A 72,089-nucleotide genomic window follows, 5' to 3' on the forward strand; every position below is an offset into this window, starting at 1 on the left:
TGGTGTAGAGATAGGAAACTGCAGCACATATCAGAGCCCATGTGCTGTGCTGTCCGAGAAAAGAAAGCTGATACCTTCTTTCTTTTCATGAGCCTGGCTTAGGGAGCATAGAAGGATAGAGCCTGATGTGTGTGATCCCTGACTGATGTTTTGACACTATCTGATGTTGCATATGTAGCTGATCATACTGGCACTAAATACTGTCTCCTTTATTCATATCTCTTGTTTATGTGGGTATTTTAACTGCTCTTGTTATGTAGTCCATCCAGTGTTTTGGTCACAAGGTCCTCTGTTTTATCACTTGAGCTGTGCTTTGGGGTAGTAGACATAAGTGAATTAACTGACTTGTGGTCAGCTGGAAAGAGTGCTCTCCCGGAAGCTCTGGACTAATGCAGTCTAGGGGTTCCAGTCCCAGTGTTGTCACTTATTCGCTGTGTATGAGTCTCAGGTTCCGCATTTGTCATGTTTTTTTTTTAAGCCCTCTCTGGTAGGGTTCATGGATTGTGTTCAGTGTGTGTGAAAATGTGCACAGTGCCTGGAATTCATTGAGATTTTGCACAATATTTGTTATGTCTGTGATTATGATTATTTCCACCCCAGAAAATACCACTCACCTTAAAGGAATAACAAGTATGCAGTAGATATCAGCAAATATGTGGCACTCTAGTACAACACACTGAAAAAGGTGCCAACCTGATGGCTCCTGAGTTTCCATCACACGCCATCTCCCTTACTTCACAGATCCTCTGTGGTGTTGAAGTGCATACTTGTCTGTGCACTGTGGTCATGTGCAGAGGGAATAGGAGCACAGGATGCATCCTTTCCCTGTCCCATGTGCAGATTCTCTCTGGTCTACTCATGATTCCAAAACAAATGAGCAAGCAAAATAGAACCAGGGGCGTGGGCATAAGGAACAATCTGTCAGTGAGCAGAGGGGAGGGATGGAGGGAGACCAGGCGAGAGAAAGGGAAGCCTCTAGCCAAGGTACATGTAGAAAGGATCCACGGTAATGGACAACAGGCTGGGGACTGGCTGAGGGGGTAGGGGAGTGGGCGGGACAGAGGAGAGCAACAGTAGGGATATTGGGACAACTGTAATTCTACAACAATAAGAAAAAGTTCTAAAAATTAAAAAAAGAAAATAAAAGATATTGGCTAGTAAGGAAATTCCAAAAGAACTGGTAAGGGTAGCTTGTCATTCCAGGTGTAAGCCTTTCAATTCGGAGACCCTTTATCTGAGGGCCTGGCCCCTTCCCACCATGATCACAGCCTCATCTAGCCCACCCTGCTTTGATCTTCACATTACCACCCACTGCATGAATTTCCGTTTCTTAATGTTTAACTATGGTCCTGAATGGCTTCTCTACTAGACTGGAAATCAGGAACCTCAGGCCCCATTTCTGACCCCCTTAATTTTACTGGTCTTCTAGACGTCATGGAGAATTTGAGCACCTACTTCACATGAAAACTGTTCTTAGACTTTAAAATCCTATGGGCAGCGAAGGCAGGGTCCATTTCTCACAGTATCCCCAATAGTATGGTGCCTTCCAAAGAGCAGATGCGGAATTAATGTTTAGGTTTGTAAAGAGCAAGTGTACAAGAAGTCAATTGTACTATGGTTTAATTTCTCCATCATCTTTCAGTTAGCTGAGCTAATGCACGTGCATATACCTCAAAGTTACAAAGAACCTAAAAGGAAGAAAACAAAGGAAGAATTGAAAACGTTTTACAATTTTTTTCCCATTCTCCTTGTAATGCAGGCTTACAGTGTGGTAACAACCCCTCATCCTCTTTTTTTTTTTATTCCTTTTTCCAATATTGTAGTATCTTGGTTTAAATCACAGAAAATGATCCAATGACTTTCAATTTTTACACAATACCACAGCTCCTATTTTTTTCATCTGGCCTGTCTCCAATAAGTGTGTGAGCAGGTTACTCATAATCTTTGGTACTGGAGCTAAATAACCACTAATTGATAGGGACAACATTCACTATAGAAAAAACAAAGGATCAATCTCCAATGTCCCCATACTGTAGAAGGACAGAGTATGCCCTGTGTTTGCAGGAGCCCAATGTTGGCTCCTCAGTAGTTAGAAGATTGTCTGCTTTCTTCAACCACAAAGTGAAGACTCTGTCTCAGACCTCACCAGGGATGGGAGGAGTTGCGGGACATGACCTGGACAGCAAACTGGCCATAGCTGCAGTAGGGGAACTCGGGCTGAAGCTCTGACTCAGTGTGGATATACCACATCTTTTTCAATCAATCCATACATGAGCATGTATATGTTTTTATCTGCTTGAGTGTAAGCCTTAAGGGTAAGTTTTCGAAAGTGGAGTAGTGTGTCACCGGCAAATCAATGTTTACTTCTGTTGCATATTTTCAAGTATAAGTTAACATTTTGAGAATATTTGCAACAATGATCTTAAGTAATGTGGGAAATAAGTAATATTCTTACATAGTATAATAATAAATTAAGTAATTCTGAGCTACTTTCAATTAGTCTATATTACGATGTTATACTTGTTTTATTAGAAATTTTGGACGTTTTGGCTCTGGTTGGTGTGGCTTCATGGATTGAGTGCTGGCCTGTGAACCAAAGGGTCCCAGGTTTGATTCCCAATCAGGGCACATGCCTGGGTTGCAGACCAGTCCCCAGTGAGGTGCGCATGAGAGCCAACCACACATAGATGTCTCCCTATTCTCTCCCTCCCGTCCATTCTCTCAAAAAATAAATAAATAAAATCCTTAAAAAAATGTTTTGTAGCTTTGATTGACTTCACATGCTCTGGATAATTTTTTATGAAGAAATGAGGGCATTTCCAGTAGTAGTAAGAGTATAATGTAACCAGTGCTCTAGGTACTCATTTTCCAGCCTCAGCAATATCAACACACGGCCAGTCTGGTCTTATCCATGTCACCCTCAGCCCTCAAACTATTGTGAGGCAAACAAAATAACAATATTTATCCTTTTCTGTACCTTTAAAGGTTGAAGCTCTTACTTACAAACATAACCAAAATACCTCAAGGACACAGGCAGTCTGAATTCCAAGATGACCTCCTGGATTCCTGATTCCTGGTGTACAAACATCTTCTTCCAGTTAATTCATCCAACAGTTATCTAGGTGCTGCTATGAGGGATTTGGCTGGTGTAATGGAGGTCTGAAATCTGATATTCTTAAAATAGGGAGATTATCCTCTGGGAGCCAGACCTAGTGAGGTGAATCCTTAAATTGGATGGGGCTTTTTTGGGGGAGAGACATCCAAAGGATGAGAGGGAGGTTCTCCTGGCCAGCTTTGAAGATGGAAGGAGCTGCACAGCATAGCAAAGACCTAAGACAGACCTGAGAATGATCTCTAGCCCATAGAATGCTCCAAATGGGAACCTTAGTGCTTGAATTCCTGGTAACTGGATTCTGTTCCCACCAAAATGTGTGGCATTGGAAGGAGCTCCTGAGCTCCACACGAGAACAAAGCCACCAGGAACAATGATTGCAGAGTTCTAAGACTTCTGAAGTAGGGATCCCAGTGACTCCACACCCAGCCTCTGTCCTATGGAACTGTGAGGTACTAAATGTCTGTAGGGAGAATGTGTTAAATACTGGCAATTTGTCAAAAGTTAAAGCATTGCAATAGGTACACTGAAAAAAAGTTATGTATAGATTCTTTGTTATTCTTTTTTTAAAAAATATTTTATATATTTATACAAACAGAAAGGGACGGAGAAAGAGAGGGAGAGAAACATCCATGTGTGGTTGCCTCTTCAGCACCCCCCCAACCGGGGTCTTGGCCTGTGACCCAGGCATGTGCCCTGACTGGGAATAAAACCTACGGCCCTTTGTTTCATGGTGTGAAGCTCATTCCCTGAGCCACACCAGCCACAGCTTCTTATTTCTTTTCACATAATTAGATCATTTAGATATACTCTCTTGTCTATGTTCTCACATCTAATACAGTATTGTTAACTGTTAGTTTTCGTCCTGCACATTGCATACCCAGGGGCTATTTATTGTATAACAGAAAGTTTGTATCTTTGGCCACCTTCACCAATTTCACCCACCACCCACCCCCCTGGGAAAACATCAATCTCTTCAATCTGGGAGTTAACTTATCAGTGTGTGTTTTCAAGATTCTACCTGTAAGTGATACTACACAGTATTTGTATGTCTTTCAAAAGTTTTAATGGAAGAGCACCATTTGAAAAGCTCACCTTCTTTCACGTAGCACGTGCAGTCACCAATACCAGGAATTCATCCTCTTTTATGACTGATTGACATAACTTTTTCCCTGAGTGGGTGAGTGTGTGTATCACACTGCCTTTACACATTCATTCATTAATGGTTACTGAGGTTGTTTTCAAGTTGTGGCAACTGTGAGTACTGTTTCAATGAACATGAAGAATCCTTCACATTAATGATTCCATTTACCTAAGTACCCAATAGTCGAATGGCTACACAAAATGGAAGTTCAGTTTTTAACTTTTGGAGGCATCTCTATACTGTCTTCCATAGTGGCTGAATCAGTTTACTTTCTCCTAAACTCATTCATTTTGAATAATCTGAGGATATCCAGGTATGTAACTTCTCAAGTTAAAAGAAATGCTGAATGGAGTGAGGTAAACCGATAACTGACCAACTTTTACATTTTCTACCACTCTATGTTCTCATCAGATCTACTTTTTAGTTTTTCCCACATTACCAAATATAGCCCAAATGGAATTCCACGCTGTCATCTTCAGGATCACAAAAGTGATTTAAGGACTCTCAAGGTGAATTTGAAAAACCAAAACTCTCACTCTGACACACAACAGGTCTGCGATCCCTGTCACTCATAGGCTTCCATTCTGACCCTAAATAGACTTTCTGTTGCTAGAACAACACTTGAAAATTACCTCAAAATAGGAGTCAGGGAGGTGTCTGTGCACACCAGGGATACTGGGCAACAGGCATTTCTGACCACAATGTGAAGACTCCACCTCAGACCTCACTCAGGGTGACAGAAGTGACTGGGTATGGCCCTGGGTCACCCCTTCTCCTCCCAATGGCACTAAACTCTGCTTAGCGACGAAGGCTAGGTAGTAAGTACACTACCTCGAGCCACACTTTACTTCTCACTTGTTCCTTAGGAAGTAGAGAGAATCTCACCCTCTTCGGTAATGACAGCTTCTGCAATCAAACCGCATGGGCAGAGGCAGGGTCTCCTTTGCCTAAACACTCCCAGTGCTGGCATGAAGACTTCCAAAGAGCTGATGCTCCATTAATGCGTGTGTCAAATAAAAGCCATGAACCAAGAGGTCTGATTCACTGTCATTTATATTATCAAACATGTTTGAAAACAGAAGCAAATCCAGGTACACAGCTTTACACTTACACAACAAAAGACTAAATATAGTAAGGAAAATGAGAAGTGACCAGTTTTATATATGTACCACATCTTCTTTACCCATTCATGTACAGATGGGACATGCAGTTTATGTCCCTGCCTTGGCTGTAACAGACCAGCTGGGTACAGCACAGCTAATACAGTAAATAATATTGTAACAAGTACATATGGTTCAGATGGGCTGTAGACTCATAGGTGTGAACGCCTTGTAAGTTATATAAATGTGTAATCACTATGTTGTACATTTGAATCTAAAAGAATATTCTGTATCTACTGTAATCAAATACAAGGTTATAGCAAGCAGCCAACTTTTAGTTAATCTACCCTTCTATATATCCATCTACTGTTGCCTCTTATGTTAGTGTAAACTCTCTTCACATTGCTAAAGATATCCCTACCCTGAAGCCATGTTACCTTCTTCTGGATCACAAAAACCATTAAAGGATTCACAATTTGTATTTGAAAAACAAAACGCGTACTGCTAACCTGGTACATGACAATAAATGAGTGATCCCTGTCATTCTTAAACTTACATTCTGAATCTAAAGAAACGTTCTGCTTAAAAACACACCATTTGAATACGTGCAATACCCCCCACCCCCAGAGGTTGCTAACAAGATATTCTGCACATTAGGAAGCTGCTTAACAGGCCTTTCCAACCAAAGAGGGAACACCGCATCTCCACGTCACTCAGGCTGAGGGTAGTGGCTGGATGTGGGTCTGAGGTCACTGCTGGCCTTGGAAGGACCACTAGCCTTGAGTGCAGCTCGGGCTCTCTCTTCCTCATCTTTCAAAGCCTCTGCATAATAGGCTGGGAAAGAAGTGGGGACTCTATCATTCATCTTGGCCACGAACTCCAGGATTTTCATCTTGCTGGTCTCAGCGTGGGCTCTCGGACCCCACAGGAACTCATAGCATGGAGGATCGCTGTTGGGCACCTGCTGGTACACCAGGTATTCTTCCTGCACCAAATCTTGGGTGATAAGCTTCCTGGTGTCTCCAAAAATGAAGTGAGACTTTCCATCATAGATGCCCATCATATTCAGGAATTCCCAGATCTCCTTCTCAGAGGTGCGGTTGCCATTCAAGAAGATCACACTCAGGACAGGCATCAGAATCCCTTTGATAGGAAAAGTCCAGGCTCTGCTCAGACTCTCATCACCGGTGGCATCTTCATTTTTGCACGAGGGTGTACAAGTTACCATTGGGCTTGACTTCTTTCAATTCTAGACCATACACCAGATCCATGTGGTCTGAGGCCATCTTCAGAATCTCAGAAAAATCCTTCCTGTACCATTTGTGGACTATCTTCAGCATGTCTGTCTTTCTAATGGGCTCCTTCATTTGATACTGACTCAGAAGATAGTCTACCAAGTGACTGGCCTTCCGGGTCAGGATATCTAGGGCAAAGCTTTCAGGGGAAGGTGAGGCCTGGGAGGAACTTTTACTCTTCCAAACACGGCCTTTGGCTTTTCCAGCAGATCTTTTGCATGAAACACCTGCAGTGGCACTGGTGGTGGCTGGGGCACTCGAAGGTGTCTGGAGAGGACCAGCACCAGTGGCACTTGAGGGACCACCTGCCAGAACTGAAGAGGAGGAGCAAGCGGCCTCTGCATCTTCTCCTGTAGCGGCCTCAGCACTCTGAAGACTTTGTGCCTCAGCTCTGTTTTGGCGACGTTTCTCTCGAGCGCGGAGCTTACTCTTGTGACCACGAGGCATGATGGGTGATTTTCAGGAAAGCCAACAAGAGTGTGGGCCAACAGAAAGGTGATCTGGGCACCTGGTGGTTGGAGAAAGAGAGGATGTGAGCACCTTCGGCAGGCACATTCTCCTCTGCTACCCTGACATTGACACCTCAACACTCCCTGAGACCCACAAACGGAGGCTCAGTCTACCTGCCTGTCAGAGGACACCCAGTGCCCAGAGTTTGGTTGGCTCCTTTGTTTCCTGAGTTCGTGAGTATCATCAGTTGTCAGTCAAGCTGCTCAGTTTGCCTCCTTGTGAGGACTGGCACCTCTGCCTTCTCTTTCAATGGTGGCTAGACTTACAGACTAAGGATCTTAGCTCCCTTAGACCTGATATGAAGAAATGCAGGGAAGCTCAACCTGACTGCCCATCTCTGAGCTATCCAGGGCTGATAGCTAAAGACAGGGATGGAGGCTTTGATGTCCTCTGTTTGGGGGGTTGGTTGCTTGGTTGCTTGAGCCCTCTGCATATTTCTCAAGTGGACTCCCGGAGGAGAACTGCTCATAGATAGTTGCAACCTCCCTGAGAAGCAACAAGTGGATATGAAGTGGACCTTATGTAACCAAAGCACATCGCCCAGGAGTGGGTGGGGGCTGTTGCGTGCAGGTGAATTTCCCATGGTAGTTGTTCCAAACAGAATCGAAATTCAAATTCTAAATTTTTGTCCTCCTTAGGTTGCAATTTCTCTTTGATAGTATGGGACCACCCCTCTCACTATCCCTTTTCCCTTCAGTGAAGACAGATGGGCACTCCAGACTGAAACTTATCTTAGAGAGCCGCCAGCACGGAAAATACAAAGGACACTGTGTGGCCCCACTGATATGGTGCAGCACTTCGCCAAAGTCCACAATGGTCTTTCTGAGATACCCGGCATAATGTGAAGTCCTGCCACTCATGCCGGGAGATCGCCATTTTGACCTAAGCTGTCTCCTCCCAGCGATGCTCCGGGAAGAAGGGAAGAAGGGAGTGCAACTCAACATGGCGATATGCTCAAACTTCCCGGTCTGAGAATAACCCCGGAGACTTCAGGTGGACCCCTACTTTCTGGGCGGGCTCCCCCATCCTCATCAGTTTCACAACCCTAAATCCCACCTGGGACTCGCTCCCCTTTTCTCATTTGGACTTCGTCCATTAAACCAAGGCCCTCACCTCCCTGAGACTACCGCCAGAGGAAATGAGGGTCCAGCTCAGCCTGCGAGCTCTCCCCGGGCTTCCTTTGTTGAGTTTGGTTGCTGGTGGGTGCAGCCCTGGTCTCCCTTAGCTACCCTAGAGAGAAAGTTACTTTGCTTATTATCTGTTTCCTATGTCTGGAGCCTGCTAGAGGTGAGGGCCGGGTTGCGGCTCTGTGTGGCCCACTTTTCTGGGCAGAGGTGGACTCTTAAGCACTCAGGCCCTCATCTTGAAAGCAGTTCACAGCTGCATGTCGCCCTTCTGCGGAATCAGACTATACCCACAGAGCAGGGGACGGCCTTCTCACTAACACACTCCAGGCAGAATTCAACCCCACGGCTGTCCTCGGGCCTCTCGGAGCTTGACCACAGGGAAGGGATGGGGGGGTGGGCTCACCTTCGCTCTGGGAGAGCTGTGATTTCTTTCCCTGTAGGTCGTCACCTGGACTCGAGGCGAGGCCTGAGAATCCGGCCTGAGCCGGAAAGGCGCCAGCAGGGAGCACCAGGAAAGGCCCTCGCCCCAGGCGGAAGTGGGTGGGTCCTAACTGGTGGGGGCTGTCCCGGGTGCCTGATAACTGAGAGTCCCGGGAACATATGCGGGACCGCACTGCTTAGGAGTGGGTGGGCCCTAAGTCCTCACTCAGTGTCCGTGTTTTTTGTGTGGTCAGAGTCTTGGCTTGTCCCTCCAGTGACATGGGTGGTTCCGGCTGCACACCAAGTGCTCACTTTCCTGAGTTCCATGTGGCAGTTCTGTGGACAGCTTCTGATGTGGGCCCTGGGCCTTACCGGCCAGACCAAGGTTGGGCACTCGGCCAGGCTGTGGGGTTGCCAGGGTGATCCTCCCTTTTAGCACGAAGTGTACTTGCGTCGCCTCTGTGCAAGATTCTTGTCTCTGGAACACTGGGCTTGGATCCTATTAAGCAAGGCTCTTCCCTCCCTGAGACCACCTCCGTGGAAAGTGTGGACACTCAGTGGCAGCACTTCTGGGTTCCCCAAGGCCATGGAATGTCCTTGTTTTTATGTGACCCCCCCTGTGTTTTGTTTTTTTTTTTTTGGTGCAGCCCCTCATAATACTCAGGATACTCATATAGACGGATTCCTGTTAGAGACCCAGTCATTCCTTCTTCCAGATGAAAATTGTCTGCATTACACCATGGTGCAGACCTCTTTGAGACTGTCCAGCCTGATATCTCTGCCAGGGGCTTCCCAGGAATGATAGCACAGGAGACTTTGTGAGACCTCCTTTTCATGCTCTGGGTTCTATCCTTAGTTCACTTTGGGGTCCTTACTTTGACACATGCACAGTCCTGTAACTTTGGCCTTTGCTTTCCTGACTCTGCTCATGTTACATTAATATCCCACATTTCTGGGAATTCCATGTTGGAAATCAAGGTCATCCTCATAGGATCATGGTCCCTCAAGGCCTCTAAGGAGAGACAAATGAAGGTGAAACTCTAGGACTTAGTGTTCTGGCTGATTCCCTCTACTCTTCCCAGGCAGGATCCTCAGCATATCTGTCAGAGCCTTGGACTCCGACGAAACTAAGGTACCCTCCTTACGATTTTCTTTTGATCCACTTAATTTGGCATGGTTGTTTCCTCACCCCTCGGTCATGGGAGTCCTCAACTTGGCACCTGTCTCTTGACTAATGGCTTCCTGGGTGGTGACACCTCCCTCCCAGTACTTGTATATTCTACTTCCTGCAAAGGTGCAGAAAATGGGTTCCCTCCATGAGTGATGTAACATTAGGAAACTGCAGCACATATCAGAGCCCATGTGCTGTGCTGTCTGAGAAAAGAAACCTGATACCTTCTTTCTTTTCATGAGCCTGGCTTAGGGAGCATAGAAAGGGTAGAGCCTGATGTGTGTGATCCCTGACTGATGTTTTGACACTATCTGATGTTGCATATGTAGCTGATCATACTGGCACTAAGTACTGCGTCTCCTTTATTCATATCTCTTGTTTATGTGGGTTTTTTAACTGCTCTTGTTATGTAGTCCATCCAGTGTTTTGGTCACAAGGTCCTCTGTTTTATCACTTGAGCTGTGCTTTGGGGTAGTAGACATAAGTGAATTAACTGACTTGTGGTCAGCTGGAAAGAGTGTTCTCCCGGAAGCTCTGGACTAATGTAATCTAGGGGTTCTAGTCCCAGTGCTGTCACTTAGTCGCTAGTGTACGGGCCTCAGGTTCTGCATTTGTCATGGTATTTTTTTAAAAGATTTTATTTATTTATTTTTAGAGAGGTAAGGGAGGGAGATAGAGAGAGAAAGAGAAACATCACTGTGCGGTTGGTGGGGGGTCATGGCCTGCAACCCAGGCATGTACCCTGACTGGGATTCGAACCTGCGACACTTTAGTTCGCAGCCGGTGCTCAATCCACTGAGCTACACTAGCCAGGGAGTCATGGTATTTTTTTAAAGCCCTCTCTGGTAGGGTTCATGGATTGTGTTCAATGTGTGTGAAAATGTGCACAGTGCCTGGAATTCATTGAGATTTTGCACAATATTTGTTATGTCTATGATTATGATTATTTCCACCCCAGATAATACCACTCACCTTAAAGGAATAACAAGTATGCAGTAGATATCAGCAAATATGTGGCACTCTAGTACAACACACTGAAAAAGGTGCCATCCTGATAGATCCTGAGTTTCCATTACACACCATCTCCCTTACTTCACAGATCCTCTCTGGTGTTGAAGTACATACTTGTCTGTGCACTGTGGTCATGTGCAGAGGAATAGGAGCACAGGATGCATCCTGTCCCTGTCCCATGTGGAGATTCTCTCTGGTCTACTCATGATTCCAAAACAAAGGAGCAAGCAAAATAGAACCAGGGACGTGGGCATAAGGAACAATCTGTCAGTGAGCAGAGGGGAGGGATGGAGGGAGACCAGGCGAGAGAAAGGGAAGCTTCTAGCCAAGGTACATGTCGAAAAGATCCACGGTAATGGACAACAGGCTGGGGACTGACTGAGGGGTAGGAGTGTGGGTGGGACAGAGGAAAGTAACAGGGGGAATATTAGGACAACTGTAATTCTACAAGAAAAAAGCTTTAAAAAATAAAAAAGAAAAAATATTGCCCAGTAAGGAAATTCCAAAAGAACTGGTAAGGGTAGCTTGTCATTCCAGGTGTAAGTCTTTCAACTCTGAGACCCTTTATCTGATGGCCTGGCCCCTTCCCACCATGATCTCAGCCTCATGTAGCCCACCCTGCTGTGTCCTTCACATCACTTCCCGTCTCACAACTTCACTATTTTAGTATTTAACTATGGTGCTGAACAGCATGTGTCCTAGACCAGAAATGAGGAACCTCAGGCCCCGTTTCTGACCCCTTAATTTTACTGGTCTTCAGACATCATGGAGAAGTTGACCACCTACTTCACATGAAAACTGTTCTTAGACTTTAAAATCCTATGGGCAGCGAAGGCAGGGTCCATTTCTCATAGTATCCCCAGTAGTATGGTGCTGTCCAAAGAGCAGATGCAGAATTAATGTTTGGATTTGTAAAGAGCAAGTGTACAAGAATTCAATTGTATTATGATGTAATTTCTCCAATATCTTTCAGTTAGCTGAGCTAATCCACATCCATACTCTTCAATTTTACAAAGAACCTAAAAGGAAGAAAACAAAGGGATAATTGAATATGTTTTACATTTTTTTCCATTCTCTTGATAACACAGACTTACAGTATGGTAACAACCCCTCCGCATTTTAAAAAAACCATTATTCCAATGTTATGGTATCTTGTTCTAAATCACAGGAAATTATCGTATAATTTTCCACCTTTACTGAATACCAGAATTCCTATTTTCAAATCTACAAAAAATATGTGATCCACATCACTCATTTCTGGAGTTAAATAGGTCCTGGGGTTAGATAACCACCAATTGAAAGGGACAACACATACAATAGAAAAAACAAAAGATCAATCTCCAATTTCCCTCTACTGTAGGACAGAGTATGCCCTGTATTTGCAGGAGCCCAATGTTGGGTCTTCACTAGTTAGAAGACTGGCTGCTTTCTTCAACCACAGTGAAGACTCTGTCTCAGGCCTCACTAGGGATGGGAGGAGTTGCAGGACATGCCCTGGACAGCAAACTGGCCATAGCTGCAGTAGGGGAACTCGGGTTGAAGCTCTGACTCAGTGTGGATATACCACATCTTTTTCAATCAATCCATACATGAACATGTATATGTTTTTATCTGCTTGAGTGTAAGCCTTAAGGGTAAGTTTTCGAAAGTGGAGTAGTGTGTCACTGGCAAATCAATGTTTAATTTTGTTGCATACTTTCAAGTATAAGTTAACATTTTGAGAATATTTGCTACAATGATCTTAAGTAATGTGAGAAGTAAGTAATAGTCTTAAATAATACAATAATAAACTAAGTGATTTTGAGCTTTTAACATTTCTATATTATAATGTTATACTTGTTTTATTAAAAATTTTGAAAGTTTTTATTTAATTTACTTGCTCTGTGATACTTGAGTGATGAACTTTATACATTTGCAGTAGTAAGAGAATAATGTAACCAATGCTCTAGGTACTCATTTCCCAGCTGCAGCAATATCAACATATGGCAAATCTTTTCTCATCTATATACACTTTCAGCCCCCAAGTTATTTTGAGGCATACATCAGTAACAATATTTATCTTATTATGTACATTTAAAGGTTAAAGCTCTTAATTACAAACATAACCAAAATACCTCAAGGACACAGGCAGTCCGAATTCCAAGGTGACCTCTTGGATTCCTGACTCCTGACGTACAAACAGGTTTTCCAGTTAATTTGTCAATTACTAATCTAGTTGCTGCTGTGAGGGAGTTAGCAGATGTAATGGAGGTCCCAAGTCTGATATTCTTAAAGTAGGGAGACTATCCATGAGCCACACACACCTAATGAGGTAAGTCCTTAAATCGGATGAGGCTTTTCCTGGTGAGAGAATTCTAAAGGGTGAGAGGGAGGTTCTCCTCATTGGCTTTGAAGATGGAAGGAGCTGCATAGCATAACAAAGGCCTAAGAGAGACCTGAGAATGTTCCCTAGCCAATGGCCTGCAAGCAAATGGGAACCTTAGTCCTTTAATGTCTAGTAACTGAATTCTGCCCCCTAAAATGCATGGTATTGGAAGGAGCTCCTGAGTACCACATGAGAACAAATCTACCCGTTGCACTGATGGCGGAGTTTTGACATTTTCAAACCAAAGAACCCAGCTACTCCATGCCCAACTTCTGACCTACACAACTGTGAGATACTAAATGTGTGTAGGTTGAAGCTATTAAATTTGTAATAATTTTTCATTAAGTATTGTAACATATACACTGGAAAAAAATGATCAACAGGTTTTTTTCTTTCTTATATCATGAAAGATAGAGTCTGTTCCCTATGTTTACACATCTAATATGGTATTGTTAACTATTACTGTTCCTCTACATTATATCCCCAGGGGCTATTTTATAACTGAGTCTGTACCTTTTGACCACCTTCAACCCCCCTCAACTCCGCAAACACCAATCTCTTCGATCCGTGATTTATCATTGTGTGTGTTTTAAAATTTCAAAATATAAGTGATACTACACAGTATTTGTCTATGCCTTTTGAAGTTTTAATGAAAGAGTGCCATTTGAAAATTACACCTTTCACCTAGCATGTGCTGTCACCAATGCCAGGAATTCATTCTCTTTTATGGCTGATTGATATATCTTTTTCCCCTGAGTGGGTGAGTGTGTGTGTATATCACCTTGCCTTTCCATTAATGAACATTCATTCATTAACGGTTACTGAGGTCATTTCCATGTTGCGACTACTGTGAATACTGTGTCAATGATTATGGGGGTACATACATCCCTTCATGTTAGTGATTTCATTTACCTAAGTACCCAACAGTTGAATGGATGCAGAATACAGTAGTTTTACTTTTAACTTTTTGAGGCATCTCTATAATGTCTTACATAGTGGTTACATCAATTTACATTCCCCTAAACTCATTCATTTTTCAATAATCTAAGGATATCTAGGTATGTAACTTTTAAAATTAAGAAAAGAAAGACTGAATGGAATAAGGCAAACCTGTAATTCACCAACTTTACATTCTTCTACCACTCTATGTTCTCATCAGATGTTTTTGTTTGAGTTTTTTTTCACATTACCAAATATAGGCTGAATGGAATGCCATGCTGTCTTTTTCAGGATCACAAAAGTGATTTAAGGATTTTCAATGTGTATTTCAGAACACAAAATGATCACTCCTAAACTTGATATAGACAATAAGTGTGTGATCCCTGTCATTCGTATGCTTACATTCTGAACTTAAATAGACTCTGTTGATAGAACACCACTTGAAAATTATCTCAAAATAGGAGATAGCGAGATGTCTGTGCACATCAGGAATACTGGTCAACAGGCATTTCCAACCACAATGTGAAGACTCCACCTCAGACTTCACTCAGAGTGAGACCACTGACTGGGTGTGGCCTTAGATTACACATTGTCCTGCCAATGAGACTAAATTCTACTTAGCAATGGAAGCTAGGTGACATGCTATCTCCACACCCTTTAGTTTCTTTACTTGTTCTGTATGAAGAAGAGTTTATCTTGCTCTCTTCTGTAATAACATCTACATTTTATATTTGCATGGGCAAGGACAGGGTCTTCTTTGCCTAAACATCCCCAATGCAAATGTGAAGAATTTCAAAGAGCTGATGCTCCATTAATGACTCTGTGAAATAAAAACCATGAACCAAGAGGCCTGATTCACTGATTTATATTTTCAAACAGTCTTGAAAAACAAAAGCAAATCCAGGTACATAGCTTCACAATTTATACAATGAAAGAACACATGTAGTGAAGCAAAAAAGTAGTGGCCAATATTATATATGTAAATCTTCTTCATCCACTTGTCGACAGGTGGACACATAGCATCCATGTCTTGGCTGTTATAGATTATGCTTGGTAAAACATAAGTAATACAGTAAATAACATTGTAATAAGTACATATGATTCATATGGGTACTAAACTTATGACGGTGAACACTTTGTAAGTTATATAAATGTCTAATCAATGTGTTCCCCACGTGAAACTAGTATAATATATGTCAATTGTAATCACAATTTTAAGTGGCCAATTTTATTTATCCACCTATTCATCTATATATTTATCTATTTACTGTTCCCAACAATTTTAGTGTAAACTTATTTCACATCTCAAAAAACATTCCTATCCTAAAGCCATGTTAACTTGTTCTGGATCACAAAAGTAATTAAGGATTGCTAATTTTTATTTCAAAAACAAAGCACTTATACCCAATTCATAAATGCCTCTAAAGTGCGATCCCTGTCTTCATAAACTTATATTCTGAATTAAAGTAAATAGTCTACCTAAAAGAACACCATTTAAAAATGCAAAAACACCCCTGAAAGATAAGCCAACAAAATATTTTACATACTAAGAAACTGCTTAACAGGGCTTTCCAACCAAAAATTGAACACTCCACCTTGGAGTCACTCAGGGGGAGAGTAGAGGCTGGATGTGACTGTGGGGTTCCCACTGGTCTTGGAAGGACTGCTAGCCCTGGGTGCAGCTTGGCTTTTCTCCTCCTCATCTCTCAAAGCCTCTTCATAAAAATCTGGGAAAGCTGTGGGTTCACTATCATTGAGCTTGGCCAAAAACTGTAAAACTTTCATCTTGCTGGTCTCAGCGTGGGCTCTTGGACCCCAAAGGAACTCATAGCATGGAGGATCACTATTGAACACCTGCTGGTACACAAGATATTTTTCCTGCACCAAATCTTGGGTGATAAGCTTCCTAGGCTCTCCAAAAATGAAGTGACTCTTTCCATCATAGATGCCCAAATTATTTAGGAATTCCCAGATCTCCTTCTCAGAGGCACGGTTGCCATTGAGGAATATCATACTCAGGAGAGGCATCAGAATCCCTTTAATAGGAAATCTCCAGCCTCTGCTCAGACTCCCATAGCTGGTGTCACCTTGACTGTCTACAAGTATGTAATAGTTACCATTGGGCTTGACTTCTTTCAATTCTAGGCCAAAGAACAGATTTATGCGATCAGAGGCCTTCCTGAGAATCTCAGGGAAGTCCTTTCTGCACCATTTGTGGACTATCTTCAGCATGTCTACCTTTCTAATGGGCTCCTTTATTTTATACTGATACATCAGGTACTCTACTAACTGCGTAGCCTTCTTACTTAGAAGATCTTTGCCAGGGGTCCCAGTGGGAGCTGAAGCCCCAGACAAATTTTTACTTTTGCTACCATGGCCCTTGGCTTTTCCAGGAGATCTTTCACATGAAACACCTGCAGCAGTACTGCTGATGGCTGAAGCACTCAGAAATGCCTGGAGAGGACCAGCACCAGTGGAGCTCGAGGGAGCATCCCCCAGAACAGAAGAGGAGGAGCAAGCAGCCTCTCCTTCCTCTCCTGCAGTGGCCTGAGCACTCTTAAGACTTTGGGCCTCAGCTTTGTTTTGGTGACGTCTCTCACGAGCACGGAGCTTACTCTTGTGACCACGAGGCATGATGACTGTGGGTCAGGACAGCAGACAGGAGTGTGGGCCAAGAAAGGTGATTTGGGCACCTGGTGGATGGAGAAAGAGAGGATGTGACCACCTTCAATGGGTAGATTCAACCTTGGCTTTATTACAGGCTGCTGCACAGGCTTTTTATGGAGCACTACTCTAGAAACCCATGAAGCTTCTGTTCTCCAGGTCAGCCTGTCCCCTAAAAATCCCATAGAGAAACCACAGAATTTTTAGAGCGAGTCTCAGGCTGCATCCTATCAGCCTTGCCCTGACTTTGTTCAGGTGACAGCAGGTGATGTCAGTATAGCCCCCTTTGTTGAGGCATGTGGGGTCCTCTCAGTTCATCTTCCATATTATCACATCAACCATGGCCAGAGCCTGGGCACATTCCCCTCTGCTACTCTGATGCTGACACTGTAATGCTCTCAGGGTGCCAGGACAAATAACTGAACAGGAGCCTCAGTCCATCTACGTATCAGGGAATGCCCAGTGCTGAGAAATCAGAGGGACCCTCTGTTTCCTGGTTTTATTTGGATCCTCAGTTGTCAGTCAAGGTCCTCACCTTGCCTTCTTGTAAGGCCTGGGACGACTCCTTTTGGGATGACTGGTAGTTGGATCTTCCAACTACAGATCTGACCTCTCTTAGACCTTATATAAGGAAGTAGGGGTGTTGTTCCACTTGACAGACCATCCCTGAGATTTCTGGGGATGATAGTAAAGAGTTGAGATGGACACTTTCATGTCCTGGTAGAGTGCTTCTTACAGTTAAGAGCCAATCTCCCTGAAACTCAATAGAAGGAAATGAAGTTGACCTTTTCTGACCAAATGTGTTCTTCCAAGGGTGGGCGCTATTGCAAGCAAGTTGAGGTCCTATGGCAGGGGGTTCCACACAGGATCCCAATTCAAGGTCTAAATTTGACTCCTGCTGGGGTCATGAGTTTTCATTCTGTTAACCTGGGACCACCCTCCTCAATTTCCTGTTTCTCTTGAGTGACTATGGAAGTGCCCTCCTGCATGACATCTATCCTTGAGATGTGCTAGCATGGAAAATAGGGAGGATTCTTTGTGTCCCCACTGGTATGGTGTGGCACATTCCCATAATACCCAATCGTCTCTTGGAGAAACTTGGCATAACATGAAACCCTGCCACCCATGACAAGAGGTTGCCCCCTTTGACCTAATCTATTCCCTCCATAAGATGGCCTGGGAAGAAGTGAGTCCAATTCATCATGCTGACATGCCCAATCTCCCAGGGCTGAAAAGAGGGCTGAAATTTTAGTTGGCCTCCTACTCTCTGAGCTGGTCCCCCATTCACCTCAGTGTCACAATCCTGAATCCCCTTAGGCACTGACTCCCCTTCTTTGAATTGGGCTTCCACACTTAAACCAAGGCCTTCATCAACCTGAGACTACCACCAGAGGAAATGAGGGCCCAGCTCAGCCTGCCAGCTCTGCTCAGGCCACCTTTGTTGAGATTGGGAGTTGGTGGTTGCAGCCCTCATCTCCCTTACTTACCTCTAGAGGGGATATTACTTCGCTTTTTACCTGTTTCCTCTGCCTGGTGCCTCCTAGGGCTGAGGGCAGGATTGTTGCTCTTTGCGGCCTGCTTTTCAGGATAGATGTTGACTCTTAAGCACTCAGGCCCTCGTTTTGAAAGAAGTTCTGATCTTTAACCAGACACATCAAGAAAAAAAAGAAAGAGGACCAAAAAAATTTAAATCAGAAATGAAAGAGGAGAAATTACAACTGATACCACAGAAATGCAAAGGATCATAAGAAAGTGCTATGAACAACTATATGCCAAGAAATTTGAAACCTGGGTGAAATGAACAAATTTCTAGAAGCATATAATCTTCCAAAACTGAATCAAGCATCAGGAAGCATAAACAGACTGTTAATAGCTAGTGAAATTGAATCAGTAATCAAAAAACTCCCAGCACACAAAAGCTCTGGACCAGACAGTTTCACAGGAGAACTTTACAAAACATTTAAGGAAGAGCGTATCCCCATCCTTCTCAAACTATTCCAAAAAATCCAAGAAGAGGGAAGACCCCAAATTCTTTTTATGAGTCCAGCATCATCCTAATCCCAAAACCAGACAAAGACACAAAAAAGAAAGAAAACTACAGGCCAATATTTGTGATGAACATAGATGCTAAAATCCTCAACAAAATATTGGCACACCACATCCACCAACACATGAAAAAGATCATACACCATGATCAAGTATGACTCATCCCAGGGATGCATGGATAGTCCAATATTTGCAAATCAATAAACATAATACATCACATAAACAAAAGGAAAGATAAAAATCACATGATCATATCAATAGATAGGGAAAAAGCATTTGATAAGGTGCAGCACCCATTTCTGATAAAAACACTCAGCAAAGTGGGAGTAGAGGGAGCATTCCTCAACATAATAAAGGCCATATATGAAAGACTTACAGCCAACATTTTACTCAACAGGCAAAACCCAAAAGCTTTGCCATTAAGATTAGGAACAAGACAAGGGTGTCCACTTTCACCTCTTCTATTCAACATAGTATTGGCAGTTCGAGCCACAAAAAACAAACAAGAAAAAGAAATAAAAGGCATCCAAATTGGAATGGCAGAAGTAAAACTCTCATTGTTTGCAGATGACATGATAGTGAACATAGAAAACCTTATAGACTCCACAAAAAAAGCTACTTGACCTATTAAGTGAATTTGGCAAAACAGTGGGATACAAACTCAATATTCAGAAATTGAAGGCACTTTTGTACCCCAATAATGAAATATCAGAAACAAAAATCAGAAAAAAAATCCTATTTGCTATACCAAGAAGAAAAATAAAGTATCTAGGAATAAACTTAACCAAGGAGGTAAAAGACCAAAGAGGTAAAAGGCCTTTACTCATAAAACTACACAACACTGAAGAAAGAAATTAAGGAAGACACATACAAATGGAAACATATACCATGTTCATGGATTGGAAGAATTAACACCATCAAAATGTCCATACTACCCAAAACAATTTATGGACTCAACACAATCCTTATAAAAATACTGATGACATATTTCACAGACATAGAACAAACATTTAAAAATTTTATATGGAACCATAAATGACCCTGAATAGCCTCAGCAATTTTAAGAAAGAAGAACAAAGTAGGAGGAATCACAATACCTGATATCAAACTATATTACAAGTCCACGGTAATCAAAACTGACTGGTACTGGCATAAGAACAGACACATAGATCAATGGAACAGATTAGAGAGCCCAGAAATAAATATTATTTGTTTGTATGGTCAATTAATATTCAATAAATGGGGCACAAGCATAAAATGGAGTAAAAATAGCCTCCTCAACAAATGGTGTTGGGAGACCTGGACAGCTACATGAAAAAAATGAATCTCGACCACTAATTTATACCATATACAAAAACAAACTCAAGATGGATAAAAGACTTAAATGTAAGTCATGACACCTAAAAGTCCTAGAGGAGAAAATAAGCAGGAAAATTTCATATATTCTATGCAGTAATATTTTCACCAATATGTCCCCTAGAGCAAGGAACATAAAGTAAAGAATAAACAAATGCAGCCCTAGCTGGCGTAGCTCAGTGGATTGAGCGGGTTGGGAACCAAAGTGTCGCAGGTTCGATTCCCAGCTAGGGTACATTCCTGGGTTGCAGGCCATAACCCCCAGCAACCACACATTGATGTTTCTCTCCCTCTCTCTCTCCCTCTCCCTCTCCCTCTCTCTCTCTCTCTCTCCCCCTCTCTTCCTTCCCTCCCTAAAAATAAATAAAATCTTAAAAAAAGAATAAACAAATGGAACTTCATCAAAATGAAAAGTTTCTGCAAATCTAAAGAAAACATCAGCAAAACAAAAGGAGAACCAACTGTATGGGAAAATATATTTGCAAATGATACCTCAGACAAGGGTTTGATCTCCAAAATATATAAAGAACTCACATGACTCCACTCTAAGAAGACAAGCAATCCAATTAAAAAATGGGCAAAGGACTTGAACAGACACTTCTCCAAGGAGGGCATACAGAGGATCCAGAGACACATGAAAAGATGTTCAGCATCACTAGCCATCAGAGAGATGGAAATTAAAACCACAATTCAGATGAACATCTCACATCTGTCAGAATGGCCATCATACACAAAACAACAAAAAGTGTTGATGAGGTTGTGGAGAAAAGGGAACCCTAGTGCACTGTTGGTGGGAATGTAGACTGGTGCAGCCACTGTGAACACAGTATGGAGTTTCCTCAGAAAACTAAAAATGCAACTGCCTTTTGGCCTGGCAATTCCACTGCTGGGATTATATCCTAAGAATCCTGAAACACAAGAGCCTATGCACCCCAATGTTCATAGCAGCACAACTTACAATAGCCAAGAGATGGAAGCAACCTAAGTGCCCATCAGTAAATGAGTGGATCAAAAAACTATGGTACAGTTAAACAATGGAATACTACATAGCAGAGAAAAAGAAGATGGTCCTACCCTTCCAGGCAGCATGGATGATGGAGGTGGAGAGCATTATGCTAAGTGAAATAAGCCAGGTGGTGAAAGACAAATACCATATGATCTCACCTATAAGTGGAACCTAATCAATAAAACAAACAAGTGAGCAAAATAGAGATGTTGAAATAAAGAACAAACTGACAGTGACCAGAGAGGAGGGGGGAGGGGCATAATGGGGAAAGTAGGGGAAGGGTCATCAAGGAACATGGATGAAGTACCCATGGACAAAGACAACGGGGTGTGCGGGTAGAATTGAATGTGGGAGGTGGGGGTGGGTAGGGTGGGGGAGAGTAATGGGAGAAAATGGGGACAACTGCAGGTGAATAACAATAAACATAAATAAATACTAATAAAACTAAGAAGAAAAAGAAAGCAGTTCAGACCTACATGCTGTCTGCCTGCCGAATCGTACTCCCGTAAAGCAAGGATGGCCTTCTTACTAACACATTCGAAGCCAAATTCAGCCGCAGGCTCTGCTGGGACCTCTCAGAGCCCGAAGGAAGGACAGGGATTGGGGAGGCTTACCTTCGCTCTGGGAGAGCTGTGGTTTGGGCAGCTACCACTCTAAGTCCTCACCTTGACTGGAAGTCCGTCCAGGGAATCCACCCTCCACCGGAAAGCCTTCGTCTACGTGCGCCAAGAAAGGCCCTCTCCCCCAGGCGGAAGTGGGTGGGTCCTAACTTGCAGGGCTGTCCAGGGTGCCTGAGAACTGAGAGCTGTGTGGAGCTCTGGGGGACCGGGTTGCTTAGGAGTGGGTGGGCTCTAGGTCCTCACTCAGAGTCCACACTTTTGTGTCTTCAGATCCTCGGTTCATCCCTCTAGTGAGCCGGGTGGCCTCAGTAGCAAAGCAAATGCTCATTTTCCTGAGTTCCAGTGTGGCATTTGGGGCAGACAGCTTCTGATGTGTGCCCTGGGCCTTACAGGCGTTACAGGAGGGGCAATACTCTTTTGGACCACTTGGTTAGGTGTTCGTGGACCCTAAGTCCTCGCTTAGTGTCTTCATTTTGTTTCTCTTGCAAACTGGGTGTTCTCCATTTAAGTACCTGAGTCCGCCATCCTCTGAACAAACCCCTCATGTTTCTTAGTTTCTGGAGGGGGTGTTTGGTTAAGTGACACACCTCTCATCCTTCCTCTGCTTCATAAGCCCGACAGCAGGGCAAGTTCCCTGTGAGATCCTCTATTTAGGAAGTAGTTTTATCTTCAGCACTCAGGTGCCTCTTCATAACTTCAGTTAACATCAAAACAACTCCTTCCGCAGAAGTGGGGCTGCCTCCTTCAAAGTGAGGGCCTTCCTTCCTGAGGGTCCACAGTTGTAATTAGTTACAGCTCTTCTAGTTTCCCAGGGCTAAGAATCAAATTGAGCTCTGTTTCACTCCCTCCGTTAGTGGGGATCCCTTCACAACACTTAGGGTCTTTGCCATGACTCTTCTTAAGGCCTGGGTTTTCTCCCTCTGCACATCTGAGACTATCTTCATTAGTTCAAGGTCACTCCAGAGAGATTAAAGGGGTTCTGCCACATCACAACTCTGTGCTGAGCCTCCCAGGACCAACAACATTGGGGGAATTTATACGGTTACTCTTTTTTTGGCACAGGGGCTCTCTAATTCTTATTCGGAGCCCATGTGACCATTCCTGGAACTCGACCCTCTGCTAACCTGAGGTTGCTGTCATCAAATTAAGGTACTCCCCTTTTGGCGACCTCCAAATTGGAAGTCAGGATAAGTCACATCAAGCCATGACTGTTTGAGACCTCCAAGTGTTTATAGTCTGAGCCAGACTTTATGGAACCCTACTGTTTTGTCTGGGTCCCTCCATCGTTCCTCATTCAGGTTTATCACCTTTATATCTATCCATCTGCTGACCTGAGGTTTCCTTTTTTAGGCCAAGGCTCTTAAGTACCCGGAAGTCCTGACAAATAATTGTGGACATGCTCAGCCTGACTTCTCTGTCTGGGATCCTTTAATTTTGAGGGATCCACCTGCCCTCAAAATTGTTTGTGTGTGACCCCTAATAATCTGAGGTGTTTGATTACCCAGTCCCCTAATCTTGGCTCCTGCCTTTTGAGTTAAAAGGCTTCCTGGGAAATGCTGCATATCTGCAAACCTTGAATAATTTCCCATCTGCAAACCTTGGTCCCTGTTCTAGGAGTGATGTGATATGGGGTAGCTGAAGCACAAGTCAGGAGTCCCAGGACAAATAAAGGACTGTCAAACAACATATGCTGATATTTTCCTTCTCTTCATCAGTCAGACTTAGATTCTCATGTAAAGTCTGCACTGATAGATTTATATTCTACAGGAAAGGGGATGTCTGGGATAATTTTATAAGACTCTGATCTTTTGAGATTATCTGACATTACATATGTAGATGATCATACTGCCACCAAGTATTAGCTTTCTTTTCAGACCTCTCATTTGTTTGGTATTCGTATTGCACTGGGAATGTAGTCCAACCCTGTAGTATGACCATAGGTTTTTTTTTATTTTTATTACCTGAGATACATTTTTAAGAAGGAAAAGGAAAATTGAATTAAGAGGCACAAGGTGGACCTCAAGCTGGGAGAATTGGAGCTCTCTATGCATATCTGGGATGATTTTCATTAGTCCAAGGGCACTCCAGAAAGATTAAAGGGGTTTGGTGTGAGCTCTAAACTTACCCAGATTGGGAGTTCTACTTTCAGCCTTGTTCCTTAACAGCTGTGTGAATTTGGACACATTTCTAAACTTCATGAGCATTAGGCTCTGTATCAGTAAAGTGGGTTTGATAAGCTCTATCTTATTGGACTGGTGGAATGTAGTTACTATGTATTAAGTTCTTGAATAGCACCTGGCCTCTACTGAAACTTCAACATGGCATTTATTACTATTATTAACTTGAACTCTAATAATGCCACCCACCCTGCTGAGATTCATTGTTTAATCCAGAATAAATCAGCAAGTATGTAGCATTCTAGAAAAAAGAAATTTAGTCAGCTAAAATCATGATTAGCCAGGAAAAATCAGTAGTATTTCCCTATTACATGTAAGTCATTCAGTATGGATATGAGGTATATTTCCCCAGGTAGATACAACACAAAACTAGTAGAATTTGTGTCAAGGATTGACAACTTTCCTCCCTCCTAGAAGCCCTTTCATATAAACCACTCTTGTTTTCATTAATTTAACTGACACAAAACCTTAGGACTTATTCATGTACATGATAACTTAATTTGAATGTCATTTTGATGGAGCAGGATGGGACACTCCATGATCAGTGCAAAGAGTGCCCAGTGGCTTCTTACCTTCTCACCTCAGAGGAAACTCACCCTTACTTCTGAGAAACTCCCTGAGATAATGTGACTAAAACATCTAATTTTCACATTGTATTCATTTGCACTGGGACAAAAGCATAGGACCCATTCTATCCCTGACCTAGGTGGAATTCTCTCTGGCTTACCCAGAAACCGAAAGTAACTGTTAAGGGCAGTTTTGCATTTCAGGATTAATTCTCAATCATGGGTTTCTCCATCTGAGAGTCTGGCCCCTGCTCACCAGTATCACAAATTCATCTCGCCCATCATGCAGCTAACTTAGAACTCCCTGTCACTGAGGGACTTGCAGTTTTGCAAGGCTCAATGCTGCCTTGCTTTAGGGCATTTGCACTTGAAGCTGTAATTGGGAACCTCTCTTTTTCCTCATCTTCCTTTTTTGCCTAGCTTTTATGTCAGAAAGAGAACCTTACCTTCTTTTTACATGATAGCTGCCCCTAACCACTAAAATTCTATGGGCAGTGGCTCAGTCTTTTTTTAAAAACTTCCATCCCCAATATTATCATGGGAGCAGATGTTTCATCAATATTTGAGAGATTTAAAGAACCATGAATAAGTAGTCTAAATTATTACAATTAATTTATTCTATATTTTACTTTTATATTATTCTATTTTTTACTATTTATTTATTTATTTAAAGATTTTATTTATTTATTTTTAGAGAGGGAAGGGAGGGAGAAAGAGAGAGAGAGAGAAACATCAATGTGCGGTTGCTGGGGGCCGTGGCCTGCAACCCAGGAATGTGCCCTGACTGGGAATCGAACCTGCGATACTTTGGTTCACAGCCCGCGCTCAATCCACTGAGCTACGCAAGCCAGGTATTTATTTTTTTATTTTTAAAATATATTTTATTGATTATGCTATTATAGTTGTCCCATTCCCCCCTTCACTCCCTTCCACCCTGCACACCCCCTCCCACCCACATTCCCCCACTTTAGTTCATGTCCATGAGTCATACTTATAAGTTCTTGGCTTCTACATTTCCCATACTATTCTTACTCTCCTCTTGTCTATTTTCTACCTACCATTTATGCTACTTATTCTCTGTACCTTTTTCCCCTTTCTCCCCCTCCCACTCCCCTGTTGTTAACCCTCTATGTGATCTCCATTTCTGTGGTTCTGTTTCTGTTCTAATTGTTTGCTTAGTTGGTTTTTATTTTTGTTTTTGTTTTAGGTGTGGTTGTTAGTAATTGTGAGTTTGCTGTCATTTTACTCTACATGTTTTTTTTAGCTCCTTTTTCTTAGATAAGTCCCTTTAACATTTCAAATAATAAGGGCTTCTTGATGATGAACTTCTTGAACTTGACCTTATCTGAGAAGCACTTGATCTGCCCTTCCATTCTAAATGAAAGCTTTGCTGGATAGAGTAATCTTGGATGTAGGTCCTTGCCTTTCATGACTTGGAATACTTCTTTCTAGCCCCTTCTTGCCTGCAAGGTTTCTTTTGAGAAATCAGCTGACAGTCTGATGGGAACTCCCTTGTAGGTAACTGCCTCCTTGTCTCTTGCTGCTTCTAGGATTCTCTCCTTCATTTTAATCTTTGGTAATGTAATTATGGTGTGCCTTGATGTGTTCCTCCTTGGATCCAACTTGTTTGGGACTCTCTGAGCTTCGTGTACTTCCTGGAAGTCTATTTCCTTCGCCAGATTGGAGAAGTTCTCCTTCATTATTTGTTCAAATAAGTTTTTAATTTGTTGCTTTTCCTCTTCTCCTTCTGGTACCCCTATAATTCAGATGTTGGAACGTTTCAAGATGTCCTGGAGGTTCCTAAGCCTCTCCTCATTTTTTTTTTTGAATTCTTGTTTCGTCATTCTTTTCTGGTTAAATGTTTCTTCCTTCTGGCCCACACCATTGATTGGAGCCCCAGTTTCCTTCCCATTGCCATTGGTTCCCTATACATTTTCCTGTATTTCACTTAGCATAGCCTTCATTTTTTTGGTGACCATATTCAACCAATTCTGTAAGCAAACTGATTACCAGTGTTTTGAACTGTGCATCTGATAGGTTGGCTATCTCTTCATCACCTAGTTGTATTTTTTCTGGAGCTTTGATCTGTTCTCTGGTTTGGGCCATTTTTTTTTTGTCTTGTCTCACCTGTTATGTAGTGAGGGGCAGAGCCTTAGGTATTCATCAAGGGCGGGACAACCCAGTCACTGGGTTGTGATGCTGTATACGGGGCAGGGGTCCAAGAGGAAACAATAGTGCTTGCTCCACTCTCTGCCAGATTTCAGTCACTACCCCCACTTCCCACAAGCAAATTGGGCCCTTCTGGTGCTGATTCCTGGGTGGGTGGGTGGGTTTGTGTATGTTCTGGGACCCTGTGGGTCTCTCCAACAAACTCTCCTGTGGGGCTGGGAGTCTCTCCCAGCACCTCAACCCCCACAGGTGTTTTCAATCGGTGTTTTGAGGCTTTATTTCCCTGCACTGGGACCCTGGGTTGCATGGTCTTTCTCTCCCCAGTTTCCCCTGGTTTATATGCACATGAATGTGGGACCAGACACACTGCGCCACTCTAAAATCTGCCGCCTTGCTGGGTCCACCAGCTGCTGCTTTGTGTGCCCGGGGTCCACCAGCCACCTTGCTGCGAGCCCTCTCTGTCGTGGCTCCCTGACTCTGCCCCTCCTACCGGTCTGGATGAATGTGTCTACTTTAGCTCCTTGGTTGTTGGACTTCCATACAGTTCAATTTTCTGTTAGTTCTGGTTGTTTTTTTGTTTGTTTGTTTTTAAATTGTTGTCCTTATTTTGGTTGTGGGAGGAGGCACAGTGTGTCCACCTATGCCTCCATCCTGCTGGAAGTCCTATTTTATAGTCTTGAATAAGCCAAGCAAATCCAGGTATATATCTTTTAATTTTACAAAAATAAAGACTAAAAAAAGATATAAAGTAAACCAAGAACTGACCACCTCTTATCCTTTTCTTTTTTGTATGATCCTGTTTTAATGCAGACTTCTTTCACATTTCCAAGAAAATGCATATTCCAATGCTGTGTTGTTTTATGTGGATCATTGAAAAAATAATTCAATGATTTTCTATTTGTTTTACTATATACCAAAACTCATATTCTTAAACCTGACAAACAAATAAAAGACCCATGTCATTCAAAACTTAGTCTTAAAATAAAGAAATCTTCCATTAAAATGAAGAACATTTGATAAATACCAATAAATAAGTAAATAAATCGACATTTTACCCATATAGATTCAGAAGACAAAAGAGACATACTCTCTCTGCCCTTTATTCCTGTCCTGACCCTCTACTACTTGGAACACTGATTACCCACTTCGAACACAAAAGGAAAAAGTTGCCTCAGGCCTCACTAGGGGTGGTTGGAACTACTGGACATAAACTTGGCTGCACAATGGCCTTGGAAGTAGTGGTAGCCCTGGCTGCATCTCTGGCTCGGCCTCTGTTTCATCTCTCAAAGCCTCTTTGTAATGGCATAGGAAGACATTGGTGATGTACCATTGACCTTGTGCAAAAACTCCAAGGATTTAATCTTGATGGTTTCAATGTTGGCTCTGGGAACCTAGAGGAACTTGTAGCATGGAAGATCACTGTTAGTACTTCTGGTATTTTAGCTGCACCAAATTGCTGACAATGAGCTCCATTGGATCCACAAGGATGAAGTACTTCTTCCCAGAATTGATACCCATTATATTCAGCTCTTCCCAGACTATTTCCTCAGTGATACAGTTGCCCTTGGTGAATATCAGGTCCAGGACTTCCATCAAGAGAGCAGTCTTTTGCATGCCTTTTTCATAACTCAGTCTCTTAAGTGAGGTCCAATTTTCTGACAAGGGCATAGAAATGGTCCACTTCCTTCATGTCAACTCAAAGACCAGCTCCATGTCTCCAGAGGCTCTCCTGAGCATCTCAGGAAGTGTTTCTTATCCTCTTTTATGAAATTCTCCATCAGGTATGACTTTGTGATGTACTCATTTGATAACTGAGCACAAGAGAATTCACCTACACAGCTACTTTCTAGTCCAGAGGGTGTTTCTTCCATTCTTGACCAGTGGAGTCATCATTTGATATGTTTGATGAGGTGTCTGTGGACATTCCAGGCTTTGGGCCTCCCTGTGGGCCTGAAAGTGTTTCTTATGTGTGCAGCACTGATGCTTCTGACACTGATGCATGATGACTCTTGTTGATATCAATAGGCAGGATTGTGGATAGGAGGCATGGTTATAGGGCACCACAGGCTAAAGAACAAGAGAACCTGAGTTGCCTCATCTGTTAAGCTCTACTTTTTGTCTCTGACAAAGGCCAACTCCAAGAGACTTTTCCTAAAACCAGTGGTCCCGGTCCTCACAGATCTCTTGTCTTGCTGGTCCCATAAATACTTGAAGGAGTAACTGAGGAGACATTTCACAGTAAAGCCAGCCAACCTAGTTGGAAACTTTCCAGGTCTCACGGTAGGGCAGACAGAATTGGGCTTTGTAGGGTCCCCTGTGTACTAAGGTGGGTGGTCCCCTCGGTTCTCACTCAAAGTCTTCACCTTGACTCCTGGCAACTACTAAGGCACTCACTTTGCTGATCTGAGGCTATATCCTTTTAGACCAAGGCCTTCACCTCTCTGTGACTGCTATGAGCAAGTAAAGGGGCATCTCATATGGTCACCTCTGTGTGACAGAAGGAGCTCAGGTCTTGGGGGCACTGTCTTTTCTGGGGTGGGGGGTCTCCTCACCCCTCATTATGATTCCCTACATTGACTCCAGCAGAGTATGAAGTTCATTTCTCTGCTGAAATGGGGTTACCATCTTCAGACCAAGGACCTCACTTCTTTGAGTCCTATGAATAGAAAATTGCACAGGACAAAGAAATACAGGATATACTGTTATATATGCAGGAGGCCTGGAAAACCTGCCTGAGGAGGAAGTGAGAGATATCAGCTTGAAATTTTGCCTGGGCATCCTAGGTCCCACCACAGGGTGGAACAGGGCTCTGAGGCTGTGTCTTCTGGATTTATATTATTCTTAGTTCATACAGGAGGTATGAAACATGGTGCTCAGAGAAAAGGAAGTTTGAGCATCTGTAAGAGTTGGGGAGGGAGTTACAGTAAAGAATGGTGAAATAGCAAACTATGCTTGTATATCTTGCTGAGACATTTTATTACAGGGAATTGGAAGTACCTCCCAATCAGTACTGTAATGGTGTTTACATCAGCATTTCCAAAAATAGGGCCTGTGAGATAATACTAGGTGATACTAAAAATTTTCATTATTTTAGAATAAATTGGCTTAAAGTTAAATGTATTTTAGTTTCTGGTTTTGTTTTCTCTGCAAGATTCACAGAGCCACTATGCCAGAAACTCCAAGAGGGATGATATAGTATGCTGAGTTTTCTTAACATATTTGACCATGGAAAGTATGCCCTCGTGTCATTTTTTTTTTCACTTTGAATCTCAAAACTTCATCACAGAACATTTTGCACTTTGGGGGTGGTGTTTATGAGGTTCCTGGAAGATGCTCAACTTATGTTTTTTGGAATGTTTTTGGTGAAAATGCAGTGGTACTGTTACAGAACAATAAGCGGGGGCAGGGCTGGAACAATATACTATTACTAAAGGAACCCCCCAGGTTCGTTATGTCTGCCACCAGAGGAAAGACGTCTCTCAATGCCAGAGATTCATGAAAAGGAAAGGAAACATTTATTTAATGCTATACAGACTTAAAGGAGTGACCTAATGTCTTCATCAAAATCCCAAAGTCCCTTAAAACACCCACAAATACACACAGTCCATCTTTCCCCCCTTTGCCCAGTCTAGGGTACCGTATCTCAGGGAAAGAAATAGAAGTCCACGGCTCAGGCAGCCCCTGGTTCTTCCCAGTACTCCATCTTGGCTGGTAGGCCTCCCTCGGTTCCCGGCACCCTCAGCTGAGTCGCCCGGATCTCTGCTAAAGCCGGGTGGTGGTTCCCCCTTCTAAAGCTGTGGGGGTCCCCACTCTGCTAAAGCTGAGTGGTTTTCTCTCCACTACCCCAGCTGCGTGGTCCTCCCTGCACAATGGCCATGGGAGTCTCCACTCTGCCAAAGCCACATCGTTCTCCCTCCACCAGAAGCTGCATGGCTCTCTTCTCAATGGCTGCCATGTCTGGGTTTAAATCCCTGCACCATTCTTCCTTAACAGCCCCATTTCCGACTCCTCCTACAATCAGTTACACCTGCCAGTACTCTCAAAGCCTTCCAGCTTTACTGGGCTGCCATCATGAGCCTGGGCAGGTGTGGCCCCATGTCATGGAGCCAATCCTCTCCAAGCTCCCACAGAGGTGCTATAACTCAGGGGACCTGTCTCCCAGTTCCGTCTTGGTGGGGAAGTTACTTCCATCCCCATGGCTCAGAGCATGGCCACAGCTATTTAACATATCTATGCAACCAGATAAAGGTTATAGATATGTTAAATGACCACACCAGAAGTTAGCTGCAAAGCTGTTGCTGTACAAAACAGCTCTCTATAGCCCTGCTCCATTTGTCCCTTCCCCCAACCTACATCTGTGTGTGGGGGGGGGGTGAGGACATCCTAATATTTCCTGGACACCCTGAGTTCTGGGCCCCATTCCAAATCCCTATTTGGGGCCCGCCTCTTCACTGCACCCTGTTACAGTCCTTGCACAGGATAAGAATACAAACTATGGACATTTTCAAAACAAAATGTCTGCATTAGTGCCTATACAGTGCAAGGACATCTGTTTAAGGAGTGACATGAAATATCAGCTCTTCAGGTTCTTTTACAAAATTTCAGTTTAGAGTGAAAAGGTGTTGGAAACTGCTCTGTCTGGTTTCAGGAGGTGTAACCCCCCATGGCTAAAGCTGAGTGAGTGACCTTTGGACCATAAGCCACTAAGGAGACAAAGCTTATCTCCCTGGCAGGACCGCCGCTTCTGCTCCTTTTTCCATAACTGGCCCCCAATGCTTGATCAGTTAGCCAATGATGGGTAAGATTCCCCAAGGGGGGAACGACCCAAGACAGGCATGATCACGTGGGAGGGCCCCAAGAAAGGACTTGGGGGGCTACAGCAAAAAGGGGTGATGGAACCTCGCCCCTCAGCTTTGACATAGCCTGAGTCCTCATTCTGTCTGCAAGAAGTCTCCTAACCTTTTGGCTGCCTTACTTTCCATGCCTGACTTAAGCCTGAAACAATGACAAAGGGCAGTGCAGCCCTGAGCTAGAAATGGTGGGCTACCCTGGGTGATCAGGCCTGAGAAAGGATATGTAAAATCCTGTGAAACCTGCTTTGCTGAGAATGCTCTTAAAAGGCCCGGGCAGGAAATGAGTTTAGTCTCTTAAGTTTTGTAGCCTTTTAAGTGATAGACCCTGACTCATAATGAGCTCTAATAGTTCTTTGTATGCTATCTATCATTTGATCCTTACTGCCTGACAATGGTTAATGAGCTTTACCTGTATTCCTGTGCAAATTGATCCCAATAAAACCCTGTGAAGGGAAGGATCGGGGTGCTCTCCTCTTGAGAGAGTGGCCAGGCCACTCCAAGGTACCCTCCCCTTGAGAGGGTAGCTGTGCTGTCCCTTTTCCTCCACAGGACTCAGTAGTCCATGTGAATTTCTCTCATGTCTCCTCCATCCACAGAGCCACGGATACAGCTGGCCAGTATCTGCATCAAACAGGACTCAGCCACATCTAAAACTTGCTTGAGATGCATGATCATTGAGAGACACAGTATAAGGTTCATGTTAAATGTAGGTCACCCAAAATTTCCCCCCAAAACGATATTTTACTAGGGCTGCTGAAAGGAAAGTAGATGCATAATTTCTCAGCCTCCCAACCCCCAAGGGGAAGAATAGGCTAGAGCCACTCAGCTAATCAAAAAAGTGTGAGTACAGGGCAGGTATTCTTTCTCAGTGGAGAATGAGAATGTTTGGAAATCACAGGAGAGAAATTCTGTCTTACTAACTGACTTTACATAGTGAGAGTGGAGAGGGAATGTGGTAATATGGAAGCTACACAAGTGACTGCAATTCCTCCAACTAGTACAGGATACCACAGTTTTTAAAGGACTTAATTCTGGGCTCCTTTGGATATTGGGACTGAGGATGATATTCTTTCTGCTATTCTTAATAATGATTCATTCAGGAACGGGAGCAAGCCACGTTCCTGCAGAGGACATATATACAAAGTAGATCTACCTGGGGAAAATGAAGGAAGGGAATGGAGATAGGGGCTCAGAAAAAAAAATGACCCTCAGATGCCTCTAGAAGTCCAGAGGGGTACAGCTGAAAACACATCCATTTTCCTCTTTATAATTCAAATGAATTTTAAAACTAAAACGAATTGCTAGGCAAAGCTGTAATATAAACCCAGCATATCTATATCTTGTGATTTGGACATAAGGTAAACAGACAATTAGAAATGTGTTGATTTCATCAAGTTATTTTCTTAAATGTTATATTTCAAAGCATTTTCAAATAAAAGAGAAACTGGTGGTGGCACAAGATAGCTGACATAAAAAAAACAGCACATGAGTAATACATTTAGAGCTATATTTATTGCATCTCCTTGCAATTTTAATATCAATGTCTTTATCTCCCAGTAGAACCAAACTCATGAATGTCAATAATATACTGTTTTAGTCATGTGACAGCTAGATAATTAACAAATATATTAAATATAATCAATTCTGAAATCTGTGACACTGCCTCGTATTTTAGCAATGCCTCTTCAATGGGATTTTAGTGTTGTGATATTTCCCTCTATGATAATTGGATATGAATATAGTTTTAGATTTTATTTATTTACTTTTATAGAGAGGGAAAGGGAGTGAGAAAGAGAGGGAGAGAAATATGCGAGAGGTACATCAATAGGTTGCCTCTCTCACGTCCCTGGCTCTTTAAATTATCCCTCCCTACTTTTCTTCATCTAATGACTATATACTGCTTTGATTACTGAAGGGCTTTGCTTAGGATGTGGACCATAATCCTCTCTTAAAACAGAACCCTAGGGAGAAAGTGGATTTAAAATTGCATAGGATATTTGGAGAGCAAGAATAAAAGGAAACAAAAATCCATCATCAGGATTTGAACTTCAGGCTTTGTCAGTGATTGACAGAGAACACCTAACATAGAATATAATTTTTTCCAGACATTAACATCCACTAAATACAGAATGACAAAGTGGCCTACATTTGTTAGATATTTATTTATCTAAAGCTGGAGGTCCAGATCAAGTGTCTGTTATCTAGAGAGATGGGGTCTTGAGTTGTAGATTATATGAAATGTCTATACAAGTCCAAATTGGTAGAACTAGGATGTCCCTGGCTTTTAGTTTTGGAACAAAGATGAAGACATAGGCAAGGTATTTGGAGAGCAAAATGGAGTCAACACTAAGAGTGATGAAAACAATCTTTCTGTAATGACAAAAAACAGCAAGTATTCAAAATCCAGAACAGCATCAATCAACAAACGGTACAAGAGATATTAAAACATAACTTAATAAGTAGGTATTGTTTAAATCAAAGGAGCTCTGTTTTAATTAAAGCTCTGTTTAAATTAAAGGAGATCTTTGTTAAATTCAGAGTCCATTCACATGCCTGGAGTACACAGTCATGCTACAGAGAGTCCCACAAATGATGTAGGGGAAAAGTGGAGTTCTGTGTGTTGGAGGGAAGGGGATGGAAAATGGGAACATTGAAAATGGACAAGATGACGGGGCACTGGGGGAGTGGTAGCTTCTTTCTAGTGTCTGAGCATTAGCTGGGGGAAAGCAATGGATAACAGAACTTGTGAGTTCTTAAAAAGCAGTAGGTTCCAGATGAAATAGAAGCAGACTCATAGGTACAGAGAACAACAGACTTATGGTTGCCACTGGAGAGGAGAGTTTGCAGGGACTGGGTGAAAAAGGTGAAGGGATTGAGAAGTACAGATTTGTAGTCACAAAATAGTCATGGGGATGTAAAGTACAGAACAGGGAATATGGTCAATAATATTGTAATAACTGTATGGTGTCAGGAGGGTACTGGAAATATTGGGGAACACTTTGTAAGGTATATGTTATGTAACCACTATGCTGTACAAAATAATATTGAATGTAAACTGTAATTGGAAAATAAAATTTTAAAGAGCAATGAGTTCGCTTCCCCCTTGGTAATCAAAATCACTTGGGGAGTATATTGGGACTACTGATTTCCAAGCCTGCTTCAACTCCGAATCAAGAGAGTCTGGGAATCTAGATTTTAAAAAAAGAGGTCTCAAGCTATTCTAAGAAGTAAAATTTGAAGCCACTCTGTTATCATACTTTCTTGTTAGCATTTTATTAAGAAGTATTAAACAACTGGAAATTAAGAAGGTAAAAAAGTGTTTTCCATTTAAATTCAAACATAGTAATTGGAAGTCTGTAGATATTCTGGAACTTATTAGAAAAATTTTGGTGATCATTTTCAACCGCAGAGTTTTCCTTCAGTAATGAACACTTTTTAGGTAGCTGTGGACATTTATTAAAATATAGGCCTCAAACTGTCCAACTCGTGTCAGGACGAATAAAATAAAAATGGCTCAAAACATTACTTGAAACCTTGCTAAGGCACTATTAATATTTAAAGTTTTTTTGTAGGTAAGGATAAAACCAGGTTTTGGGTCACACATAATATTCTTTTTCCATTCCCTTTTTAGACTTCTCCATATATTTATTAACATATTTTCACTCCTATACTTATATCTAAGTTTCTTTATAGCCTTATACTTTCAGTTGAAAGTACCCTCCCTTACAGTTGAAAGTAGTATCTATAGGTTTTGTATATAGGTTACACTGCAGTTGTTACTTAATTGCTCAATACTCAATTTTCTTTCCCCTCAAATGAATTTCCAAGAGAAGGAGTGAAGATTTTACTTCTTTATTACCCAGAATATTCAAAGTTAGTATTTTAAATATAGTAGATTTTTAATAATGACTTACTCCATAGATTTTCTAAAACATTGAAATTTGTCAAGTGAGAAAATTATATATACCTATGTCATTCAATACAGTAATCATTAGTCACATGTGGCTATTTAAATTTAAATGAATTAAAATTAAATGAAAATTAAAATCTAATGCTTTAGCTGTACTAGTCACATTTCAAGTGTTCAATAGTCATATGTGGCTCCCATATTGGACAGCACAGATAGAGAATAACATTTCCATCTATGTAGAAAATTCTAGTGGACAATGCTGAGCTACACAAATCCTTTCTCTTCTCTCCCTCCTCTCTGTATATAGACAACCATGTCACCTTGCAAAGACAGTTTTATTCCCTTCTTTCCCAATCTGGGTACATTTATTTCCTTTTCTTGTTTTGTTTTATTGTATTAGGTAGGAATTCTGGTAGATTATGATAAGTAGTAATGAGAGGGGACCTCCTTGCCCTGTTCCTCATCTTAGGGGGAAAGCATCTAGTTTCTCACCATTAAGAATGATGTTAGTATTAAGCCCTGGCTAGCATAGCTCAGTGGATTGAGCGCGGGCTGCGAACCGAAGTGTCGCAGGTTCGATTCCCAGCCAGGGTACATTCCTGGGTTGCAGGCCATAACCCCCAGCAACCGCACATTGATGTTTCTCTCTCTCTTTCTCTCTCCCTCTGTCTCTCTCTCTCTCTCTCTCTCTCTCTCTCTATCTCTCTCTCTCTCTCTCCCTCCCTCCCTCCCTTCTCTCTCTAAAAATAAAAATAAATAAAATCTTTAAAAAAAAGAATGATGTTAGTACTCACTATGCTGAACACTTGACACTAATATGATATTGTATGTCAACTGCAATTAAAAATGAATTTTAAAAAGGATAATTATAGTTGTAGTTTTTCCTGTAGATGTTCTTTATCAAGTTGAAGAAAGTTCCCCTCTATCAGCATATTAACATGAATGAATGTTACATCTTGTCAAATGCTTTTTCTGCATATATCCATATGATGATATAATTTTTGGCTTATTGATGTAATGGATTACATTAATTGATTTTCAAATTTTCAAAAGATTTTATTTATTTATTTTTAGAGAGTGAAGGGAGGGAGAAAGAGAGGGAGAGAGAGAAACATCAATGTACGGTGCCTGGGGGTCATGGCCTGCAATCCAGGCTTGTACCCTGACTGGGAATCGAACCTGTGACACTTTGGTCCACAGCCCACGCTCAATCCACTGAGCTACGCCAGCCAGAGCTGATTTTCAAATATTGAACTACCCTTGCATACCTGGAATAAATCACATTTGGTTTTGATACATAATGCTTTAGACCATTCTTGTTCTAATATATGCATTCAGTGCTATAAAATTTTTCTCTAAGCACTGCTTTTGCTATATTCCTCTAATTTTGATGAGGTTTATTTGCATTTTCATTTAGTTAAAATATTTTTCAATTTCTCTTGAGATTTATTCTTTGATCTATCTGTTATTTAGAATTGTGTTGTTTAGTCTCCAAATATATTGAGATATTCCAGCTATCTTTCTATTATTGGTTTCTATTTTAATTCTACTCTGGTCTGAGAGCACAATTTTTGATGGCTATTCTCTTAAAATTGTTAAGGTTTATTTTGTGGCCCACAATGTGGTCTGTCTTGGTGAATGTTCCATGTAAGCTTGAGAAGAATGTGTATTGTACTGTTGTTGGATCAAGTGAATTAGATCCAAATGATCGATAGTGCTTTTCAGTTCAATTGTGTCCTTACTGATTTTTTTATTGCTAGATATGTTAATAGCTAATAGAAGGGTATTGAAGTCTCCAGTTACAGTGGATTTTTCTATTTCTCCTTGCATTCTATCAGTTTTTGCCTGCTGTATTTTGATGCTCTGCTGTTAGGTACAATACACATGAAGGATTATGTTTTATTGGAAAATCAACCCCTTTTATCATTATGTAATTCCCTTCTTTATCAGTGACAATTTCCCTTCCTATCAAGGCTGCTTTGTCCAAAATTAATATAGCTCTCCAACTTTCTTTCGATGAACGTCTTATTATATCTATATCTGTCCCTTTATATTAAATTCATCTATCTTTACATTTAAAGTGGGTTTTTTGTAGGCAGCATCTAGTTTGATCTTGTTTTTTAAAGAACATTTTAGCCTTTTATTTTTTTATTTAATTGTTGTTCAAGTGCAGTTGTCTGCCTTCTCCCCCACTCCCCCCCACCCCAGCCATCCCCTCCTCCACTCCTTGATTCCACAACCACCTTGGTTTTGTCCATTTGTCCTTTATAGTTGTTCCTGAAAATCTTTCCCCCTTTTCCTCCCATTATCCCCTTCCCCCCTCCCCTGTGGTTACTGTCAGTTTGTTCTTTATTTCAATGTCTCTGGTTATGTTTTGCTTGCTTGTTTGCTTTGTTGATTAGGTTCCACTTAAAGGTGAGATCACATGGTACTTGTCTTTCACTACTGGCTTATTTCACTTAGCATAGTGCTTTCACACTGGAGAGCATTATTGTCTTTTTTTTTTAACATCCTCTTACAGTTTGTCTTTCAATTAGTGTGTTTCTTTCTTTTTTGTATACCATTCTTTTCCTGCCTTCTAGTGTTTTAATTGAGCATTTTACATAGTTACATTTTCTCTCCTGTCTTAGCATATCAATTATACTTTTAAAATATTCATCCTTGGCTGATGTGGCTCTGTGGATTGAGTGCTGGCCTGTGAACCAAAAGATTGCTACTTCAGTTCCCAGTCAGGGCACATGCCTGGGTTATAGGCCAGGTCCCCAGTAGGGGGCGCGCAAAAGGCAATCACACATTGATGTTTTTCTCCCTCTCTTTCTCCCACCCTTCCCCTATGTCTAAAACTAAATAAATAAAATCTTTTAAATATTTAGGGGTTGATGTAAGATTAGGAATATACATTTACAACTAATCCAAGTCTACTTTCAAATAATGCTGTACTGTTTCACAGGTAGTACATGTACCTTATAACAGAGTATTCCCAATTTCTCCTTTTATCTGTTATTACATAGCTGTCTTTCATTTCACATATACATAAGCTGCAGTCACTGAATACATTGTTATTATTATTATTTGGAACAAATTTTTACCTGTTAGATAAATTAAGAATGGGAAAACAACAGATAATATTGTACTTTAGTTTATTCATTCTTTCACACTCCTTTTTACTTTATGTAGATCTAAGTTTCTGACCTGCATAGTCTTTCTTCTCTGTGAAGAACTTCTTTTAATAGTTCTTTCAAGGCAGGGCAGCCAGTGGCAAATTTCCTCAACTTTTGTTTATATGGAAAAGTCTTTATTTTTCCTTCAATTTTGCAGGATTTTTGCTAGCTATAGAATTCTGTGTTAGTTGTTTGTTCTTCCAGAACTTCAAATATTTCACTTCATTCTCTTGTTGCTTGTAGGGTTTCTGAAAAGAAGTCTGATTTAATTCTTATCCTTGTTCCTCTGTAGGTAAGGCAACTTTTCTCTGATTTCTTCCAAGTTTTTCTCTTGGTCTTTGATTTTCTATAGTTTGAATATGATATGCCTAGATATCAAGCTTTTTTTTTTAAAATCCAGGTTATTGTGCTCTGAGATTCCTGAACCTGTGGTTTGGTGTCTGTCTTTAATTTTGGGAAATTCCCTGTCATTAAAAACTTCCATGTTTCCTCTTTTCCTTTCCTTCTGGTATTGATATCATATGTATGTTACACCGTTTGTAACTCTCCTATAGTAGCTGGACATTCTGTTCAGTCTTTTTCATTCTTTTCTTTCTTTGTATTTGAGTTCTGGAAGTTTCTATTAATATATCCTCAAACTCACTGTTTCTTTTCTTGGCTGCGTATAGCCTACAGATGAATCCATCAAAGACAGTTTTCAATTCCATTATAATGGTTTTGATTTCTAGCATTTTGTTTTGATTCTTTCCTAGAGTTTCCATCTGTCTGCTTATATTACTTATCTTTTCTTTCATGTTGTCCTCTTTTTTGCCATTAGATCCTTTAACATGTTAATTACAGTTATTGAAAATTCTCAGAAAATTCCAAAATCTCTGCTATATCTGAGTCACGTTATCATGCTTACTTTGTCCATTCAGACTATGTTTTGTCTTTTAGTATACCTTGCAATGTTTGTGTTGAAAACCAAACATGATGTATGGGGTATGGGTTCAGTGTGTGGTTTAAGTTTATCTGGCTAGGAGTTAGGCTGTGTTTACTGTTTGCTGTCATTGCACTGTCGGGGGCAAAAATTTCCTCTAGTGTCCTTGTTTTTTTCTCCCCTACTGCCTTTGGGTTTTCAGGGTCTGAAGCATCCAGTTCCTTTAGCTGTAACCCACTGTTGTTATATATGAGCCCTATCGATGTGGTGGGAAGGTGGGGGGGTCTATAGTTCTATGATTAATTCTCAATATTTAACTAAGCCTGAGTTGGGTATTTTCTTCTGCTACCTGGAAGGCTAGAGAGAGCTGGGTTGGAACTGTCCCATTCCCCATGTTGGTTAGGCTTTGGTAAAACACCATTTGGCTAAGCTCTAGTAAAATAATTTCCCTTGAATGCAGGCCCTCTTAAGAACAGAGAACCCCAGTGATATTTAAAAAATGTTACTTTTCCCCTTCTTGTCCCTAAAGAGTAAGGGGATTTTTCTCTGATCTTTATGGTTAGAACCTGGTATGGTTCCTGAAGGTAAAAATCAGGGAAGTGGGGGTGCTAAGAATGGGCTGCCTTGGAGTTTTTAACTCTCCAGGTAGTCTACACTTGAGCCTTCAAGAATTCATCAGTTAAAATGTAAAGTTTCCATACCATTCTGTCTCCAGCTGTGGGCTTCTCTGCTCCTGAGCTTCTGCTCCTAGGAAGCTGTGATTCTTTGTCTGTCTCTTCAGTTTTGAGGGCAGGAGTTTGCCCTGTGACTTCAATTCTCTGATGAATCTAGAAGAATTCTTGATTTTTAGTTTGAGAATAGCTCTTTTCTTTTGAGGACCAAAATGAGTACCTCTAAGCTCTTTACATGTCAGACCTGAACCTGGAAGTCAGAGCTATTTCTTTTAAAAGATCAGACTATTGTAGCTTAACAAGTAGTTTTCAGATGCAAACGTTTTTCTACTTAGTCTTAACTTTCCAATATCAATTCTACTATCTGGATTCTCCAAAGCACTGTTGATTAACTTGAGGCTTTCTACTGTTGAGTCCTAGAGTGCCAGTTTGTGGCTTATCTCATCTTTTTTTCCCAGCAAAGAAAGTAAGTTTATTTTTAGGAAGTGGCCCACATATGTAGAAACAGGGGAGCTAACACTCAAAGATATGGCTCCCCAATGGCTTCCAGGGGATGGGTTATATAGGCAGAAATCATTAATGATGGTGACTATGGGAGTTAGGGTTGTGGTCAGGGTCATGGTCTCTACTGATTGCTCAGCACTAGGGTAGGGGTTTCATTGGTCTGTGCATCTGGTCCTGACATCAGCCTTGGAGTCACTTCATCTGGTTTCGCTGCTTCTCTGGAGCTGAAAGACAACTGAGGCCTAGATATTATCTTTAGTTTGACCTAAAGTGTCTCTGTGGTTAACAGGCCTGAGGCTTTTTTCCTAAGATTATTTGACAGCAACCAGAACCTCAATGTCCTGAAGGCTTAATGCTTAAAGGAGTAGTAGTGCAAGACAGAAGGAGGCAGGTGAGTCAGGGTGCTAGATGAGGCCAGTTTGAATCAAAAGGAAAGAAAGGAGAAAAGGTCATACTAAAAAAATGAAGTTTTTACACTGTTATACATCTAAGGTGGAGCTTGTCTTCCTCATGACAATTGCAGTTATAGAGTTTACACCTGTAACCTGTTAGACTATCTAGCGGCTGCTTTTTGAGACCTTCTAGGTTTACAAACAGGTTACTGCTCAAATTCCAGAACACCAAGACCATGCTCCATTGTTCCCAGATCTCACATTCAGTGTTTTATTGTTTCTCATTGTGCTTTAACTTCCTACAGAATATTAACTGCAGTAGCCAGTTGAATGTTTTCAAAACCTTTTATATTTGTGGAGCTGAATATACCACGGGGGCTAATGAAAATTTCATTGTTTCAGGAGTGCTGGTTCTTTCAACAGGTACTTTGGCGTGCCTGTCTGCCTTGTGTAAAACAGGCACATTTACCTCTAATTACCTTTTACAAGTTGTTGAGATGTAATTTTAAAATAACTGGGTAAAATGTTTGTCGGGGAAGAAACGTTTTTCCTTCAAGTTTCTTCTGTCTGGCCTAATAATCAAACTGACGTAAGGCAGATTAGGAGGAGAAAAGCAAATTAAAGTTTAATGATATGTATACCTCATATACAGGGGAGAGATCCAGGAACACTAAGTCCCTTCAAATAGCAGAAGCCATATCCTTACATACCACCTTCAGCTAAGGACAAAAGAATATGCTGGGATGGAGTCAGTTATGGGAGATGGCCAGGAAAAGCACAGTAAACAAGGGTAAAGTTGTTATGCATACTTAAATCCATGCCTTCTCCAGTGCTAATGAAGGCAGGTCCCAGTGAGGGAGACACCCTTATAGGTAGAGATACAGCTCAGCTTTTGAAGAATGTATTTTGAGTTTTATGCCATATTGAATTATTTTGAAAATCCACCCTTCTCCTGGCCTCCAAGGAATTGAAAGCAAATCATTTTCTAGCCTGATTTCCTCTATCCTATTGTGTCTCTAAACAGTTTTCCACATGGTAAGAGGTTCTTGCTATAGGCTGAAATGCATCCTCCTAAAATTGATACTTTGAAGCCCTAAGTCTCCATGTGACTGTATTGGAGATCATGCCTGTAAGGAGCTAATTAAAGTTAAATGAGAGTATAAGGGTGGAGTTCTGATATGATAAAATGGATGTCCTTATAAAAGAGGTAGAAACACCAGATCTCTCTCTCTCCCCCCACCCCACAATGTGGGGACTCAGTGAGAATGAAATCTGAAAAGACACCGGCGTTTGGGCTGCCTGTCAGTACCAAACCCAATAAACAATGACAGCAATTGAATCTTTGTAGGCACTTTATTGAGATGGCCGGTGATCTGAGAAGATGGCGGGTTCATACACAAGCAGACCATCTTGTCTTTTCTTTCCAGGCCAAGGGTTTTATAACAGGGAATAAACAAGGTGTGGTGAGGGGTTTTGATGTTCAGGGAGGATTAGGTGAAAGGGACTGCAGCATCCTTGTCTTGGACAGTTAGCTGTTCCCAGGGACAGGTAGTCATCTGTCTCTCCCTGGAATACAAAGGCCCGGATGTCTCCAACTTGTCCCCAGGTGGTAATGTTTAGTAGTGCCCCAGGAGGTCAGCTGTTTTCCCAGAAGTCAGGATGGGTGTTATCTGTAGTTTCTGAAACAAAAGCTTTAACATATGCATTACTTACTAAGCTTATAACTATTTACCTTAAACTAAAATTTTCCAACTTTTGAGTCCCCTATGAAGAAGGCAGCCATCTGCAAGCAAGGAAGAGAGTTTTCACCAAAAAACTGAACCCTACCAGAACCTCTAAAACTTAAAAATACATTTCTGTTGTTTAAGCCACTCTGTCTATGGTATTTTGTTGTGGCCATTCTAAGAGACTGAGACAGTTCTTTGTTGACTAATGTACCTGGGTTTATTGAGAAGTTTGAGTTCTGTGGAATCTAAAGATAAAGGGGCTATAGTGTTTCCAATTATTGTCTTCTCTCTCTTGCCTACTGGATCTCCCTTTCTAGTATAGCAATGGGATGTTGTGAAGATTCCATTACTTTGTGGCCACTTGTGGTTATTAAACTTTATAACCCACCCCACCATTCTTTTAGCATTGTTTCTGTAAATGATGACTTGTAAATTCACATGTAGCTACTGATAAATAGTCTGTTTGCTTAAAGAATTGTAGGAGGCAGACTCCAGCTTTCAGACATTTTGGCTCCAGGAGATTTGCTTACCTTCCAGCAAACCCAGACCATCACTTTACCAGCTCCGAGATGGTTATCAGAGCAGATTGTGCTGACTCACACATGGCAATCTCAACAAGAGGCCACAACTCCTCAGGTTTCCTTTGTTCTGCCTTCCTCCCCCACCCCTTAAAAAACCCCTGTCTGCATTGAGATGTTAAAATGGTCTTTGTGATGAGAGTCCCCCATCTTCTCAAGCTCTTGGCTCTTGAATAATCCTGCTTTCCTACTATTAGACCCTGACTCTTCAATATTGGCTTTTGAGTGTCAGGCAGCTGAATATGGGTTCAGTACCAACTTTATTTCAAATCAAAGCATTAATTCCAAAGTCGTTTTAAATCTCACTTCCTTTCCTTATCCTCAAGTCAACCTTGAGTGGCAGTCTTGACTATTTGGTTTGATCTGGGAGGTGTGGCCAGAGTCTGGCTTTCAGACACCTCTTTTCCCCTATATCTTTAAAGCTTACCCTCTTTGTGGCAATTCCTGCTTCTCTGGCTAATATTGACAGGCTGAAGATACCCTCTGTGGCAGTGCCCAAATACTGACCTTACTGGACACACATGTAAGTTCTTCATTGGTCTATAAGAAACTTGTCTGCCAAGCCCTTATTTTATGAAATGCTAAAGGGACTTATCTAAGAAAAGAAGATAAAGAAAAAACATGTATAGTAAAAAGATAGCAAACTCACAATTATTAACAACCACACCTAAAGCAAAACCAAAAGAAACTAAGCAAACAACTAGAACAGGAACAGAATCACAGAAATGGAGGTCACATGGAGGGTTAGCAACAGGGGGGTGGGAGGAGGAGAGAGGGGGAAAAGGTACGGAGAATAAGTAGCATAGAATGTAGGTTAAAAATAGATAGGGGGAGGGCAAGAATAGTATGGGAAATGCAGAAGCTAAAGAACTCATAAGTATGACACATGAACTAAAGGGCAGGGAATGTGGGTGGGAGAGGGGGTACAGGGTGGAGGGGAGTGAAGGGGGAAATGGGACAACTATAATAGCATAATCAATAAAATATATTAAAAAATAAAAAAAAATTTAACATTGCAAAAAAAATAAACAAATTTACAAAAAAAAAAAAAAGAAACTTGTCTGTTATGCTGCACCCTGACAGGAGAGGTCTCCATGTAGCAGAACATCCTATAACCTCTTGCTGCTGAAGTGCGTCACCTGGTATCCAACCTTTTTTATTTGACTATTAGCAAAATTGCTCTAGTCAGGGAATCTTGGCAGTGACCACTGGAAGCTCATACATTTTTTCTCCTATGACAAAAGGAGGGAATTTAGACTGCTCTACTGCCTCCTTCTCTCTGCAGTCATTCATGTGTATTTAATCCTATTCTTCCTTCTCAGTTAAACACACAAGTGAAACCCTAAATGGTATTTAAGATTTTGATTTGTGCCAAAAAGATCCTAAGGAATAAAGAAGACTTCTTAAAACAAGAACTAACTAATGGCCTTGTGAACTCATTTTTGTAAATATTACCTTATCATCTAATTATTGATTTGTTATTCAATGTCCAGAGTATGAATCTCTTACTTCATTAATTCAGCAAATACTTATTGAGCACCCAGTGTGCAATGCATGTAAATAAAAATATTCAGGATTGTCCCTGTTCTCAAGCATCTAAAGACAGCTAAAATAGATATATAAATATTTTAATATCAAGGTAAAAGGTGATAGGTGACCTAAGAGAGTGTTATGAGAATTTGAAGAAGAAGAAATAACTTTGTTTTACCTTACCCAAGAAAGACTTCATAAACAACAGGACATTTGAGTTGGGTAGGGTTTGTATGCTCAGAGAAAGAAAGGGTATTCTAGATTATGAAGCCAAAACATAAACAAAAGCATAGAAATGAAAAAACATTAGAAATTGTTGTGAGAAAAATATATTTTTAAGGTAATACCTTATTTATATTTTTTCCTAATTGATCAACTATTCACTATGTATGTCTAGCTACTGTAAGAAATACAAAGAATTATAACATAATCCATCTACAGAGGGCTTAAATTGTATCTTTTCTTTGCCCTGATATGTTTTGTTTCTAAGCAGATAGCAAAATAATTGACATCAATGAGCCTAATTTGATTATGTTTTATTATTCAACCCCACTCACTGTTACTGCTCTCCCCATTCTTGTCATTAAATAAATGTACAAATAACTTCTGACATGTTATTTTGAGTTATTACTGGAACATACCTTTTAAAAAGTTTTATTTTGGCTCCTTTTATCATTGAGAACTCAAAATGACTTTTTGAATTTCTAATTGGCATATCCTTTCTCTGTGATTTCCATCAGTTTTCAGTGACTGCTTTTATCAAGTGTGTATGTATACCTTACATAGATTTTCAAAACAAACTGCCAATCAAACTGCTATTGCCATTTCAAACATGAAAATAAACTAGGTTTAAGAAATGAGGTAAATCAAAGCCCTATTTATTGTATGGATTTTTAATATTAACAAGATCACTTACACCAGCCATTTCAGTTTAAATGGTTTAACTTTTCCTGTTTGTTACTGTGTGGGCAAGGCATATTTAAACGAAGGTAAGTCAGAGAGGCTTGTTAGAACAATCTATTCTTCAGCAGAGGGTAACCACGTCTTATTTAACATGCAACCTGTAGATGTCACTATACACTTATAATTCTTCTCACTGACTTCCTCTCTACCCTTTCCCATTAGAGGTAAAGGAATGAATATTTGAAGGGATGTTGAATTTCTGTTTTCTAAACAGAGAATTTAAGGATGAGATTTCCTAGAATATAAAATTGCAAATCAAGCAGTAAAATACACACACACACACACACACACACACACACACACACACACACACAAGAGTGGTTTCAAAGGCATATTTGCCACTTTTGTTTCACTATTCCATGATAACATTTCAGGTTAGAAAAAAGATGCAACTAAGAATGGGGGTTACCTCTTTTTTCTTCTTTATTTTTAAATGATTTGTAAAATCTTAGCCTAAAAAGAAACTAAGTCATGTTTCAGCAACTGTTTTTCTCATAAGATCTTAGGGAAATTGAATAAAATGGATTTATTGTTTTTTTTAAAGAATGTAGATATGATGCTTTCATGGATTAATTAATGGCAGAAAAATATAAACAAATATAACTGGTCTTAAGGATAGGTTTTTGCTTTGGCAACCTTTTGCCTGAGACCTAGAATTAACAAGAGCTCAAAAACTAAGCATGATGATTTGTTGTCTTCTCTTCACTCAACTGGGTGACATAACAGTTAACTCATGATGGAATGCTATATAAAACATTCATTAGAGTGGTATATGGATTTCAGGAGAGCCAAGAGCTCAATTGCAGTACCTGAGGTAGAATGTGGATGTTGAAAGAGCAGGAAATCAATGAGCAGGGTGCCAAGGTTTTGACAGTTTTCTTCCTTTCAGTAGGCTAACAAACACTGGGCCCAGTAGTTTTTGTTTTTGCTTTTGTTTTGTTTTGGGGGTAGTCATTCATTTCCCTTTCATTAATTTGGACCTAGGAATCACTTTATCACAGCTTGCATTATACCAAAGTATTCCAGGTGGGAAGAGAGAATACTCAGAAGTGACCTAGGTGTCCTACAGGCTGAAAAGTTCATCCTCAGCCAAACTGCAAAAGACAGATCTACCGCAGGAAGAGAAACACATCCCGAGCTGAGGAGGTAAATGATCTCAGCTTTAGAAAGGCAAGGAGAGAGGGAGCTCCAGTTAATTAAAATCAGCTTTTTAGGTAAGAATGTTCATGTCCTAGTTATCCTCTGTTTAATGATCATTGCTAAAGGGCAGGGCTCAAAAAAACTCCACTGGATCAACAGGAGGATTACAGAATCATATCCTTCTACACATAGGCCCAGAAGAAAAAAAAATCAAACAAGTCATACAGCTGAAAGGACCATACATGAAAAAGTACGAGAATAAGTAGAAAAAAAAGTAAGGTGAACAGAATGGAAAAGTCTGAAATAAACCCTATAGATGTATATAAATTTGGGCAAATGTCAATCACATCAAGGCTGAGGCACATTTGAAGCCATGGATAGCCACTGACAGTGCTATTAGGACCTTGCATTGTAAGTGTTTGTAAATACACTTCATACTCTTTAGCAGTTCCTTAGAGGGCTAAAACAGTCTCATTTACCTTGATTCCTTCTATACCACGTAAAAATCATCTGGCACCTAGTGGATTCTCAAAAAGCATTTGTTTATTAAATAAACTAATGAAAGCAAAAGACATACAATGGGAAAACAGATATGCATAGTTCCTAGATGTTGTCAATGAAAAGTAGCTTGAATATCTTAATTTGGAGATTATCAAAAAGTTGGTGCTATTGTGAGACACTTGGAATGTAGAAGGGAGATTCAATTTGTAAACAAGAAATTAATTTCCTATAAGGCTATATGGACATGGTCCTTATTTTGATGGAGGAATATATAATAAACTGGGCTTATATCTGAGTGGTTGGAAATACATTAGAAAAATGGTTGGAGACACAGATTTGGCATTCCTTGGTGGAGAGAACACATTTAAATTTTTAGAATGAATGAAGCCCTTGAGGGAATATATGTAACATATTACATATATAAAGAAGATCAAGAACTAGAAATTTTGGGATTTCTAGAGTCAATAGATGGGACAGGAAAAGAGGAACCAGAACCAATTAAAAAGAAGAGTGTTGTATTAGCTGAGAAAAGGCAATTATCAAAAAGATAGCTATGCTACAAGAATTAACAACATATAATAAAGAAATTTAGATGAATAAATAAAAAAGAGCAAACAATAAATCCCTTTGCTGATATTTTTCAAGTGGTCTTTAGCTGTCCAAGAGGGGGGCCTTACTATGATACAGCACTCTCATGAGTTAGGTTTCTTGACAGTTCACCCAAGAAGGAGTTTCAGGAGGTGAGTGGGATAAGTGGTGAGGAAATGGAAACCACATATATACCCAGAGTGTGTAAAACAAAGATTTCTTAGCAGATTGATTATGTATGGTCAAGGTATATGGAATAATTTTTTACTCCATGATCCTTGGATGACTGAACTAGAACTGAAGTTAGACTAACTTAATATGTAGACAGCTGAGAGAATCGAGGAAAATATAGCATTGAAACACTTATATATGATTTTTATATTAAGATAAAACAAACATTTATTTAGCATAAAAGTTTTGTGCTTTGTTTTTGTTAGGGAGAGTATGGGTTATTCTTAGTCTTTTGAAGGCTCTGTTCCCTTCAGGGGAAAATGTTCAAAACGCTGGAATTTATCTGAATTTATATAAGACCCACAAATGTCTCCCAAAGATCTCAGTGTAAGGAACCATAATTTACAAAGAGCCTGACAATTCATTGACCTGACTCTTCCAGTGAGAAGAGCATGGTAGGGATCAGTAATCCTGAGTCCTAGTTCCACTTCTCCCAGTTAGGCTGTGTTATTGCAAAAAGACAGTATGATCTTTTTGGAGAACAATTTCCTTTTACACAAACTGAAGTCATGAGTCCCAATTATCTCTTAGGTCCCTTTTAATAAAACATGTTATATTCTCTGTTTCTACTTAAAAATCCAATGAAGACTATTGTCACCAAATGAATACTTTTCTATTTGTATGATCATTATTCTCACAAAAAGTATAAGGCCATTTCATAGATTATGAGGTACGCATTTCAATATATGCTTACTAGACATTTAGAAGACAGGTGCTAACTGCATTTTAAATCCCTGCATGAACAGCAGCTCCTCCTAAATAACTCAGTCTTGGAACAACTTCTGTATTTTTCCTTATTTTCCCCACTAACTTTTAACTGTCTTTTATAGGACATACCCTAGCAACTTGGAATACCCTCACAGCAGGTCACTTTCACCAGGGACATGACCAAATTTAACTTCTTAGGAAAGTTGGACCATTATTTCTTTTGAACACTTTGAAGTTCTCCTGCAAAACAAGAATTGAAAGAAGTCAAGCACCCTTGTTCACAGAAAGCAAGATCCTAGTAACAGGAAGAGTGGCAGGGTCAAATGAAGGAGCTCAAGATTACAGAGAAAGAGAGAAGGGGATAAAGGACTCAGAAGTGAGAGGGGAATGAGGAGAGGACAAGCTAGCTGAATTTCTGCTCCACTTGATATTGTACCACATGAGTATAACACGAGTGGCTACTTAAGAATGAACACAAGGCAGGTTTGTTTCCACTTGAGAGTCTGAACTTTCAGACTTTGGCAACTCACTTCCTGATTATTTTGGAGGAAAAGAGAAGTGTCACCTGCTTGTTCTCAACTTAAATTCCCTGTTTAGAATCACTAAGCAAAAATTTCCGGTAGGCATCTGTCTTCCAAACTCTTTTCTAGAACCTTGCAAAGAGGCATTTGAGGCAAATATACCTTATGGAACTTAGCAGGAGAGGGTAATTATCTGTATAGCTAGTTTCTAAATATGAGTACCTAAGTTATTAGACTCAATTCTCACATGCATCCAGAAACTTCAGACTGTTTTTCAAAAAAAGGAAAAAATCTGAATACCTGAAAGTCAACAGCAGAGCACCTCTATTCCTAAATACTCTTAGAAAGCCCATCAAGAATCACTTAACAATGGATGAAAAAATATTAAGGCATGAAATCGAACTGCACTGGGGAACCAGGAAAATTACACCCTTACAATGCTATTTGATTTTAAAACTTGCCATAATTGCTTACAAAAGGCTGAGGCAGCAGTCATCTAATAATACTGCAGGGACAGCAAATAACACCTTATAGATAATATTTTTAAAATGAAACATTACCAGAATTGGATTCAACAAGTGTTTAAAAGGCCATGTTTTTGACATAGGAAATATTCATTTTTTCCAGTAAATCTCATGTGTTGCTCTGGTCAGTGCAGTTAGCTCTTTTCTGTTGTAAAGAGCTTTAGGATGGTGAATGCAGAAATGTATGTTAACTTTGCAAAGTCTGGAGCTTAGGACCAGACAACAAAATTGGGGTCTGTCCATGACATTAGACGATCCTGTTAACCTTACTTTGAGTGTTAGAATTTTAACTGGACAATATGTGACCTATAGTAGTTTCAATATAACTTTATATATGAAGACTTCAAAGAAATTCTTCCCTCTCTTTCCTTTGTTCATTCGTTTGTTCATTTATTAGTTCAGTTAACGAACATTCATTGAGGAGCATCTGTGTACCAAAAACTGTAATCCATGGTTTGAATATAAAGACAATAAGACAAAATCTTGTATTCAAGAAGCTCAGAGTATAGCTAGGGAGATAGACAAGTAAAGAAATATAGGATTAAGTGATTAATTTTAAGGCAATCACAAGGAGGAAGAATATAACTCAGCCTGTGTGGGCTGAGCTGAATCAGGATCATTTGTTCACTAATTGAACAAAGCATGAGGCAAATTCAAGATAAAGTTTTTGCAAACGTTTGGTGCTTTTACTTCTTTCCTTTGCTTGTTTTTTTGTGAAACCTTTAAAAATGCACTATAATTATTTCTTTTCATGTCTGTCTTCCCCTATTAGATTGTGATGCCTTAAGGGAAGTTCTGATTTCTGTTTTTGTTTGTTTTTTTTTTTTTGAGTTGGTATGACTACCTTTTTCCCCATTTGTTTTTTTAAAGTATTTTTTTGTATTTTTCCCATTACCATTTATCCCCCTTATACACCGCCCCCCCACAATCACCACCCTGTTGTCCATGCCCATGAGTCCCTTTTCCTTTTTGTTCCATCCCTCCCCATCTACCTTCCTTCCCCCCACCCTTGGATGTCCTGATTTCTTTATCTTGTTTTATTCCAAGGGCCTACCCTAGTAGTAGGGACTCAATAAATATTATAAAACACATGACCAACAAATTATAACCTATGCTGTGTATTATCTATCTATCTATCTATCTATCTATCTATCTATCTATCTATCTATCTATCATCTATCCATCTATATATGGAAACCTGTTTTGGACTGGAGATTCTTGATTCAAACAAAACTGTAAGACTTTTACTTTTAGCACTTAAAAATTATACTATATATTTCCACTGTAGAACAGCTCTCTTCTTTATTGTATACTATCAGGGAAAGTTTCTAATTTTATAATGGAGAATGATTCATGGTGAGAAAATATCACTGAATGCTGCATAGTATACACAGATTAAAAATATAGATATGTTATATATGAAAACAATAATGATGTAATTTGAATACACATTTTCTCATCATGAAATATTTTCTAACAATAAGGATATTCTATTTATAAAACAAATTTCAACTGTGAAATAGGAGACATGGGTGACAGATTTTGGTACCCTGAGATATTGATGATGCAACTCCATGTAGAATGGCAGGAACATCTTTTGAAGAGGAGCTTTAAAAACTTCATTTGGAAGGGATAAAGGTAATTTCTCTTTCCTGAATGGAACGGAAAGAATGGAATGGATATTATGATTTGGGCAGAAGTATTGGGTAGCAAGCCTTCAAACAAAAGATGATACAAGTGGCCACCTAGGAGTCTGTCGTTATTAGGGTCAGAAGGAAGCTAAATTTACAATCCTACGTAAGCTACTATACATCAGAAGAGGTAGTGGTATCCATAATATTAGCCATAGAGGTTGGAAATAATTCCAGGCCATAGCAGTAGTCTGGTTATTGCCATAAGTTGGAATGCTATTTACTATAGAAAGGGAATTCCAAGGCCAACCCGTCTTGGCACTGAGCCAGAAACCTGAAACAATGTGGCAGTGTAGGGGAGCTGGGAATTAAGTTATTAAAAGAGTAGGACTTTATTAAGAAAGGATTATGTGTGAGACACTCTTGGTGCTACACCCAGATTCCTTCCTTCCTTGACTTGGTGTCCCTATGGCCCATCTTTTGTGCATTTTGTTTTTTAATGGTTCTCACCTGAGACCTTCTTCAAAGCACTGCCTGCAGAGCTGAAAGTACCTGTAGGTTTATGCCCCATCCCATGCCTGTAACCAACCACTAACTAATAACGTAGTATGAGACCCCAGATTTCTTACCTTAAAGAATGGCAGATTTACTTACACAATTCCCTCCAGGGCCATTCATGTTGTTGCAATAAGCAAGATTTCATTCACTTTTATGACTGTGTAATATTCCAAAGTATGTATGTATCATATCTTTATCCATTTATTGATTGATGGACACCTAGATTGCTTCCATATCTTGGCTATACATAATGCTGCAATGAACATAAGAGTGCATACGTCTTTTCAAATTAGTGATCTTTATTTCACTTATATGTGGAATCTAAAAAACAAAATAAATGAACAAACAAAACAGAAACAGACTCATAGATACAGAGAATATTTTAATGGTTGCCAGATGAAAGAAGGGTTGGGAGACTGGATGAAGGGATTGAGAAGTACAAATTGATACTTACAAAATAGTCATGGGGATGTAAAATGCAGTATAGAGAATATGGTCAATATCATTCTAGTAACTATGTAAGGTGTCAGATGGGTACTGACACTAGACTGATTGGGGTGATCACTTTGCAAATTATATACACGTCTAATAACTATTGTATGTTGTATATCTGAAACTAATATAATATTGCATGTCAACTGGCAATTGCAAAATAAAAATGACAAATTCAGAGTTATAATGAATGTTCCAGAGCTCCCTGTGGGGTCAGACTGAGAGTGAGACTTCATCTGAAAGTACACCTTTGTTTGGCTTTGTCTCTTTTGGTCTCCACTTTCCCCTTTCCTGTTTCTCTGAGGAGTACTTCCTAAATAAATGAGTTGCACCCAGATGTTTTTGTTAGGATTTGCATTTAGGAAAATTCACTTTAGACAGATGATATAGTAGCCACTGGAAAGAGAGCTGTCTGTACCCATTTAGAACTCTCACAAAGATTTAGACACAAAGTGCTGTGTGGGCACAAGAAAAGGGCACCTAAGTCTTCCCAGGAAATCACAGAAAGGTGATGTTAAAGATGAGTTTTGGAATATACAAAATAGTTTTCCAGATAAATGGGGAAGACAACTTTTGTCCTTAAACCTATGTATTCATTAATGAATAGTGAAAATAAAATTGACTAAAACTATCTCTAGTGTGTTAGTGCCTGGTGCTGCACTAGGAATAGTATGTTTTTATCATACTTATTCTTTCTAATAAATATATGGGGCAAGTGCAATCATGATGCCCTTCCCAAAAGGTCTAATTTGCTCAAATTATTCAGTCACTCATGAACAGATCTTGGATTTGAACACATGTAATCTGACTTTAGAACTCACTTGAGTTTTGATCAATTTTCTACATTGCCTTTTTGATCAACATTAAAATAAGAATTGTTTTCAATCTCATTTTTTCCTACAATGTCAAGGTTACATTTTTTCTTTTTCTTGCTGATCCTTTTAAAGTCATTCATGATGGAAATAATTTTTGGCTCTGACTGGTATGGTTCAATTGATTGGGTACCTTCCTGCAAACTTAAAGGTTGCAGGTTCGATTCCCTGTCAGGGCACACACCTGGATTGTGGGTTTGGTCCCTGGTTGGGGCATGTACGAGGGGCAACTGATTGATGTTTCTCTCTCACATCAATGTCTCTCCTCCTCTCTCTCTCTAAAAATAAATTAATAAAATATTTTTGAAAAGATAATAATTTTAAAGTATGGTTCTGTGTTAGTATTTAGAATGTTATATAAACAAAAGATAAAATGTGGAGCTTGAAGCCTGCAGAGAAGTCAGCCAAGAGGGGAGATATTAGGAAAGTAAAGGCAAAGGGGAATCTGCAAGTGAGGACTCACTAGAACCTAGGTTGATTTTTCATTACCTCAGACTTTCAACTTTGACAATGGAGGTATCCTGCAGGAGAAGCTGGTGCTCATGATCATGAAGCTAAATGTTCATTTGGTCTGAGCGCCAGAGAAATTGAAGTAGAAGCTGAAAGATCCCTGGCCCTAGCTGGCGCTCCATACCACCTCTGGGAGCTCACAGAAAAGTTCATGAGTTGCAAGAGAGTCTTATGCCTTACATGGACCTTTAAAGCATAAAATGAAAATGGCAGCTGCTTTAATTCTGCCTTCTAAATTTCACACAATACGTCTCTTCTGGGCCACACCAAATTGGACCTATGCAGAGAAGGAAATTCTGGGAAACATAGTTTTAGCTTGGCTAAGTTGACACAACAAAAATACACCATAGCCTATAAGACCATCTGCCTCACTGTAGCCAGTTATTTTGATGTCTGTCCCTGCTTCTAGAATGTGTGCTCCTGGAGACAGGGATCACATCTTACAATATTTCCCCAGTGCATCTTATAAAACCTGGCACATAATAGGAACTCACAGACTCATGTTGAATGATGAATAAACAAACAAATGAGCAAATGTATGAATGAAAAAAGATGATTAACAACATTAGATAGTAACTTGTTAAGAACTAAATATTTGGTCATATAACAAGGTAAAAAGCAGAGAGAATCTCTTGTTATTTCCAAAAGCAACTACTTAACATACCTTATATAACCTAACTCCTTTAGGATGGGGTTAATATATTTAAGCCTATCAAAAATTTATCATGTTTATAAAATTTTCAAATTTACAAATTGTGTTTATAGAAGGCATTTTACCACATGACTTATTTAGTTAAATATGACCGAGTCACCACTTTTCTGAATATGTATGACAACAAAATATTCTTTAAAAGTTGCTTCAATTAAACTATAAAAATAAAAATAAATGTTGACTTACTAGTTAATTTTTATTCAGTTTACTTTCATTTATATACATCATATTTCAGAATCCACTGGCACAAAACTAACTGAAGCAAAATGTTGCTACCCTAACTGTGTTTAGGGTAGCATTTCTATTTATCATTATTTCTCTGAGCATTAATTCAACCCCAGATCCTCTTTCTTGGATGCATTTTGTTTTTTGTTTTAAACTCCAAAGCTTCATTAACTTGGTCAGTCCATAATTTTCAGTCTCCAAAATCTACTGTCATCTATAGCTTATACCCACCTGTAATTGCATCATTAATAGCCTACAGCAAGACAGACCCCAATTCTATGTTGAACTGCATCTTTCATAGAGAAGCTTTAAGAATATGCACCCTAACTAAACTTATGATTCTTATGGATGGAAAATCAACATCTTGCTTTGCTGTTACTAATTGTAAGACATGTATCTCATGTCTCACTAATAGTCCCCAGAATGAAAGTAACCTTAGCTTTCTGTATATGCTATTTACTTCTTATAAAATAATGAAAATTAACAACATCAAAACTTTAGATCCTTCACTTTTGTTGATATGTTAAGGTATGTGAAAACTTTGACAGACAATCGTATGAGAAAAATGTTATTTTACTATGAACAGACTAACTGTAACGTTGGTAAACATGGAATCATTTTCTTTAATTTTTCTGAAAGTCTGTTGTATTTTTAATTTTATGATCAATCCTACTCTTCTCTGGACACTTTAAAAAAACCTTTGCAGGTAAACTTTTTTCTTAGAAGTTTTGTGTTTGTGTCTTCAAACTGCAAGAGGAAACTGAAATTTAGAGTGGCAACTATGTGATTAATATAGGTTATGGGATAGGCATTCTTATTCCCATTTACAAGTGATAGCACTTAGGATCAAAAGTATTAAATACTTTCTTTAGACTAAGCAGCTAATACATTTAAAAGTCAAGATTTTTAACTCAGGTTTTTAACCTCTTAAAAATAGCAAAGCCTTAATGTCATAAGGCTTCCCAATCTACCATTACTATAAAATGGTATCAGGATTTTGGGTAAATTTTAGAGTGGCATAGTAGTTTTATTCCAGGTCATTTGCATTAACTTAGACACAGTCATTATTCATTCTTTTTAAATTAAAGTATAGTTGACATACAATATTAAATTAATTTCAGGTGTATAACATAGTTATTCAACATTTGTATACCTAATGAAGTGATCACCGTGGCAACTGCTTCTCACAGATTGTTTAACCTGTTCCCTCAACAATTATGGAAAGTCAAATCCCTTTATGAAATTTCATGTCTATCTATCTATCTATCTATCTATCTATCTATCCATCCATCCATCCATCCATCCTGTTTCTATTCCATCTCACAGTGGTTCTTCACTTATGGAACACTGATAGAAACACAGGACATGTACTGAGTACTATAAGAAAAAACATGCCCTGGCTGGTGTAGCTCAGTGGATTGAGCATGGCCTGTGAACCAAAGGGTTGCAGGTTCAATTCCTAGTCAGGGCACATGCTTGGGTTTCAGGCCAGGTCTCCAGTAGGGGGCACTCAAGTAGCAACCACACATTGATCTTTCTCTTCCTCTCTTTCTCCCTCCCTTCCCCTCTCTCTAAAAATAAATAAAATCTTTTTTTAAAAAGAAAAAGCACGAGTGAATGAGTAATTTTTTCCTGAAAGGGGAAGAGTAGCCAAGTTAAGGGTAAGGAAATATTTCACTAAGAAAAATATTTGAGCTGGACTACAAGGATGAATGGAAGTTTGTTAAGTGAAGAATAGGGAGAAATACATCCCTCCAGACAGGAAATACCATGGATAGAGACATGAACTTGGGAATCATAAAGAGCTTATTATCATAAAGATGATTATACTTGAATGTGGGGAGCTGGGAGGCAGAGGGAGAGATGTGGTGTCAGAAAGAGATAGGATATCAGAAGAAGAAAGGGGACCTATATTGTGAAGGATTATGTAGTAGAAGTATAAGGGAGATATTAACAAGGTTTACAGAGAAAGTGACATAATCAGGTCACATATATAAACTGTTTAGCCCAATACACTAAACTTCTGGAGAAACATATAAATCTGTTTGCCTCCCTCTACACTTTTTACATTCCCTAAAATTTCAAAAAGTATTTTATGATGAGTTATAATGTAACTCCTTACACTTACTCAAATAACATCATCCAGCCTCCTCAATAGAAACATTTTGAAAGGTAGAAAGTGGTATTTAGATCCAAACAGCAATCTGTCTGTAATGGATATCTATTTGAATTAACTTCAAATACATAAGGAATGGTATGGAGGTATTGTTTGCAAACTGTGCCAAGATATCCCAGGGTGACACAGTAAACTTATGGAGGCACCACAGGATAGTTTAAATTTTCGAGGTAAACTCAGAGACCTCTGTGGAATACAGTGTGAATTACGTTCAGATTGATGACGTCCTGTCTTCACAACACTGGCACTCTGGTAGTTGTGACAAAAAAAAAAGCAGGTACTATGTAAAAATCAATGTGGAACAAGAAATAAGGGTGGCAGTGTCCAATTTGATTCCAAGTTTGGAGAAGCTGTTAGGATGTAAATATTTATTAAGTTGTTTGGACCTATCTATTTAATAAGCACAAGTACTTCTTTTGGCCTAGGGATCCATGAAAAAATTACTGAGAAACTAAGGATGCCATGAACCAAAGAAATTTGGTAACCTCTGTTAGGGAGGCTACAACATTACAAAATACGTGTGGAATGAAACAAAGTTGGGGCAAAGATTTCAAATTGGTCTTTGTTGGAGTCAACATTTGGCCTAAAATTGTGACTGTATTCCATAATTGCAGCATCCTATAAGAACATGAATATTTCTCTACTTGCCTAGCTTTTGGTAGTAAATCTAGCTGTGAGCCCCTTATGCCACATTTTTCTTGAAGCAGAAGCCATGTGGAGAAAGAATATAAAGGGTTTCAACAATTCAGTGCACCAAACTTCTACGTTGGAAAAGCAAAGTGCATTACTGAAACACTTCAAGTATCTAGAGCAGCTGCTCAACATTCCACCTGATGCAAGTAGAAATATTTAAGGTAGTTTTTACTCTTGCATGGCCATTTCCTACATTGACAATTATTACATTTATAGTCCTTTGCCTTCTTATAAGTTTGAACCCTTTTTTAATCATGATTGGAATTCAGATGTCTGTTCTTTTCAATAAGGTTAGATGTGAAAGTATAGTTTTAGGAGGGAAGATGGCGGCTTTACTCTAGGCAGCGTTTTTCTCAGCTTCTGTGAAGAGGGGGGAAACTCGCGGATCAGTGGAGAGGCAGAGCAAGTGGGCTGGGTTGTCGAATCACTTTTGAAAGCAGGACATCAGAAATTATTGCACTCACTGGAAAACCAGACGGTAAGGAGTCTGATACAGGACAAAAGGGGCCCAGGGATCAGCGCGGGGTCTGTGGGTGCGCAGACCCCAGGCCCGACCGGTGCTCCGGGGTCTGCCCCAGGGCTCCTGGGAGAGGGAAGCCGCTGCTCCCTCCCTCCCCCGAATACGGGGGTGAGCAACTCCAGGGCAGAACGGGTTGCTAGAAGGAACAGATTGGCCAGTTTGACTGGGAAAAAATTGCCCACAACTATGAACACCCGCCCAGAGACCGAGGAGAAGTGAGAGCCTCTAGCCGACAGGACCAGGGGCATCTCTAGCCTGGTGGAAGTGCAGATCAGTGAAGAGCACGAGCCAGCCATGCTCGGCTCGTGCCCCATAGGGAGGCCGGAATCTCGCGCTGCGATCCCGGGAGGGATGTGGTGCTGGGTGCCTTCCTGCAGTGGTGGCTCAGAGATTTCCAGCCAGCCCGACCGGGGGAGCCGGGAAAGGTGCCAACACACGGTCGGAGTGCGGTTCGGCGGGGAACACGGAGCTGGAAACGGCTGGGCTCGCGCACCATCGTCTGGAAGACTGACTCCCGTGCGCTGGGAGTGCCCAGGGTACCTGACAGACTTGCTGAGATCTGGTTGTGAGAGAGAGAAGCATTTCAAAGGCCCCTCAGCCAGCTGAAGCTAGCAAGATCAGAAAAACTGGTCTGGCCAGTTAGAAACCAACAAGAGGTTTGTTTGTTTGTTTGTTTGTTTGTTTTTGGTTCCGTTTGGTTTTGTTTGGTTTCTCTGGCTGTTGTTGGTTGACTGATTTTATCTTGTGTTTTATGTGACTTTTTTTTCAATTCTTATTATTTTTATCTCGCAATCCCTTATGCTTCTCTTCCATTCAACCTAATATTCTTTCCACTCCAAATTTATCTCTCCTGCACTACATCTTCTGCTTTTCTTTCTTTTTTTTTAATCTTGCAAGTTACTGTAAATTTGTATTATCTTTTTCTCACTTTTCCGACATTTTTTATTTTAATAATATTTTGGTATTCTTTTTCTTTCTGTATAATCTTCTTTGCTTGGCTGGTTATACTGTCATTTGATAGGTTCCCCCTGGTATCTCAGTCACAAGGTGTTGATAAGTTACTATCCTTCATCTGTGTTCCATTAATACACCTCTCAAGGTTCTATACTCTTTATTTTTGTTATCTAGACCTCATCGATTCTGCCACAAGACTGTCACTTTACTATTACTGCTAGTAAGACCTAGTCTGTACAATTGTAAATGCTTCTCAATGCCCCTACCTGATCTCAGCCCACTTTGCAATTTTCTGAACTATACTACTGTGGGGGTTATCTCTATTCTTTTACTCATTACTCCTATATACTAATCTGTAGTCCAACCCTACCTTAGAAGCTGACCTCCCACAGCCTCACAGCTTTCTAGATCCAACTAACAATCCTCACGGCCCCAATAAGAGTCTTACCTTCTTTCCATCCTTTCTAAAATGTGGGTAGTGGGGTGAAGGATCACGGTTAACACTATAAGGAGCCAAAGGATAAACCATCTCTTCTCTACTGGCTGCTAAAGTAAGTATCATAGAATACTGTCTTGCTGTTTTAAACCATTTTGCCTTACTCCTCCAACTGATCCCAAAAAAAGAGTAGGGGGAAGCTGTGAACACCAGGATACATGAAGGAGATTGCACCACTGAATCTCACAAATATTCTACCACAGAAGTTCACACCATAATTACAGGGAATCAGAACAGTTCAAATTAACAAACAAGAAGAAAAAAGAAGAAACCCACGAACAATGAGAAAACAAAGAAACAACCCCCAACTGAAGGGAAACGAGGAAGCCTCAGGAAAAATGCTAAATGAAATAGAGGCAACTCAACTATCACATAGTGAGTTCAAAACAATGATTACCAGGAAGTGCAATGAACTCACAAGGAGCTTTCAGAAATTAGAGGGAATCTATATCAATCTCACTGCAAACTATATAAACATGACAAAGGAAATAGAAACTCTCAACAAAGGTCAAGAGGAAATGAAGAATACAATTTCTCAACTGAAGAACACAGTAGAAGGAATGAAAAGCAGGATCGATGAAGCAGAAGATCGGATTAGCGAGCTGGAGGACAAAGTAGAAAACAACACCCAGAAAGAACAAGAAAAGGAAAAGAGGCTCAGAAAGAATGAAGAGGGATTAAGAGAAATGCAATACAATATGAAACGTAATAATATCCGTATAATAGGGATACCAGAAGGAGAAGAAGAAGAGCAAGGGATCGAAAACCTAGTTGAACAAGTAATGAAGGAGAACTTTCCTAATTTGATGAGAGAAAAAGTGACACAAATCCAGGAAACACAGAGAGTCCCAATCAAGAGGAACCCAAAGAGGCCCACCCCAAGGCACATCATAATTAAAATCACAAAATTTCAAGAGAAAGAGAGAATCTTAAAGGCAGCAAGGGAGAAAAAGGAAGTAACATACAAGGGAGCCCCAATAAGGCTAACAGCTGACTTCTCAATGGAAACACTTCAAGCCAGAAGAGAATGGCAAGAAATACTCCAGGTAATGAGAACCAGAGCTCTGCAACCAAGGCTGCTATATCGAGCAAGGCTCTCGATCAAGATAGAAGGCCAAATAAGAAGCTTCCCAGACAAAAGAAGTCTAAAAGAATACACCTCGACCAAACCAGCTCTGCAAGAGATTCTAAAAAGACTGCTTTAAGGAGAGAAGAAAGAGAGAGAGACAAAGAGAGAGAGGAACACACGTACATAAAAGAAAATTAATAAGCACCTATCAATAATAACCTTAAATGTAAATGGATTAAATGCTCCAATCAAAAGAAATAGAAAAGCTGATTGGATAAGAAAAAATGACCCACATATCTGCTGTCTACAAGAGACCCACCTCAGGATAAAAGACCTACACAGGCTGAAAGTGAAGGGCTGGAAACAAATCTTCCAAGCAAATGGACAGGGAAAAAAAAAGCCGGGGTAGCAATACTCATATGAGACAAAATAGACTTCCAAAATAGGTCCATAAAGAGAGACCCAGAAGGTCACTTCATAATACTCAAGGGAAGAATCCATTAAGAAGACAGAAATATTGTAAATATATATGCACCCAACATAGGAGCACCCAAATACATAAAGAAAATCTTAGAGGACTTCAGGAAAGATATGGACAGCAACACAATTATAGTGGGAGGTTTTAACACCCCACTATCAAAAATGGACAGATCTTCTAAACAAAATATCAACAAAGATATTGTGGCATTGAACAATACCCTTGATGAAATGGACTTTACTGATATATACAGGACCCTCCATCCAAAAGAAGCTAAATATACATTGTTTTCAAATGTACACGGAACATTCTCAAAGATAGACCACATGACAGGACACAAAACAAGCCTCAAGAATTTCAAGAAAATTGAAATCATACCAAGCATGTTCTCAGACTACAAGGGACTGAAGCTAGAAACCAACCCTAAGGAAAAAAAACCAAAAAATACTCCAAAATCATGGAGATTAAATAGCATGCTATTAAACAATGAATGGGTCAAGAATGACATTAGGGAAGAAATCAAAAGGTTTCTGGAAACAAATGAAAATGAACTCACAACAACCCAAAACTTATGGGACACAGCCAAGGCAGTCCTGAGAGGGAAGTTCATAGTGATACAGGCCCACCTAAAAAGGTTAGAAACATTCCAAACAAACAACCTAACCCTACATCTACAAGAACTTGAGGAACAACAACAAAGGCAGCCCAGAGCAAGCAGACGGAAGGAAATAACCAAGATCAGAGCAGAATTAAATGACATAGAGACTAAAAGCACAACTCTAAGGATGAATGAATCCAAGAGCTGGTTCTTCAAAAAGATAAACAAAATCGACAAGCCCTTTAAGCAGGCTCATCAAGAAAAAAAAGAGAGAAGACCCAAATAAACACAATCAGAAATGGAAGAGGAGAGATTACAACAGATACCACAGAAATACAAAGGATTGTAAGAAATTACTACAAAGAGCTGTATGCCAAGAAATTTGAAAACCTAGGTGAAATGGACAACTTTCTAGAAATATATAATCTTCCAAAACTCAATGAAAAAGAAGCAGAAAGTCTGAACAGACCAATAACAACAAAAGAAATTGAAGCAGTAATCAAAAAACTCCCAACACACAAAAGCCCGGGACCAGATGGTTTCACAGGAGAATTCTACAAAGCATTTAAGGAAGAGCTAACCCCCTATCCTTCACAGACTATTCCAAAAAATCCAAAAAGATGGGAGTCTCCCAAACTCTTTTTATGAGGCCAACATCATCCTAATTCCAAAACCAGATAAAGACACAACAAAGAAAGGAAACTTCAGGCCAATATCACTGATGAACATTGACGCTAAAATCCTCAACAAAATACTGGTAAAACGCATCCAACAATACATTAAAAAGATCATACACAATGACCAAGTGGGATTCATTCCAGGGATGCAAGGCTGGTTCAATATTTGCAAGTCAGTAAATGTAATACATCACATAAACAAAAGCAAAGACAAAAACCACATGATCATATCAATTGATGCAGAAAAAGCATTTGATAAGGTACAGCACCCATTCATGATAAAAACACTCGGCAAAGTGGGAGTAGAGGGAGCATTCCTCAACATAATAAAGGCCATATATGAGAGACCTTCAGCCAACATCATTCTCAATGGGCAAGAATTAAAACCTTTTCCACTAAGACCAGGAACAAGGCAAGGCTGTCCACTTTCACCACTTCTGTTCAATATAGTACTGGAAGTTTTAGCCACAGCAATCAGACAAGAAAAAGAAATAAAAGGCATCCAAATTGGAAAGGAGGAAACAAAACTGTCACTGTTTGCACATGACATGATAGTATACATAGAAAATCCTATAGACTCTACCAAAAAACTGCTTGACCTAATAAATGAATTTGGCAAAACAGCGGGATACAAAGTCAATATCCAGAAATCAAAGGCATTTCTTTACACCAACAATGAAACAGCAGAAGCAGAGATCAAGGAAAAAATTCCATTTGAAATTTCAAAAAGAAAAATAAAATATCTAGGAATAAACCTAGCCAAAGAGGTAAAAGACCTGTATTCAGAAAACTACACAACACTGAAGAAAGAAATCAAGGAAGACACAAACAAATGGAAACATATACCATGTTCATGGATTGGAAGAATTAATATCATCAAAATGTCCATACTACCCAAAGCAATTTACACATTCAATGCAATTCCTATTAAAGTACCAATGGCATATTTCACAGACATAGAACAAACACTTCAAAAAATTTATATGGAATTATAAATGACCCCGAATAGCTGCCACAATTTTGAGAAAGAAGAGTAAAGTAGGAGGGATCACAATACCCGACACTAAACTATACTACAAGGCCACTGTAATCAAAACAGCCTGGTACTGGCATAAAAACAGGCACATAGACCAATGGAACAGAACAGAGAGCCCAGAAATAAACCCAAGTGTCTATGGTCAATTAATATTTGACAAAGGAGGCAGCAACATAAAATGGAGTAAAAATAGCCTCTTCAACAAATGGTGTTGGGAGAACTGGACAGCCACGTGCAAAAACATGAAACTTGAGCACCAACTTACACCACATACAAAAATAAATTCAAGGTGGATAAAAGACTTAAATATAAAACATGACACCATTAAAGTCCTAGAGGAGAACGTAGGTAGGAAAATCTCAGATATTTCACGAAGAAACTTTTTTACTGACTTGTCCCCTAGGACAAGGGACATAAAGGAAAGAATAAACAAATGGGACCTCATCAAAATTAAAAGCTTCTGCACAGCTAAAGAAAACAGTATCAAAATTAAAAGAGAACCAACTGTATGGGAAAACATATTTGCCAATGACACCTCAGACAAGGGTTTAATCTCCAAAATATATAAAGAACTTACACGACTGCACTCTAAGAAGACAAGGAATCCAATTAAAAAGTGGGCAAAGGACTTGAACAGACACTTCTCCAAGGAGGACATACAGAAAATCCAAAGACACATGAAATGATGTTCAATATCGCTAGCTATCAGAGAGATGCAAATTAAAACCACAATGAGATACCACTTCACACCAGACAGAATGGCCATCATAAACAAAGCAACAAACAACAAGTGTTGGAGAGGTTGTGGAGAAAAGGAGACCCTAGTGCACTGCTGGTGGGGCTGCAGACTGGTACAACCACTATGGAAAGCAGTATGGAACTTCCTCAGAAAACTAAAAATGGATCTGCCTTTTGACCCTGCAATTCCACTGCTGGGACTACTGTCCTAAGAATACTAAAACACCAATTCAAAAAGAACCTATGCGTCCCAATGTTCATAGCAGCACAATTTACAATAGCTAGATGCTGGAAGCAACCAAGATGCCCATCAGTAAATGAATGGATCAAAAAAACTATGGTACATTTACACAATGGAATTCTATGCAGCAGAAAGAAAGAAGGAACTCCTACCCTATGCAACAGCGTGGATGGAGCTGGAAAATATTATGCTAAGCGAAACAAGCCAGGCAGTGAAAGACAAATACCATATGATCTCACCTTTAACAGGAACCTAAATAACAAAACAAAGAAACAAGCAAAATATAACCAAAGACACTGAAATAGAGGACAGGCTGGTGGTGACCGGAGGGGAGAGAAGAGGGAATTTAAGGGGACAGTGGGAAGGGTTCACAGGAACAAACTTAAAGGACACATGGTCATAAACTAAGGGGAGGGTGGTAATGGGAGGGAAGTGGGGAGGGTGGGAGGGGGAACTGGATTGGGAGTAAAAAGGAGAAAACTGTATTTGAACAATGATTTAAAAAATAATAATAATAATGAAAATAAATAAATAAAATAAGAAAAGAAAGTATAGTTTTAAATGTGTGTATTATAAAAGAAGATAATTAATGAAGTAGACATATACTCCAAGATGTTAGAAATGCAAGAGCAAAATAAATTTTCAAAAGCATAATAAAAAAAAAGGGAACAATATCATAAACAGAAAACACACATATAACATGTTATCAATGAAATCAAAGGTTGTTTCTTAAATTGACAAACCTCTGGAAAGCTTAACCAGGGAAACAAGAGATAAGACAAAAATAACGAATGTCTTCCTAAATCACACTTTATCTCTTTAAGATAAAAGCAAAATATTAATAGTAAGTGTGAAAGTAGTTTCTTTTTGAGGAAAATCATGTTATGAATAGATGACTTTGATAATGAATATTTGGAAAAGTTTCCTTTGATATGTGCTTTTTAAAATTTATTTTTATTGTATTTTTCCATTACCATTTATACCCTTATACCCTCCTCCTCTCCCACAATCACCACACTCTTGTCCATATCCATGACTCCTTATTTTTTGCTTGATCCCTCCATCTGCCAACTCCTTCCCACAGACTTGGCAGCCTGCTCTCTATGATCTGTCTCTACTTTGCTTGTTAGTTCAGTTTGTTCCTCAGATTCCACATATGAGTGAAATCATAAGTTTTGTAAAAAATTTAAAACTATATCACCCATAGAACTCTCATATCTTCATGCTTAAAATATTTTTTTAGATTTTATTTATTTCTTTTAATTTTTTAAAGATTATTTATTTATTTATTTTTAGAGAGAGAAGGGAGAGAGAAAGGGAGAGAGAGAGAAACATCAATGTATGGTTGCTGGGGGTCATGGCCTGCAACTCAGGCATGTACCCTGACTGGGAATCGAACCTGCCACACTTGGGTTCGCAGTCCGCGCTCAATCCACTGAGCTATGCCAGTCAGGACCTATTTATTTCTTTTTAGAGAGAGGGAATGGGAAGGAGAGGGAGAGAAACATCAGTGTGTGGTTGCCTCTCATGCACTCCCTACTGGGGACCTGGCCCACAACCCAGGCATGTGTTCTGACTGGGAATAGAATCATCAACCCCTTTGTTCTCAGGCTGGCACTCAATCCACTGAGCCACACCAGCCAGGGCTAAAGTATTTTTACAGAAACTTTGAATAAGTGGTAGATAGAATTAAAATAGTATTATAGCTAATAGGTAAAAATTTATATCTCAATTTCATAAGCACAACCTGTGATCTCATTTACATTTCAACAATTTTATTAAATATGTTTTTCTACTTTCTAAATTGCAATAATATCTCTTCCGTCTTCTTCATTATAATAACAAAAAATGTCTCTAGATATTGCCAGATGTTGACAAAATCACCCTAAGAATCATTGAGTTATAGTAATGTTGGTTTCAAAACTGTTTCTAACAACTAAAAAATGTAAATAATATAAACATCCCCAATAGGAGTGAATTAAAAAGTTATTGAAATTCACAAAGTGGAATACTATTCAATCTTTAAAAAAATAGGTTATAGAAGAATATACAGTGATGAGGAGGACCTTTCTCATGTACATTAAAGGAAATTGTTACAATTAAAAACATTTTTTATGATGTGTACTGAATGTACTAAAAACCTACTTAATGGCAAATGTAAACAGTGTTTCTCTTTTTAGGTGATGATGTCAAAAGTATTGTTTAGCTTTATTTATCTACACTTAAAACATTCTGTAATAACAGTACATTATTTTCATAAGACAAACAACATGTTTTGTTTTTGTCTTTTAATTAGATAACTTGAAAGGGAATGTTCCAAAAATATAAACAGAAAAAGAGCTACTTTGAGGCAGGATATTAATTTGTAGTTTCAATCAAGTCATGTTGCCAAGATAGCTGCCCATACTGTCTAATCATAAGCTGACTTTAAGTGGAGATGATAATCTGGAAGTTATGGGATGAATTTATACATGAATCACATCAGGTTGGCAAGTTATCTGCCTTCTTGCTTTCCTGCACTCCTTTCTTTGTTTCTTCCTTTTATTTAAAAGCAAATTGTCTAATATCTTCTTGGTTCTTTTTATTTCTTCTTATTGCTTCTAAAACAACAGCAATCTTGAGAAAGAAGAACAAAGTTGGAGGAATCATGCTACCTGATATCAAAGTATACTATAAGGGTATAGTAATCAAAATAGTGTGGTACTGGCATAAAAACAGACATAAAGATCAATGGAACAGAACAAAGAGCTCAGAAATAAACCCACATCTTCATAGTCAATTAATATTTAAAAAAGAAGACAAGAGCATAAAATGAGGTAGATAGTCTATTTAATAAATGACACTGGGAAAATTGAACAGATACATGCAAAAAAAAAAAAAGGAAACTAGACCACGTTCTTACACCACACATAAGAATAAAGTAAAAATGGATTAAAGACTTAAATGTCAGTCTCAAAACCATAAACGTCCTGGAAGAAAACACATAACAGTAAAATCTCAGATATTTCTCATAGCAATATTTTTTCTTATATATCTCCTCAGACAAGAGAGAGAAAAGAAAAAAATAAACAAATGAGACTACATAAAACTAAAAAGTTTTTGCACAGCAAGAGAAAACACCAATAAAGTAAAAAGACAACCCATTGCATAGAACATATTTGCCAATGATACATCTGATAAGGGGTTAATATCCAAAACTTATAAAGAAGTTATAGAACTCAACACCGAACAAACAATCTAATTGAAAAATGGCAAAAGACCTGAATACATACTTTTTCAAACAAGACCTACAAATGGTCGATACACATACAAAAGGATGCTCAATATCACTAATCATCAGAGAGATGCAAATTAAAACCACAATGAGATACCACTTCACACCTGTCAGGATGGCTATCATCAATAAATCAACAAACAAGTGCTGGTGAGGATGAGGAGAAAAGGGAACCTTAGTCCACAGTTGGTGGGAATGCAGACTGGTGCAGCCACTGTGGAAAGCAGAATTCAGTTACCTCAGAAAACTAAAAATGGATCTGCCTTATGACCCAGCAATCCCACTTCTGGGAATATATCAAAGGAACCCAAAATACTAATTCGAAAGAACATAAGCATCCCTATGTTTATTGTAGCATTATTTACAATTGCCAAGATCTGGAAACAGTCCAAGTGTCCATCAGTAGATGAGTGGATAAAACAACTGTGCGTCATTTACACAATGGAATACTACTCAGCTGTAAAAACAAAGGAAATCTTACCCTTTGCAACAGCATGGATGAAACCAGAGAGCATTATGCTAAGTGAAATAAGCCAATCAGAGAAAGACAAGTACCATATAATTTTACTCATATGTGAAATCTAATGAACATAATAAATTAAGAAGCACAATAGAAACAGACTCATAGATAGAGAGCAGGTTGACAGCCATGGTGGAGGAGGGGCTAGCTGGGAGAGTGGAGGTATTTAGCAAAAAGAAAAATATAAAAAATTCATGGATGTGAACAAAAATGTGGGGATTGCTAGGGGGATATCTGTGGGGGGAGGTGCAGAAGGATATAGGGGGATAAATGGTGAAGAACAGAGACTTGACTTGGGGTGGTGAACAAACAATACAGGGTATAGATGATGTGTTGTGGAATTGTACACCTAAAACTTGCATAATTTTGTTAACCAGTGTCACCCCCAATAAATTCCATACAAAGGAAAAAATAAAGTGTGTAAAGCACAAGAGAGTCTTATTTGATTTGGATTTTTCTCTCCCAGCAACTAGAAGTGAAAAGGTTAGCAAATTGAGCACTTTTAAAAAAAATTATCAATAGTTCTATTTTGTCTTGAACCTGAACACCCATGAAGAGTATAAACTTATACTTAGAAGAAGACCACAATCTAAGGTGGATGGAAATTGCATAATACTCAAGCTCATGTCATTTACATCAAACTTGTTAGAAATTCTAGTCTTCCCTGCCTTTCAGACCTTTGGCAAAGATTCATTCGCACCTTTCCTTTTTCTAAATTTTGCACCAGATCATAAGAGCAGAATCCATTACTAAGGTTTGATTTTATTTAGCAGTGACTGGATCTGTGTTTCTTTCAAATGCTCACAATCACTGCTAACTGCATTCTGAGAGCCCTGGTGGGTCTGAGTATTTAATCATCTTGATTTCTCAAGCGATCATCTTTTAAGCCTTTATTTGTCATACCTTCCTCAAGGTTTTCTTGAATAGCACCAGTTCTAGCAGCCCCTCAAGATGACTATGGGCTATTTAATTACAAATTGAAAAATTGAGCCTGTTAGCATAAAGGAAAGACCAACAGTTCCCTCACCTGTACCTCCAAGGGACGCACAAATCTTTAAATGTTGTATGGGACGCCTCCTCATAAATGCAATATACACTGCTTTTAAAATCATAGCTATTCCCAGAGACATTTAAATCAAACTTCATTCTGTTCTGGTTTTCCATAAGTCAAAATCTTAGATGCTGTGTTTAAAGGGCCCATTTGCCATTTAAAAGGAGAATTTTAATGAGGGAAATGGGATAAATTTTAAAAGCAGGGCTTCCTCTAGAAACACACTCCTGATAACCTCCCCATACATTTATTCTCATGGCATATCTCTTTAGCCCAAGAGATGCTACCCTATTTTGGGTAACTAGTAAATCTCTTTCCTTTGGAGCACTGACAAGATGGCTCTCTTTATATTTAGCAGAAGGCTATAGATCTTGGATTGAAGCAAGGTAGACTTACTTTACCTTCATCAGCAATGTGCAAACCTAATTCATTGTTGAAATATCATGTGTTCTCAGTTACAAACTTCCTCAGTCTTTAAATTTGTCATTTAACAAAGTACAATTTTTAATGGATACATGGAACAGACTGACAGCTGTCAGAGGGGAGGTAGGTAGGGGAACTGGATGAACCAAGGTGAAGGGATCAGCCAAAGAACATATATGCATAACTCATAGACACAGACAACAGTGTGGTGATGGCCAGAGGGAAGGGGGCAAAGGGTGGGGAGAAATGGGAATATCTGTAAGTGTCAACAGTAAAAACAAAGAAAAACAGAACAAGAAAAAAACTTTTTAAGATTTTCTTTCTTTATTTTTAGAGAGGGTAAAGGAGAGAGAAAGAGAGGGAAAGAAATATCAATGTGTGATTCCCTCTCACACACCGCTAACTGGAGACCCGGCCCACAAGCCAGGCCTGTGCTCTGACTGGGAATCAAAATGATGACCATTTGGTTCGCAGGTGGGCACTCAATCCACTGAGTCACACCAGCCAGGGCACAAGAAAAAACTTTTTTAAAATGAAACAACAAAAGCTTTGCCCATAATAGAGTCAGGGTATGCTGCTTGATTATCATTGAAATTTATTTAAATAGACTCAATTTTATTCTTTGCTTACATTTTTGAAAATGACATACCTGTAAGTGCCTATTAAAAAGTTATAAACTTAGTGCTTAAATATTTTTCTACATTTCACATTCACTTCTGAGAAAATACCAGAAGAATCTGTAGAACTGTAGCTACCTTTGTCGTTAATGAGCAGTAACTTGGACACTCTCCTTGGCATACCACACTTTGATAGTGCCTTTGATGGTGGTGGAAAGTTAAAGAACAGATGGGTAGGGTGGATAAGAAGGGCTCCACTTAGTGTTATTCTAGGAAGAGATATCTAATGAGTGATAATACAAAGGCACACAGTAGCTCTGGAGGTAATTCTTGCTCAGTGTAAAACCACTTCACAAACACATTTGAAGTTTGTTCAATATCTTGCTCTATTTTTCTATTCTTTAGTTCATTTCATTTTCATGGTAAAACAGAGTTGGGGGACTGAGGATAAAGGAAAATGAACAGGAAGAAATTTCATCATAGGTTACAGTATGTACACAGCTCTCTTTGAACCAACGCCTTATGACCGTATGGCTTGTTAGTGATTTCCAGATTAATTTTGCACACATCATCTGAAGATCTTGTTAAAATTCATATTCTTATTCTCTCAATCTGGCTGCTTCTGCTTCTGCTGTTGGCCTGGGGACCACCCTTCAAATAGCAAAGCTATAAAAGACCTTAATACACTAGAATCTGAATCTTGTCTTATATCAGACCATTCAATGGAGTCATCTCCCCATCTATCAAAAGTGAAAGGACAAAATCATAGGCCAAATAAATCGTAAATCAAGGCACATTTAATAAGTATGTTATTTGTTTTCACTCACATCTCATTTATTCTTAATACAAATTGCCAGCACTCAGGAATATTACTCCCATTCCATTGGTGAGGGAATTGTACAATAGACGTGTTAAGGAGCTTGCCCAAAGTCACGTGCCTGGAAAGTGATGGAGTAACATTTTGCACTGTGGTTTTGTGTCTTCTTGTCTAGCTGCTTTGTATAGCATTTTTATATGAGTAAAAAGGCTTTCATATGCATGAACACATTTGATCCTCATGACATATGCCCTCTGAGAAAAGTATTATAGACCTTATTACTCTTAATTTGTAGATGGGGAAAGTAAGGCAGGAAAGAAGAAACAGCATGGGCAAGGTCCCACAGCTAACTAGCAACAAAGCCAGAACTGTCACTGAGTCTTACTGATCCCCAGCCTTCTTCTTTTTTTTTTATCATTATTATGTTACTTAACAGTTACCAATTTATAAACTAGAATGAAACAACAGTAACAGTCATATACTTAAGAAATT

At 39.7% G+C, this 72,089-nt stretch overlaps 2 protein-coding genes across 2 annotated transcripts; both read right to left on the reverse strand.

Moving 5' to 3' along the window:
* Positions 1-6,065: 6,065 nt before the first annotated feature.
* On the reverse strand, positions 6,066-7,098 carry LOC123829920 (melanoma-associated antigen B2-like). The gene is given in 2 exon segments (XM_045855841.1): positions 6,066-6,554; positions 6,556-7,098. Coding segments are annotated over 2 exon segments (1,032 nt in total).
* An 8,698-nt stretch (positions 7,099-15,796) lies between these two features.
* LOC123829922 (melanoma-associated antigen B2-like) lies at positions 15,797-16,828 on the reverse strand. Its single transcript, XM_045855843.1, has one exon. It carries the CDS (start codon positions 16,826-16,828, stop codon positions 15,797-15,799), a length of 1,032 nt encoding a protein of 343 aa, XP_045711799.1.
* Positions 16,829-72,089: the final 55,261 nt, after the last annotated feature.

This window comes from Phyllostomus hastatus, unplaced genomic scaffold (assembly GCF_019186645.2).
Source record: "Phyllostomus hastatus isolate PE091 unplaced genomic scaffold, TTU_PhHast_1.1 phas_scaffold_12, whole genome shotgun sequence".
In the NCBI taxonomy this organism is placed as follows: domain Eukaryota; kingdom Metazoa; phylum Chordata; class Mammalia; order Chiroptera; family Phyllostomidae; genus Phyllostomus; species Phyllostomus hastatus.

Excerpts from the sequence above, each read along its gene's own strand:
- LOC123829922 (XM_045855843.1), bottom strand. The coding sequence starts at position 16,828 with ATGCCTCGTGGTCACAAGAGTAAGCTCCGTGCTCGTGAGAGACGTCAC.